This window comes from Lissotriton vulgaris, chromosome 1_1 (assembly GCF_964263255.1).
Source record: "Lissotriton vulgaris chromosome 1_1, aLisVul1.2, whole genome shotgun sequence".
NCBI lineage: Eukaryota > Metazoa > Chordata > Amphibia > Caudata > Salamandridae > Lissotriton > Lissotriton vulgaris.
In genome coordinates, this window is record NC_141685.1 from 1664901303 (window position 1) to 1664973391 (window position 72089).

General features: G+C 48.2%; 1 long non-coding RNA gene across 1 annotated transcript; it reads right to left on the reverse strand.

Moving 5' to 3' along the window:
• Nucleotides 1–6657: 6657 nt before the first annotated feature.
• On the reverse strand, nt 6658–17887 carry LOC147751014 (uncharacterized). The gene is made up of 4 exons (XR_015299915.1): nt 17792–17887; nt 12787–13069; nt 8844–8893; nt 6658–8005 (listed from the first exon to the last, which is right to left on the reverse strand). It is a non-coding gene; the product is annotated as an uncharacterized LOC147751014 (long non-coding RNA).
• Between the last annotated feature and the right edge of the window lie 54202 nt (nt 17888–72089).

Sequence of the window (72089 nt, forward strand, 5' to 3'; positions counted from 1 at the left end):
TCTCTTGAAAGGCCAAAATATCATACTGCTTGACAAAGCCCTGCCATAAAGGATCAGAGGTTTTTTCGCTTAGTCCAGCCACATTCCAATAAGCTTTTTGCAACATAGGTATTTACTTTTAAAACCTCTGGAGATGTAACATCCTGTAAGGAATTGCTTTCAACTTTCTATCTCATATTCAGTGCGATTTCTGCTAAGCCCTTTTTTGGGGAAATTCAATGACGTGAACCCACATACGTTATGTTATGATTTATTTATTTGTATAGCGCGCGACTCTCCCGGGGGCATCTCGGTGCTGGACTAGAAAAATTTTAACCTCAGACTTGAGCCCAAGAGTGTAGTTAGAATAGAAACGCTTTTAGATGTTTCCTGAAAGTGCTGTAAATAGAGATTTTTCGAGTGGGAACAGGTAGCTCAATATCTTAGAGCCAGATATGAGAATGACTTTCCTCCAGTGCGACTCAGCCTTATAAGCGGTACTCGTAGAAAACCAAGAGCCCCGACCCTAAGGTTTCTGTTCGGTACATGTTTGACAAGTCTCTTTTGGAGGTATGGAGGGCCTCTTCCATTGAGCGCATTATATGTGAGACAGCAGATCTTAAAAAACTATCTTTTTCTCACTGAAAGCCAATGGAGCTCTCACAGTAAAGGAACCGAAGGAGAGCCCACTGGGCGATTCAGAACCATCCTGGCCGCCTTATTCTGAATCACCTGCAGTTTGTTTAGCAGATACCAAATCAGCAAGCAAACATTAACACATTTTAAATAAACGGAACGTATTTTTGTACTACCTCCAGGGATCAGCCAATGAAAATGTTATCATTCTTGCTATTCTCATTCACCCAGCTATAGTTTTCCTTTGAAGTCAGATCCATTTCTGGTTTTACCTGTATACACTGAAAAGTCACATACAGGAAATGTGGTAATTTGACGACTTTGCAGTCCCTACATATTCAGATCATCCGTGTGTGGCCATACATAGCCACCATGGAAAATCGAAATTATGTTAAAGTTCATTTCCCTGTATTCATTTTCTTATACTCTAACAAATTCAAACTGCGTCTTGAGCAAAAATGTATTCACAACTCATATTGTTTACCATTGTTTCCATTGTTTGTATTATTTACACTGACAGTCGTGGCTTTTTGGGGAACATTGTTTATTTTGCTGGCTGTGCATCCTGGAGTACACACAGATGAAATGAAGACTATGGGGCAGATTTACAGTAAACTAGCGCAGCGCGGTGCAGCACGTCATTTGGCTGCGCTGTGCTGCGTTAATTTCGAAAGCACAGCGATGCAACATATTTACAACAATATGTTGCATCTCTGTGCTTCCCCCTGCGCTGGCGCACAAAGTGCTGCCATGCGCCGACTAAGGCAGCCTTGCACCATGGTGCAAGGATGCCTCCGTCGTGGGGAAATTGTTTTTGACCAGGAAGGGCTCCCTTCCTGCACAAAAACAATCTGAAATGCCGTTTTTCAACTTCTATGTGTGCTGCATAAGCACACATAGAAGTTGAAAAACAGCATTCTTTCAATGATTGTTTATGTGCCGGAACGGAGCCCTTCCTGGGAAAAACAATCATTAGAGGTAATTTCCTCTTTTAATGTGTGTCCTGCAGAATGCAGCACGCATAGAAACAGGAAACAAAAACGAGGAGAAATGATTACATTTCTCCTCGTTGCGCCTCCCTACGCCTCCCCTGGGGAGGTGTAGCATTCACACACATTTCCAGATTTACAATTCCTCATAAATCTGGAAATGTGTCTCGTTCTATGGGTTTTGCGTGGGAACACCCACAGCAACACCCATGGAACGCCCCTTTAATGCAAAGTGCTGCGTGTTAAGGGGCCATATTTACAAGGACAGGAAAAACCAAACAGGGTGGCTTTTCCTGTCCTTGTAAATATGGGGCAGTGTATTGCGCTGCCAGTGCGTCACAAAAAGTGACGTACTGGCAGCGCAAGGGGCTTGTAAATCTGCCCCTATATATTACCATGCATCACCATTTCACTTTTCTTAGGAACTCTTAAACTATTTGCCTTCCGTGATGTTATACATCTATTTTACCCGTTTAACTTTTATTTTCCAAACTGTAACAACAATGTGGAGGAAAAAAAAGAATTTGAGAATTTGATTTTTATTTACATTTTTATTAACATTTTTACCAATTTAGGTTTTTCATAAATGGAGAAGGTGTAGCACTTCATGCTAATACAACTATGCATTCTACAGAGTCAACACACACTCCAATAAGGATGTGTAAATTTCAGCAACAATAACTATACCGTCTGTGGGCGGGGGAGGTGCAAAACATGTTGCACAGAAGCCAAGGTATCATCATGCTGTTTAATCCCTGAACACCCTGACAGAAATTGTTGATAGATTAGATTAAAAAACACAACCATACTTTAGCATGCTTTACCAGTTGTCTTTTTGAAATGTAACATAACCAGATCAGAACCAAAACGCAGAGCTGTCATATACAATTTGCCCTTCATACCTTGGTGTATACTTCCTCCTTGTTTACCACACTGAGGCCCCTCCTGCAACCAATATTGACCTCCTCTGAGCCTCTATGTGGGCCCTTCATCTCATAATTCTTGTAACCATGTTCTACTGCCCACATTTCTCCACCCTTCTGCCACCATTGTCATACAGAGACTGCTTATCTGATACATTTCTCTGAAAACAAAAAAGCACTTAAACCACAAATACATGTATTATTACATTTATGGCTATTCCTCTCAGTTTTCAAACACTGTTCATATAATCCCACTTCTTTCCCCGACAACATAACATTGAGTGTGAGCCTTGTATTCAGCCAAGCAAGTTCTTGAACAACTACTTGTGTTACTGTAATTGTGTACTTTTGCTTTGAAAGCAATGTTAGTTTGCTTTAAATCAGTGGCTGTGCCATGCCTGACGGTTGTTTGCAGGCAATAGTAGTTGATGTGAACATATGTACATAAGTGATTCCTGTGCGATGAGCCTTTACAACTAGCTTACAATTAATTTACAGCCCTCTCACATATGCACTAACAATCCTTTTTGCACATTAATTCAAAGCCAGCACACAATATATTTCAGATTTGAGTATATCTTACTTGTAGTGAATTTAAAATCTCAATTAAGGGATACTTTGACCCACTGATTAGCTCGCAATGCATTGATACTCAAGCTGCATTTCTTTGCAGGCTTTTTATAGTCAGTTTACTGCTCTATCACAGTCTGCTAATGAATCAATTCAAAACCATTTTGCAACGATTATTCCCCAAATCACTATCACCTGGTAATTCCTTGACGTGCGGCCAACAGTTCTTTCCAGACTTTTTCAAGGCCATCTTTCATCTCTTTCAGGATCTATTCACACAACAACAATAAACCTCTGACAACTCATCTACAATTAGCTTACAAGGAATTAACATTCAGTTCACAACTCATTCACAGCCAACTTACACTTCATTCATGGTCAGCGTGCAACTCATTTACAATCAATAGATGATTACATTGCAACCAGCTGAAGATGATTTACAAGCAGCCTACAATCCACTCAGAACCGGTTTATGACTCATAAACAACAAGTTTTAAACACAGTCACGACGATTTTATATCACACTCTCTGAAAACTAATTCAAAGTAGCTCTCCATGTTATTGTAATCTTACAGCTCATTCACACCCATTTGCCATGCTTTGACTGACAACTCTTAAAGACTTTACAAATATTCGAATAGGTGCCTTCATTAACCAGCTGACATCTCATTCATAGCCAGTTTGCTACTCATTCATAGTAAACTCACAACATACTCACAGCTGTCTTACAAATTGTAAATCATTCATACAAGCTTAAAACTATTTCACAGCTTTTATAGAGCTCATTCCCCTCCAGCTCACACGTATTTATGGCATACTTAAACTCATCCACATTCATCTAAAATTCATTAAGGACCACCAGTGTTCGTCCACAATACGCTTGTAGCTCATTCACAAACATTACTATTTATTCATCAAACAATTCATTTCAATCTCTCTAGAACTCACTAACACCTTTACATCTGATTTTTACTCAAAACATTAATTTAACACCAACTTCCAAAACATGTGCAAGTTGTTTTCAACTCACTTGCAACCACTATGCAGCTAACTTTAATCTAGTCCACAATTTACAAACACAATACAAGTACAAGCACAGCCATTTGCAAACTAAGGAGTGCGTTTGCAATCCTATAACAACCAAATTTCACCTCGTCCCCAAATAGGTTTTGTAGTGTGAACAAGTCTTCAACATATCTGTAATGATTTTCTAAAACTGTCATTGTTTACAACTATTTTACAGTCTGCTTTTAATTTACTCAAAGCCATCTTACAACGGATTATTTATTTGCGTTCGACTCCTACATCATTTTAGTGAGTCACTTTTCATACTTTGCCCACATAATTTGTCCACAAAAGTTGGTGGGCACAGATATCCATCAACATCTTTCGAATTATAACTTCCCAAGAACTCCCGATGATAATGTCAATAGAACTGCAACACCTGAGCTCCCCTCCCTGGCTTTTCTTCATTGATGACTCTCCATACAACTTTACAAAATCCAGCTTATGTCGACATATATTATTGGCTCTGGAGAGTTTCTTGCATTTGCATTGTACATAGGCAGTTATTAACAGTCCTAAATGCATTTTCTACAGAGGTACCCAGTACCAGTATCCATTACTCCCAACTGATACCGGGCACCAGATCATGGGCTTCCCAGTGTTCCATCCATGGTACCACTGCAGGGTTAGAGTTTCAGGGGATTTTCCCTATCGGTTTGAGGAGTTAAATGTGGGCGTACAGACCATGTGAGCAAATGTAGCTGTTTTGTTTGGAAAAGGAGCGTTTGCCATCTCTCCGGGATTCACCTCAGACATCCTTGATCATGGAAATCGTTCAATCTGCTTCATGTTTTCTTTCTTAACCACAATGAATAGGCATCCATAAACTAATTGAATTGTCTATACAAAGCCAATTTGATCCCAAATTAAGACTATGGTTTGTGAATTGGTTCACGAGTTGAACTTCCATAGATCTATATACATTTATCTTTACATTTTCTTTAAAATTGCTGATCCGATGTACACAAAATTTGTCAGGGGAATTAAATATTCCGATAGGAATCTGAATTTAATACGCAACTTTAGCCACCACAATTCTCTACACAACCGCTCCCTCCCCTCAAGTCCTTCCCCCACCCAGCCAATGCACAAGAAACGTTTCAAGATCAAACATTTGCAAAGTCATAATTAACCTATCAAAAAAAGAAATATTGCAATGCAAAGTGTGAGTGAATCAACAGTTTCTTTCAACAACTCTGTCTATTTATTTTTATGTACATATATATTTCACAGGAACTATAAGATGGATGTAACCTGTTTTACATAATTCACAGAAATGTCATATTTACCATAAATTCAGGATTTCAACTATTGGGAAAGCTAAGACGTTAGCAGGGCAGCGTGATTTACTATGGCAAGGCCAACAAGTTCTTTGTTGTCTGTGCACCACTGCTTTAAATGGTGAAATTAATTATCCATCTTAAAAACACTCCACTTTTAACAATGCACCACCCATTCAAAGTAAACAAGCCCTTAACAATAAACAATTAGCAGTACATTGCAAAGAACAGACACTGACAAGAGCAGGTGCCAAACACTCACTACTATTGAAATAATAGCTTAGCTAAAACCCACCTGCTGATTGATATTACCCTTGTGATAGCCTTTTTTTATTACAAAGCACCAAATACATTTTACAATCTTTGTTTTACTGCTCTCAGTGGACATTTTCATGTGGGAAAGAATGCATGTTTTTCATGTCCTAATAAACCAAACTATGGAATATTAAATAATGGGGAGACAGCCATTACCACACGGTTTTTACACCGCGGTACCATTACAACGAGTCAATCACAACGCAAGTCGTTACAACGACTTGCGCTGGGTGGCGCTATGTACTAAGGAATTGCATGATTTACAATTCCAACACCTTCCCTACTGTAACGAAGGCTGGAGTTGGAATAGTAAATCATACTATTCCAAAATCCAGCACCTCCAGCGCAAGTCGTTGTTACGACTTGCGTTGTGATTGACGCGTTGTAATGGTACCGCGGTTTAGAAACCGCGTTGTAATATCATACATCCCCAAACTAGTTCATAGAAACTTGTCAGTCTCTGGAAATAAAATTGTATGCATAAAATTAACAATGGTATCAACTGTGTAAGGGTAAAGCTTTTCAGAAATCGGTCACTGATTGTGCCTGTTCTGCATCAGATTCAGTACTAAGTGAATCGTTCTGTTGGCAGAGTATGTGATGGTCTTCAGAGGTGAGTGGGGTCAGCAACGCTCCACTCAGGCAAGTTAGGGCTGGGAAAAAGCCAATATGATGTTGGGCCTTTGAAGGGAACGAGCCTGCGCGGAACACTCTGCATTTTCTCATGCACAACAGTACTTGTGAGTGTTCCAAGACTTTCACAAAATGTGCTCAAAATTAAGGGGAGACACCTTTTGGCATTATATATTTTTACTATTATTTCTGTGTAATTTTCTTTCATGAATACAAAATTAGTGTGCAAAATTCTCCCAAATGCCTAGAAATGACCCATGTGGCAGTGTGAGCTGCTCAAGCTTAGCTGAACTATTCAATGTACCTTTGCACTTCCTCATGCAGTCAGTCAATGAATCAGGGACTAGGAGCTCAGCAGGTAAAGGACTCATAGGTGGGAAAATCTGTGTCACCCCAAGATCATACATTCCAACTATAGAGAGCATTTTATCCTACTATCGGGCCTATATGAAAAGGAGGCTGATGCTGTCAAGAAGAGTAAAACCTATTTTTGAAGTGTAGTGGGACACTACATACCAAAAAAACAAGATATTATTCTTTCAGAGTAGTTAAAATGCAATCAGATGCACCATTTTTTTACCATCTGTGAAGGGAATTATTAACGTCGATGGAGTCAGAAAACACTATGGCCCTTATTATGAGTGGCCCGTATTTCCCATGCAATCATTTTTGCATCTATAAAATCAGACACCGCGGTGTTAAGAGTTAATTGGATGAAATAATTAATGCATATTACAAGTTTTGCCATGAAATGGGGTAAAACGTATGGATTTGGGTGCTTGCGACATCCAAATCGGCGTGCCCTGGTAATTAATGGACATTTTTCACTCTTTAAATTAAGGCAAATTTCACGTGCCAAAATTTACCAAGCGGCACAGTGTTTTTTTGCACCCCCAATATACGCCATAACATAAGTTTCAGCACGTATCAGTAAATACCGTCCCTCTTGTAATGAGGGCCTTTATGGCTATATTACCAGGTACCTGGTTCGACTGAGCACATATGAGCTTTGTTTTTTCCATTGAGCATGTTGGTGCTAAACATTACACATGGGGCGATGGTGATGAGGGCGAAGATGATGATGATGAATAAGACCTGTAACCTCAAGTGTGCAGGAAAGTTCATGAAGTCACTCCCTGCTGCACCACCCTTGGCCACTGAATGAGCGCCCTGTGATCATCCACAATAGATGAGCTTCGAATTTGCTTGATGTTGTCTTAGATTCAGCTGCAAGGGATCCTTGTGGAGTGCTGCTGGGGTGGGCCCTGGTTCCTGTTGACATGCTGGTAGAGTACGCCCAAGGTCTGGCTGCAGCGCTTGTATGGTAGGCTTAAGATCCAGCTAGAGAATTGGTAGGAGTTCGCCAGCAGTTTTCCCCCCAGGCAGTAGTTGGCAAGTCTAGAACCACCGGATCCTTATAGCTCACCAGTGTGAGTTCTACCATTGCCAAACATTGCAAGAGGAGACATGGTCCACGGATGCAATTTGGGGATTCTGAGGCAGGTGATTAGACAAGAGTTGATGTCACAGAACTCAGCAGGCACCCAATAAAACATACATAGCATGTCCTTGGTTAATCACGACAACCAGCTTCACTGCACGAACATCGCAAAACCTGTTGATGAAGTAAAGTTTTAATCAACAATCAGTTCAGCCTTGGTATAGGTGGAAATGTACATTTAACTATCAAAACAATTACAAATATTTCAAATTGACATCTAAAACTGAAACCTTTTGGGGGTGGCCATTTTCTCATCAAGGGGTCCTCTTTACTCTAACTTTTCAACCTCATCTACCAATCGCTTGCTTGTGGTCATCATTGTATGTTTGACAAATGACTTCTGTGCTATTTTCCCCCTTCTTTTGAGTATCCTTGAAACCTATTTACCCTCAATGCTTTTCAGCATGGTTAGCTCTGTTCTTTTTTTGATGCCTCATAATGTGACTTTTATCTGGTAGAAAATATAGGTATGGACACTGGAATCATGCAATTCTGAGGCCACTGCTTTTTCAGCATAACTATGGACGTGCAGCATTTGCCACATAATTCAGCATCTGATGCATAATGTGCTGATTTCACCAAAAAACTGTTTCTTCAACATTTGCCAAAAAAAGACCAACAAGTGGTTCTGTGCCATGGCAGATGTCTTGCAAACGTTAACTGGTGAGCTTTCGGTTGCTGATTGCTGTTTTCAAGTGTCCCTCTGGTACTAATGAGATTCGACTTTGTCCAGGCAGTATTATTAGGCGCTGAAATGACAGAATAACAAAATAATACTGTCTCAAATTGTATGGCATTATGCTCAATTGTTTGCCTTTTTGTGCTGCATAATTCAGTCAACCCCACCGCATAATTTGGCCCTCTATTGTGGCATAATTCCATATGCCTTGAGATCTGCAAAACATTTTGCTGCATTTTTCCTTATCTGCTTATGGCACCTTTCAGACCTCACCTTACACACTTCGGCAGATGCTGCAGGTCTTCCAGGTTTTCAATGGGCCCCTATGGAAGAAAAAGAGACATGTTTCGGTTCACAGTCTTCACCAGGCCAACCTCGACAAACCTTCATAGACTGCTTGTCACGCCCGACGCACGCTCAGTTCTCCCTTGACAAACATTACAAAAATAGTTCTGGTCTTATCCATGAGAACTGGTCATCGAGACTAGATCATCGGATGAGCGAACTGATAAATCAGTGAGTTAATGAATAATCAAATCAATCAATGACACCAACACGAAGATATTGACATTGAAAGATCACAGGCAGGGTAACAAGCAAGAATAATTACAGGGTTTTATTTAAAAAAGTAAAGGGAGAAACAGACAACAGACAACAGGAAACAGGCAACAACATTGTTAAGACGTTTGGTGGCAGCAGGGGTACTCTAGGCCGTATGCAGCAGATGTTTTATATTTGTTTCTTATACAGTATAGAGAGATATGTCTGGACTTGGTTATGTAAAAGTAGGTTGCAGATGCAATGAAGAAGATAGAAATCACCACAGAGACGTGTCTGGAATGACTATGGGAGGACAGAATACGACGCGGCCTCAGGGTAGGCAGCACAGTGATTGGGTTTCATGTCAAGTGGAGCTGGGGCTGGAACCAGAGGTGGCAGGGGTAAACACTGGGGGCATCCCTGGGTTGGAGGGTGTGTAGAAGGTCTAGTCTGCATGGACCAAGCTGAGCCTGGTCCACAAGAACAGCACACATGGTGTTGACAGGAAGAAAAACCTAATCTTCTCTACGGACATCCTTTAAAACTGGGGTGCTGGACAAGAGCAAAGAGACGGTGCCAATGGGGTTCCTCAGCCCAGAAGAAAGGCGCCAGGGCCACACCCAATGGAGGTACATGCTGATATTTCAACTTGGGCCTACAGTATTTTCCTGGATCCAGGACCTCTGTTTTTTAACTGTATCTGTTGACAGGAGAAGCAAAGAAATGATAAGAATTATCTCAACCCAGACTATGACTATGAAAGGTGATTATACGTGTGTTCTCAACAAAATCACGGTTTGTGATGCAGGCTACTCTCCTGGGATGCCAGACATGCTCTGGAATGAACCAATCAGAAGCCTGCAGCCATAACTCATAACATTTGCCAATCAATAGATTTTGCTTAAACTCAAGACAAATATCCACACGCCCCACAGTGCTGGCAAAACAGGTTTCCTAAAACCACGGTGGAATTTGCATAATGTGTGCACTTACTATGACCAATCTGTGTGTCAGCATTAACGCCACAGCGGCTCCATGTATACGAAACTAACGACTCCTTTCTGCATGTGAACACAATCAGCCTGTGGTGTACTGCAGTGGGTAGAGTGTACCATTGTGCATCTGTGGAGGAGGTTTAGGGACGGCGGAGGCGGTCAGTGCAGAGAATCACGTTCTCCGTGGAAGTGACTGCCTCAGTCATTTACACAGTATGGGGGAAACGGAATAAATTGGGGCGTTGTGCCAGATTTGTTGGTGGACTTCTTTCTTTCACCCTCCTCAACCAGAGGCAAAGTCATGGAGTCTGCCGCACTAATGAACCGCACTTGAAGCCACTTACATGAGGGCCAGAAAGGCATCCTATACCACCGTTGTTGCGAACAGCCAGACTGCATGCCTCCATTGGTCACTATTGCTTTCAGACTACCTGCCAGTGTGTCCAAGAGGAGTGACCATGTTCCACCATCATATCGAGTTTTCACTATCGACCTACACTGACATCGACCAAACAATATTCACCATTAACATGTCATCAAGGTAGGTAGATGTGGAGTTAGGAAGAGTAAGCCTATACCTCCCTGTGTATGCTTACCGTACTGATATACTGATGGTCAATATTTTGAAGCTGATATACGTGTAGGCTGATGTTACTGACCTCCATCTTTAGACACACACAACCGCTGCGATTCCCAAAGGTAGAGTCATGCCCAACAACAAGACCAACACTAATGTTACAAGAGGATCCCAATGAAAAGAAATCACACAAAAACCCCACAATCGGCCACATTAAAAATGGACCCTCACAAAGGAGAAAAGCAGTAATAAAAATGAGGCACAATTCATTCACTTTACTTCCCTCCTAAAATTCTGTAATGTCTTCAAGTACACCCTGTTATCATTTAGGTAAACAGAAATACATTAAAAGAGTACATCTACTCAATTGTGTGCTTGTGTGCAGCAGGTTTTGCCAAAAAAGTAACTGCAATTCATGTTTTTTGTCGTTGTATATTTGGGATTTTTTTATACATAGCATGTGTTGACTAAGTAGAACCTGCACATGTTTCTGTATCGTTCAAAATGCTCTTCTAAAAACGACGTGAAACATGTAAAGTCTTTTTAGTATATAACACTGAAGTGCCATGGTAGGTAAATTGAATACAACTAAATTGGATAATTGTAACATTTGTTATTTGCTGAGCAATGGCAGAAGTGATTTATCTAGCGCCATGTAAAAAAAAGCTAGGGCCATATGTACAAAGTAGTGGCGGTGTCAGGCGTTAGCCGTCATGGCTTAACTCCTCACTCCACCACTGCATGAAGGGACACTTTCCTACACATACACAATCCAAGGTGTTTTGCTTTTTCCATGTGTGCTGCACAAGGCAGCCCACATGGAAAAAGCAAAAACGAGGAGCAATAAAGCGTTTCTCCTCGTTTCACCAGGTTAAGACCAAGTCTTCCTTGGTCTTAATTTTTGAGCTGCCTCCTATTTACGCCACCTTTGTAAATAGAGGGCAGCGTCAAAATCAATGGGTGTTGTGGTGGAACGCCCACTGCAAAACCTACTGCCCACCCCTTTCACGCTAAGCATAGCGTGAAACGGGACCTTATTCACAAGGCAGCGTTAAGCCACATTAAGTGGCTTAATGCTGGCTTGTAAATAAGGAGCAGCCCCTATCGGCACAGAAACGTCGGAAAATGTGACATTCCTGTGGTGATAGGGGCTTGTACATATGCCCCTAATTCTTTTATATCAAATAAAGAAGCCTTCCAACACCAGATTTTTTATTTATTGCAGAAAAGAAGTACCCAATTTACCCCTTGAGTCTGATGCACTTTTGGCCATCAAAAGCCTCCAGATAAAGACGAGACAAATGAGATTGTCCTGAAAACTCCTTTATTGTCCTTGTCTATTATAACAGAATCAGAATAAATACTCGAAGCGAGAGCTAGGAACTCGAAGAGGTAGATTTACAAGCCCCTTGTGACATCTTTACTACACCGTTGCGTCACTTCTGTGACGCAGCGTCGTCGTAAAGAATGCACCACTATGCAACATATTTACAACGTGACGCATCTAGGGAGGTGCGTCACGTTGCAAAGCCCTGCGATACATTACATCTGCCTCAGGTGTAATGTATGCAGGGTGGGCGGTTCATCTCTAGGAAGCTTCCTAAAAGTGACGCAGGGAAATTTACAAGATTTTACTGAGTCACTTTTATGACCTTGCTGCGTCAAAGCCTTACGCCTGATTGTACCAGATGTAAGGATTGACGCAGCCCAGCAAGTATAGCCCGCCCCGAGCAGTGCTGCAGTTGCGTTGCGCTTGCGACATGACTCCAGCACTACGTCACCTTTACGCCGACAGATGCCTCACGCATCTGTCTATCCTTGCGCCACGGTGCGCTGCATTGTAAATGTAGTGCATCCATGGTGGCGCAAGAGTTTTTTTAAGTCACGCAAAATAACTGGTGCATCCCTGCTAATCTGCAGGGATGTGCCGGTTATTGTAAATCTGCCCCAAAATGTTTACATATATGTGCAGTACTCTGAATAAACGCTCCCTCCAAGCTTCCCCCTTTACAGTACAACATTCTGTGCACTCAGGATGTCTGAGAGGGTGCTGCTATGGAGGACACGTCACTCAGACTGGCTCAGACATGGGAACGGGTTGTACCTTCTGCCGCTTCTCGGTCACCCCGCGGATTCAGGGTTGAGTTTTGAGCCGGTTCATGAGATATGAAATAGAATCGCTGCCCGGGCCTGTGGGAGCCATCTCAGCACATTTGCCATCCGCTGCGCGTCCATTAGGCCTCCTTCCATCGGCCTGTGGTTCCATCGCGTGTCGTCAGGAAGCCGGCCACGGAGCACTCACAGGCGCGGATCCGAGCGGCCAAAGACAGCCCGATCAATGGCATCGATCGACCTTCCCGTCTCACTGAGGGCCATGGCACTGGAGCCTGGAAGAAAAAGAGAGGAAATGTGATCTGGGATGAGAGAGAGGGGGCATTAATGACATCACGGGCCCAGTTATTGAATGAAGAACTGCAAAGAATGCAATAAAGCCATGGTGACCTTCAGTAAGATGCTGACTTCCAGAAGATGGTAAAAGAGCCAATAACTGAACTAGGAACATCTGTACCAGCCGAGATGGTGTGCTGCCACCTTGGCAGCTGGGGCAATGCCCTCTATGCGTAACCCCACAGTGAATGGCAAGGGGATGCCAACAAAGCAATGAATACATGGAAAATAGGGGGATTTCATAGGCCATGGGGCTTCTGGAAGGTGGGTATGTCTAGTGTTAAGTCCATCACACATCAGCTGGGGCCCAAGCTGGGATTGGCTCCTACCATGTCAGGTGATCTTCCCATTTCCTCTCTAGTTGGTTCCGCCTCTGTAACATCTTGACTGACACAGCTGACAGGACACAGAGTTGGTCACTGTGGTGCTTTTTTCGAAAGTTCAAGTGCGGGTTTGTAGAGTAATCCGGCATTTGTTTCCCAGTATAAAGGACAATGTGTACACAGGAATTATAAAAATAAATGCACCTGAGTGAGTACTATTTTTATTTTGACATCAATCTATTTTGCTGAGAATGACTGCCAGATTTGTTCTAAGGGGTGATAAAAAAATATTCAAATTGGCCTCAAAAATGATAGTTGTGAGCCAGTGTACAAGGCCCTGATGAATACCCCGGCAGAAATGTAGATTCACAGCTATGAAAGGTTGGTGCTAGATTCAGTTGGTGGTGTGTGGGTTTTGAGCACTTTAGAGAAAAATTCCAGTTATTCATTAGGACTGATTATTAGTCTTCAATGGTGCCATTTGAAAACATAACCTGAAAAAACACAGTCTATAAAAACATAAAGCCAGAAATATAGTATTTCCAAAATATTGTACATGTATCATAAATCCCCTATAACAATATAGACCTGTTTTAACATTCCTAAATCCACCCAAACATACCCCCACCTTAATTGTTAATGTATTATTTTCTCTCCAATTAAAGAAGTGAACAAGTGTGTGATTGGTTTAATGCCCATCAAGATGTTTGTAGCGAAGATAGTTTGTCAGTTCGTGTTTCTTAGTCTGTTTTTGAAATCTATCTTTTCACATGCCACCATCCATTGATCTATCGTGATACTGGGATTTCACAGAGGCAGTTTCTCTTGTTGTGTGATGCGGGAGATATATTATTCAGTGTTTAAAATACCATACACTGCAGTTGGATTCAATAGAACTGAATAGTAATAGGGCAAAAGATACTCAACTGGGAGGAGCAATATAGGAAATAGAAAGAAAGATAAAGAAATAACCTCCCCAGATAAAGAAATAACCTCTCCAGATAAAGAAATAACCTCCCCAGATAAAGAAATAACCTCCCCAGATAAAGAAATAACCTCTCCAGATAAAGAAATAACCTCCCCAGATAAAGAAATAACCTCCCCAAGATAACCTCTCCAGATAAAGAAATAACCTCCCCAGATAAAGAAATAACCTCCCCAGATAAAGAAATAACCTCCCCAGATAAAGAAATAACCTCCCCAGATAAAGAAATAACCTCTCCAGATAAAGAAATAACCTCTCCAGATAGTGTTCAAAAGATGTGTCACCATTCCCACCGAAGTACAAAAGCTAATCTTCCAATGTCACCTTGGGCCATCCGTTTTATTTTGGTTAACAACACTTGGCATTGTGGACTCTTTAGCTTTCATTTATCATAAATATCAGCATAGAAACTGCTTCTGGCTACACACCTATCACACATGCGTGTTCTCTCTGTGTTCTACTGTAAATCGTAAACTCTATTGGTTTCAGCCATTTTATGCATTTCGCTTACTATAGGGATTGCTACACCTATTCAGGGATGACTGACTGAATAGATTTATTGTTTGGTTACTCAAAACCATTACATTAAAACCAAAGTGCAAAAAAAAAAAAAAAAACATTCCGTAAGTTAAAAAGAACAAGGAAATATTTTCTTTAAGACAAATCTATATAATTAAAATCTGGGTACTTATGGGCAGATAGGGGTGGTGTCCATTGACTTGCCGTCCAGCATGAATCAGGGATGACTGCTCCCCCCTCTAATTAAGCGCCTAGACCTAGTGTTTTATTAAGCACTGTATTGATGAGGCAGCCACTCATTTTGCAACGGGATCTTCTTTCCTGGGGTGAAAAATCCAGAGTTCATCAGCGGGTGGTTGCTCTAAATATTAAAGAAGGATGGAAATCTCTAGGCAGTGTTGCACATATTGGGTTTTTCCACCGGGGTGTAGGGGCCTTAAGGGCGCTGCAGTAAGAGAAGCCGTCAACTATTCCATTGGACAGATCCGGAGACATGTCATGAGAGATGGGTATTGCAGAAGAGAGGGTAACTGACTCTGCTATTAATCCCCGACCTCCTGAAGCCACCGCCAGGACCATCTCTGAGCGAGATCTGATGCAGGGCTTGTCTGGAATATCCATGGCTCCATCTGCCTTTCAGATGCTGTTTCCCGGCCGCCCTTAGTCCACCGGTGTGAATGTCCACCAAATATTAGGTGGCTCTATGATACTTTACACGCGCCGCTGCGCAGCCTGTCCCGCTTCTGGCTACATTTCCCTCCATTCGAAGCCCAAGATATAAACATGTATTGAATGAAATGGTTTTCCAGCCTCCGCTGCCCTATCAAAAGAGCACAGGACTCGCATCATTGTCTAGGGCGGAAAGCATGTAAAGGGCACCTCTTTGGGACGGGAACATGAGAGGCCTAAAGCACCACATGACACTGGAGAAGAGCATCACACAACATGTTGTGGCAGCGCTGACCTCTGTGGGCCAAGGTGGGGTGGTTTCCCAGAAGGAAGTGGGGGCATGAGGGGCCGAGAACAAAGCATAGGGCTCATTGAGGTGGATTTTAAAGTCTATGAGAGATAGATTCAGACATTTTGGAAGTAGGGGCATGGAATTCCATCCTAAAGGAGTTGCACCTGAGCATGTTCCAGTGTCCGTCAACAGGTAACATGTGGAGCGTTGGTTGGTGTTGTGCATGTATGGTTGCTTCTAAACCTCAATGTTGAATCTGAGGCTATAGCTATGGCACTCAATAGTTTATATGTGTTTGCGGGGACCAAAACAATAGTGACACAGCCAGCTAAGGCACTTCCTACAAGATTGGTTGACACTAACACAGCGATAAGTGAGTGAGTGGAGTTCCTGAATGGTAGATGCTTAGGTTCCAATTTTTAGGGGTCCCTACATGGGGCCCCTGGCAGTGAAACTGCACTTATGTGTGGTTAGGTGAGGAGTTAAAGGGAGGTGTAGAAGGTTGGTGTTGACTTTACAATGGAGCCATCTGTACCTATGGAACCTACACTGTGTGTCCTTGAAAAATATGTCATCTACACACATTGATTCATACATGGCTAGATAAAACTTGAGAGACTTGAGCTCACCCATAGAAAACCAGCAGCCCACAGAATCAACAGATTATACATAACATTTTCCACCACACTTACTTTTCTTTGACCAGCAATGATCGTTCTCTACACAACAGATGTATTGCTCCGGATTCCCACAGTGCCAAAATATTGTCCAGAACGTTAAGTAGCTGACATGCCTACCCTGTCCCATATTGGCACTACACATAATTGCTCAAAGTAGATATACAAAAGCAAAAATGTGCTAGTGCCAAAGCGGGCCAAGAAGAGTGGTTTATCCTCGGTGACGACCAAGTGGAATCTTCTCACAGTCGATTGAAGGGAGGCCTATCCTCCTGCCTCGTCTCAATAGACCGGTCACCGTCAGAGAGAACAAACAAGCTGCCAGACTCCTCCGCCTTGCAATGCTGTGTCGTGGTGGTGGTATTTCAAGAGCCTGGAGTGGACAGACCAGGAGAAGACAGCCGGGTACTTATGGAGGCGGCCATCTTGAAGTTCTTTCTCTGCTCTGTTTATGGCCCTATGGTAATTCACTGATAGTGTGGTTTCACAGTGAATTCTACCAGTGCCATACACAGAACAGGAGTGATGCTCACACACACTGTCCCCGCCATGGAAAGAAAACAGCAAAGAGACACCAACAGTTCCTTATACTTTTGGTCTCCGGGGGATACCTTCGTGGACACTTAAAAACACTTTACACATTGAGTAGGACCCAGTGTTACTTGGATGTCTTTCACTTAACTTGGTGTGGGCTGGGGAGTAAGGAGGCAGTGTTCAGGCAGCAGACTAGGGGGTGGTCTGGTAAGGTTCTGTTGGTGGAAGAGAGTGGAGGTGTGTGGTGCAGCGCTGAATAGAAAACGGGAGGAAGCAGCTGCGGGGGTGCAGAGAGGAGGGATGGCTTGGTTTATATTTATTTTAGGAAAAATAAAAAAAGGCCAAGGAGAGTGAAACGAGAGTGGGGAGTCTGGAGTGATGGTGTGGAGGGCAGGGTTGTTTGGGCAGGAAGATTCTAAGAACGGCTCAGTCGTGATATGTCTCATGGGTGGGGCTGAGACAGCTCATCATAGCGGGGGTGGACTGCAATATGTCTATGACGCTTCAGCAAGCAGGAAAAATGGCAGACTGGATAGTGCAATATCTATTCCTAATATGTGACGGACTCGGGGTACCCCACCTGTGTTTGCACACAGGTAAATAGCTTCACACTGCTTTGCAGTGAGCCCAAAATAACTTCCCACAACCTCCAGAGAACGTACCTCTGTATTGTCGATGACTTTAGAAAACGGTATGAACATGACCACAGCTGACGGGCTTCAAGGCACAGGGGTAGGAGACCACGACTCATCGCTCCTGGAAAATAAGAGGAGACAGACCTTTAATCATCACAAACCATTGGCTTCGAGGGACATTGATAAACGCATATTGAGTTTCTACAAGGACTGCAGGGTCAGATATAACAGCGAGACACAGAGCTAGAATACTGATGATAGACTGTTTAGTTTAAGAATTTGTTTGACACACAGTACAAATATTTAACAACATTGTAAACACGTTCCTTATTATTATATATCAATGCATAGAGCAATTCTGAAGAGCTTAATTATGATCCAATACTAATTTTCTCATGCTAATAAACACAAAATGTCATGTTGATTTTAACTAATCCAGGTCAAACCGTGGGGGCAGAGATGGTGAAAAGGACCAAATTCACAAAGCGCCCACCAACAAACCACGAAGAGGAAGCACTACCGTGACAGGAGTGGGGCTGGAGATCACGCATGAACTTTGAGGTGAGGCTCAGAGCAGAGCACTTCCAGTCTCGGGGTCTCACTGCTTGCATGTGCAGGTGATGGAGCTGCATTTCTCTTACGACTGGTTTGCATCCGGATGGGTGAACCGGAAGGAATAGGAAAACGTCTAAGGGGTTATTTACGAAAAATACGGCCTGAAAGAGGGGAACTTAAATTCAGGCCATCGACGTCCTGCACATCCCTGCATCCTGAGAGTGGGTTCACTGACCACTGTCGACCCCCTCGAGGCAGGAGACTGGGGGACATCAGGTGACTGTCGACCCCCCACCACCTCTTCCTGTTCCACAACCTTGAAGGCTGCAGACTGGGTGCCCCGGAAGTGAGCAGGTTCTGGGGGTCTAGCCTAGCCTGCCAAGCAGGAAGTTGTATTAGAGTAGATGAGGGGAGCACACTGCAGCAAAGGTGTGTCTCTGGGGCCAGTTGTGAGATTAGAAGTATTGTTACTACGGCAGCTCAAGAATAACTACTTCACAGAAAGGTACACCAGTGTGATCTACTTGGAGCCGTGTTACAGCAGGGATTGTATTTGTGTGTTGAGGATAAAACTGGACTATAACACCAGCACCAAACGCTGCTTTCGGATACCCGCACTCCAGGGCAGGAAAGGGGATCAAAAGTGCAGGTGCGCCCTTTCCTACACTGCCTGATTCCTGCCGAAAAGTGCCACGACTGTCCCTCGGAAAGTATTAAAGTGCTGGTGAGAAGTAGTGCCTTGTTTCATTAAAGTGGCCCGGATGTTGCTGATAAGTGCCTCTGACGGAAAGGTTAGTTACCATGCCAATATTTATGCCACAAGTTGGTTGTAGTGACATTAAATAACAATGGTGCCCTAGGGCAACAGTTGAAACAGCAGCTGAACCCTATCAGGTATTGAATGTGCCAACCACAATCCCCCATCACCCGGTTATTCTAGCAGGGATGAAGGCCACACCACAGTTTTGTCCAATTAAACATGTCTGCATGTGTCACCTTGTGTAATCGTGGCCACACGATGCTTATGATGTCGCTGTCCACCCGCGACAGATCAGATAACTAGTCAAATGTCACTTTTGTTTACTCTTACATTCAGTTAGCTGTCTTTTGCGTTATAAAAAAAGTTTGACGAATGTGTCAAATGACTAGAAAGAACATATTAAGGTTCATAGAAAAATTATAAAAACCCAGGAACATAGACTCTATTATTTGATAGTATGAAATAACTACCGCAAATCACTGCCTCATCACAAAACACTGCACCCATCATGCCCCCTTCAGCCTGAAGGTGAGGCAGGTTATTACTGTTTATTAGCGTCCTCTGCAAACCGAAATGTATGTTTGTCATTTGGCAAAATACATTATTATGGACGAACCCCATAGGCTTAATTTTATCGATGTTGTATGGATGAGAGGCGGTAGCAGCCCTGTCAGGATTTTAAACTGTGACTTGCAGGCTACACACAGACCTCGTCAGCAGGCGCATTAACCACTGGTCATTGCATGGCTCCCTAGATTGATAGTTGCTGTAACTCGCATGGAGCACCTGAGTGACATATGGATTGCAAACATGTGGAAGATACGGAAGTTGTGGAGGTTGGGAAGAAACCCCCAGAAAAGAGGCTACACTTGTAGTCAGTCAAAGCCAAAGTAGCTTTCAAAACATGAACCAGGTTGTCGAAAAATAAATAAAGAGAATGACTGATAGGTGAGAGGAGGCCCTCAACCAGCTCCATCTCAATGAAGCTTGCAGAGCCCTGCCTCCCACCCATTCATAACACGGGAGGTTGTGGCGCCTTCTAGTGCACTCACTGGAATGTCAATGCACATTCATGCACATGCGCACAGCATCGTAACACAAACACAGAGAGCAGACAGTAAGTCCCAGCAAATGCAAACGGTTGAGCCTTCTCCGCTCCACACACCCCACAAATGTGGCGCTCTTACTTCACCCCCAACAACCTTAAAGTGGTTCCTTCGCGCTGCTATCCCACTTCCTCGTATTGTAGGCCTCAGAAGATTTGAGAACATCAAAGAAATCTTCGGATCAAAGGGGTTAAAAGTGGGCGGATCCCTGTGATATGTGGTGCTTGTATTCAGAGCTGAGCACTTAAAATGATTGGCTGCAGAGGGCCGTCGCCTTTCAGCGTCTCCTCTGCTGCACATAACAGCTCTGTGTCTTGTCTTCTCCTGTCAGATTCCTTCTGACAGTGGTGGGTTTTTGGATACCGAGGCAGTTGCCTCATTACTCCATATTCATTTTGAATTTTTTAGTCACTGTTTAGGTTGCCTTATCGCTGTGTGACCCTTTGTCACAGTTGAGGTTGTATCACATGGTCAGCTCAGTGATGGGCCGCGGGTAGCGGTCAGTTGAGTTTGCAAAATTGTCAGCATGTTTCCTCAGAGAGTATTGTCTTTGTCTATCAAGTACCTTCGGATAATTTTGATTTTCGGGTGCCTGCCGCGGCGATTATGCCATCTGACAGTGAGAGGGTTTTGTTTGTCTGCTGCGGCGATTATGCCAACTAGCAGTGATCGGGTTTTGGTTGCTTGCCGAGGCGATTATGCCATCAGGGCAGCAGTGAGGTTTTGCGTATCTGCCCTCCGGAAGTGTACCCTTGATCAGATTTCTTCGAAATTGTGAAAATCCTCGATTCCCCCCCCGAAACTGTCTTCAATCACACCATCACCACAAACTGTCCTTGGTAGCCATGGTGACACTAGCAATGACCCTCAGACATTACAAAAACATTCAAGCCATTGAATGGGCGTTGAAGACGAAACATGGCTGTACAAGAAAGGTACCGAAAGAGGTCAAAGGGTCTCCCTAAATTTGGCCAAAATGAAGGCTATGCAGCTACTTACTTCCTGGAGTGTCTTTTTAGGAAGTAAACTCAAGCAATGCTGAGCCTTCGGCAATGTGTTAAAAAGATCTGAACTTTGAGAATGGTGGTAGAAAGTTTTGTGACCACATTTAAAAAAAAAAAGTGGAATTCAGGGGCATATTACCAAGCAATAGCGATAATTCTCGGTATTGCTTGGTTAGCGATAAAAATTTATCGCCGAGCTGCGACGATTTTTATCGCAGATGAACCTTGCTATTAGCAAGGTTTATCGCAAATGCGATAAAAATCGGCAATAATGCATGAATATTGCTGAAAAATCCGCGATATTCAGGCATTACCGAGCTAATGCTTTTAGCCATGTTATCCACCTCCCATTGGATAACATGGCTATGGACTGCTCCTGGGCAGGTGTTAGCTTTTGGAGAAATTTGCGCTTAGCGCGAATATCTCCAAAAGTTGGTAATAGGAGATAGCGATGTTAGCGACTCCTTCCAGTCGCTGACATCTTGGCACGCCCACTTTGCATGTCATTGGTGATAAATTTTTCTGACATGCAAAGCGGGGCCCAAGATGGTCGCTATCTCATACTAGCTGTCACTAACTGGTGTTAGCGACAGCTAGGTAATAGGGAGATAATTTTATCTCCACTTTCTTGGCTTTTAAAGCTAAAAAAGCTGAGATAAATCCCTTGATAATATGCCCCTCAATTCCCATAAGCCTCCACTCTCCTCGACTTTTGTCAAACAGACAGAACTTTCCAAGAAGTGGTTTAAACACAGAGGCTTTCCTTATGGAGGAGGCCTGGGTAGAAGAGCCTTTTGACATTAATACAGACCAGTGGTTCTCTACACTTCTCATCCCTCTAGACAAAATGGGAGCTGGGCGAAAGCCATGGCTTGGATCACAGACTCTGGCATTGTCACAAAACAAGTGTACATCGAGCAGCATGGGGGGGCTGTGTGTCAGAATATAAACAACCACAATGCTGTACTACAAAAATATCACTTCCAGAACATTGACTACCATTATGGTGCCATGGTAAGTATTTATTTAATATTGGTAATGCCACATCTATGTACCTGCAGGACATATATACGTCATTAAAGTATGTAGATCAGCGACCTGTCTCAGACTGGGCCCATGAACCGAAGGCACTTCTCAGCTTAGAGTCCTGGCCTCCATGATGCCCCAGCGATAAACATGCCTCTGTATGTTAAACTGAAAATGAATCATGCTCATGATTATCTATCATTTCTGGATAACAACGGTGCACCCAACCGGCCCTGAGGAAGACCCGGCTTAAATTTTGATTTTGATAAAGGGTCAAAACGTTGACCATTTTGTACTTCAGGTTCATTATCTATGGGCTCTGAAATGCTCTGCAGGAAGAGTTATTTATCCGTTTCCTAAGAAACTGTTGTGTACACCCGCCATTTATTTTCACATTAAATTTATCACTGCTATCATCTACCTCTGCTTTTACCATCTATGTGCAACTGTGCCATTCTTTCACATGGAGCGCTATGCTCGCTTAACTATAAGACCTATATAATTTTGTTTATGCTGACCATAACTGTATGTTCAGGTGGTTCATGAGAAATACTGTGGGGTAGCCTTCATTGAGCCCAGTGTTGTCTAGTATATCTAGATAATCTTGAATAATTCTCATGGTACATGCATTAATCCCTAGTGTTTATGAATGAAACCATTAGAACCAGTGTTTTTTTTGTTACTAGTTGATCACCCATGGTTCACCGATATGCTGGAATGCCCCTTGTTACATTCCTCCCTAGCTGGGTGGGCAGTGCAATGTACACTTAAGTGGCTGGACCCCAGCAGTCTGGCTGGAGGTGGTCTGAATTGAGAGGGATCCGGGCTTATCTTATGTTTTGCTGCTGCTAAACCCACACATGTTACATATAGTGCAGCTCTGCTGAGCAATATCAGTAGTGTTAAAGTAAAATTAAAGCAGCCCTGTTAAGAAGTGCTGATACTGTACCACAAAAGATGTACTGAGAAGGTCAGCACTGTCCTATTAATGTCTAGCGGTCAGTTGAAGGTATAGGAGTTCCACTGAGACGTGCCAATACTATCCCATTAAAAGTATAAAAAGTGGCCTGCATTAAAAGCGCATGCTCTGTCCTCTTACTAGAAGAGCAGCCATGAAGTGAAACCTCAGGATGGTTCAGCTGAATGTACAGCAGGTACCCCGATAGGAAGTACTGGTGCTGTGCAATAAAAGCACTGCAGGCTCATGAGAAGCGTCGGTACTGTCCCACTAAAGGCCTGGTAGCCCAGTTGAGGGTAGTTGCCCTTGTAAGTATAGCACTTTTGCTGAGAAGTGCGAAAACACTTTCCACTAACAGTGTAACAGGCCTCGTGCGAAGTGCTGATGCCATACGCTGCCTTTCCCCACGTGCTGGTGAAACAGGAAGGGTCAGTGCTCAGACCTGGACAGTGTCGACCCCTGTAAAGACCAGGGACCTCCAGACACCTCATCCGCTTACTATGTTGTCACTTTACGCGGCCTTATATATGGCCTTGTGGTGAACATGTCCCCATCATTCCAGTCGATAACAGGCTTCCACCCCTGCCTGCCCACGTCACGGTATTTGCCACCACTGATTTGCAGCACTGCAAAGATCTGGTGTTACTAGTGCCCTGCTAAATGGTAATCATGTTATCGACCACAGAAGGTAGAAGGGCGGGGTCGCCGGTCCCAGGAAGTTCTCAGCAGCGAGTACTCAACCCACCGATTTATCTCGCCGGATGCCAGCATGGCGGCAGCAGGATCCAGGTAGCCTGCTCTCTCTGACATTAAACTCCACCGCTGAGCTGCAGGGGGAGAGCGAGCTTCAGCCCTCTAATCCCCGGGCTGATAATGTGGATTAGGCGTCTATTAAAAAATACAATATCCGCGCTGACATTGCGCCCGGGCTTCAATCACTGCAGGGCCGAGGCCGGCTTATATGGGACTGGCCATTCATGTGGCACACGCCACCGACAGAACGGCTTCCAAGCACTTTAACAACAGATGTTTCTGTTACCCAAATCAAAGATGCTCACGTTATCAACCATTCAAGAATAAAAGGATGAGGTGGCCCCTCTGTTACTCCAAACCAGGTGACACAGAGATCTTTGCAGGAGGCGCATTACCACCCAGGCTATCTCTGGATGGACATGCAAATGTCAGCTATTGATGGAAATATGCAGCAGAATCATGACAAGCAACTTGTTCTCAGTTTCGACTAAAAAAAGGTGCATTTCCAAAAAACATGACGCATGCAGGCCCTGGCAAGAGCCAGTTGCTTGGATTCCACGTCCTCCTGCAGCTCATACACCGGAGCAAAGCGCTCACCTGATTGGGTCCCGGGCGAGGCGCTTTGTTTAAGTGTGAAAAGGAAAAATGGAGAGCTCCGAGGAAACTGTCCACGCTGACATTTCTAATGTGAGGGACCGGCGGATGTGGCGATAATAAAATATCTAGGTAACGCGTAGCGAGACAGGCACCCCTGAACTTCCAAGACAAGGCGCCAGAAGGCTGCATGCCTGATCCGGTGCTTTTAGTTTTAACTAGCACTGCCCCATTTCACAAAGAAAGCCAGGCCTGGTCACCGGTGAAATACACGAACTCCACGCACCCTTGTTTGCAGAATATACACCGGCGCGTCCAGTTTTCTGAGATCCCAAAATATGACCACATTTAAAGTGAAAGAAACAGTTCTGGGGCCAGCATTCCCCTCAGAGACCGGGTCAGGCAGCACAGATGCACAGAGCACGCCAGCTGACGTGCTGCTCGCCCTATCTAGGTATTTAGGTCACAATCCGTCCAGATCGTGTAATTGGACGTTAGCTGATTATGTGGTCGGTGCGTCATTGCTACACACAGCATGTGGCGTGCACCCTACCACAGCTAAGCACAACATGTTACAGCCACACAGTACGCTCACAACTAGGAATGCCACGGTAGAGCGATACGTGTATGCTTACCATGAATATCAGAGCCCCACCGCAATGCACGCCATATCTGTGTGCGCAGCAATTCCTGATATGCGAGTGCACTACACGCTTGAATGTTATATTTGCATGTTTTCAGCTACGCATGTCATGTTAGCGTGTCAGAGATGTACATGTGATGTTGGTATGTCACAGCTATACGTGTCATGTTAGTGTGCCAGAGATTGCATGATATGTTGGTGTGTCACAGCTATTCATGTCATTTAAGTACAACTCAGCTATCATACCATGTTGGTGTGTCCCAGCTATAATGCCATGTTCTTAATTCACAGCTAAGCATAGCATGTGTGTGCACTGTAGCAATGCTTGTTATGATGGTGACTCACACCTAGGTACATGGTGCTATGCATGTCATGTGGGCGTTTCACAGCTATGAATGTCCGTCCTGGCCGTCACTACTGCGTGCGTCGTTTCAGGGTGTCACAGCTGTGCCTCTTGCTGACACTTGTCAAGTTGTAATATGCACATCTGTGCTTGCGGTAATGCTGCGTCACAGCTGAGTGCCACTCCAGTGCATGTGGGCCGGTTCACCACAGCTGGGAGTGTCATGTTAGTGTGCCAGAGTTGGGCAGGCCATGTCGATGTGTCACAGGTATGAATGTCATGTTTGAGGACCACATCTGTGCATGTGATTGAGAGGGCCGCACCTGCACCTACACAGGACCTTTCTCCACTTGAATGAGCCCAGCGAGCTGGACGGGTCCACCTTAGACATGGCCTGTCCCTGCCCAGGACAGTGGGCCTACGCCTTCCGCGTGCAGGACACCCGTGAAGACACCTGGCAGGAATTTGTGTAAAAGGCGTGAAGAGTCCTCGGGTCAAGTAGCCCGGCTCATAATGTGTTATTTTGGCAAGGGACAGCTGGCCAAACGCAGCTGTGGAGTCTGGGGGCGCAGTATGATAAAATGCGGAATCGAGTAGTCCTTGTGGCAGAATGTACGGTGGCTCGCAGTGGAACGCGAATAACCTAGTACCGAACGGACTGTGCCTCGGTCCTGGAAAAGGAAGGACATCCTCGTGCAGTGAGTTGGACGTTCTTGAGCAACAAAATGGACCACGTGCTGGGACAGAATTTGCCTATTGTACTGAACGGAATGGGCCTTATGGTTAAAAGGAGTGGACCCTTTTATCGAAGGGGATGAAAGGAGCGGTGCAGGGGAGTCCGATGCAGGTGCAAGAGAGCTGCATTCAGGCCAAACCTTCAGGGTAACCACTGAATATGTTACACTGCTTGAAGGGGGTGGGCCTTGTGATCTTCCAACCTGCAGCATGTGAAACTCGAGTGTGTGGTTGGTTGTCTCTGCGGGGGGGTGGGGGGGGGGGGTGCTAAGGACCCTGCCTTACCCTATTCAGCCATGGCAGTGTTTTTTTGCATGGCAATGGCTCCAGTGCCCGCCAAGCATCCTTGGTGCCTGAATGCCAGACTCTCGCAAGAGAAATGTTTTTAGGCCTCTTAGCCTCATCTGGGGTGTTTCGTCCCTGACCTGGGTTCTGTTGGAAGCAAGCCATTCTGGGTTCATGTTTCCCCGTCTCCTTAAAGCAGAAAAAGGACTGCCCCTCTCGTTCATGGGTTTTTAGCTTCCACCTGTTGGCTTTGTGACAGTTAAGAGGTAGCTCTGCTGTCTGAGCACGAAGGGGGATATATTTGCTGCTGCTCTCAGTGAGGGATCAACCAGCAAAAGCACTGATTGCTCTGTAGATGGACAGATATATTTGGCAAGTGAGGGATAGCGGTGCCAAGGGAAGCTACCTCTGCCATGGAGACATACATGTGGTGCCTGTGCCAAGGGTAGCTATCTCTGCCATGGAGACATACATATGGTGTCTGTGCCAAGGGAAGCTGGTTCTGCCATGGAGACATGCATGTGGTGTCTGTGCCAAGGGAAGCTATCTCTGCCATGGAGACATACATGTGGTGTCTGTGCCAAGGGAAGCTATCTCTGCCATGGAGACATACATATGGTGTCTGTGCCAAGGGTAGCTATCTCTGCCATGGAGACATACATATGGTGTCTGTGCCAAGGGAAGCTGGTTCTGCCATGGAGACATACATGTGGTGTCTGTGCCAAGGGAAGCTATCTCTGCCATGGAGACATACATGTGGTGTCTGTGCCAAGGGTAGCTATCTCTGCCATGGAGACATACATATGGTGTCTGTGCCAAGGGAAGCTGGTTCTGCCATGGAGACATACATGTGGTGTCTGTGACAATGGTAGCTATCTCTGCCATGGAGACATACATATGGTGTCTGTGCCAAGGGAAGCTATCTCTGCCATGGAGACATACATGTGGTGTCTGTGCCACGGGATGCTGGTTCTGCCATGGAGACATACATGTGGTGTCTGTGACAATGGTAGCTATCTCTGCCATGGAGACATACATATGGTGTCTGTGCCAAGGGAAGCTATCTCTGCCGTGGAGACATACATGTGCTGATGTGCTGTCTGTGCCAAGGGAAGCTGGCACCCGCAGAGTTGTAGAGAGTACTGTCTGGAGAGTGGGTGAGCACGAGGGATGTCACTCATTCATTTCCACAAAGAGCCTTAGGCCCAGGAATGGGTCCCAATAGCACAAGAGGTAGGTGGGGCTGGAGCGAGGTCAGTTCGGCAAGACAAGAGTAGAGTTTTTATAGTTTATTCTAACACTTTTCTCTTCCCTTTCCTATCTATCTAAAGTAGTATATGTACATATCGTTTGCTATTGGTGCATGTATAATAATCAGCATTTATATCTCTATATGGGCATGAGCTGGACTTGCATGTCGCTGCATTTGCTGTTATTTCTCAATTCTTAATTTTGCCAATAAAATAATTGATACATTAAAAAAAATCAGAGTAGAGTGGTTCACCCGGAGACCTTGTATCCCAAATATTGTCATATGTATATATATATATATTCGCAGGAAGCTTCCACACACATGTGGGGGTGACTGCGGGGATGAGTAATGGTGCACTGGCCACAAGGATAACCCAAAGATCACGTCTTCTCTGCGCTATGGGCGTCGTGTGCAATTACTCACAATATTACAGTCACCCAGCCTCGTGCAATCCCTTCTCGATGACAGTAACCAATCACAGGGGCGCACTTACCTCGTCAAACGCGTCAAAAGATGCGGCCTCTCTTCCTAGTGAGAAACGGATCCGTGGTCAAGCCGTGGAACGTTTGGGCACAGCTGTAATCCACTGGGAGTGACGTGGAGCCTGTATAGCGCTTTACATACCACCAAGGCACCAAAACACGTTGAAGAAACGATGAACATTTTGATGAACTGGAGACAGTCCTCGTGTTATCTTCCTCAGAAGGATGAAACACTGACGACTGATCCTTCTCACCTCTCTTTCGGAAGGTTAAAATGCCGACAAGTGAGTGTGGTACTCTCACCCTTGACAGATGAAAGGCTGACAACAGCTCCCCATGTTCTCTTGTTCGCAAGGATGAACAGTTGACGGCTGGTCCCTATTCACTCTCCCACAGGATGAAAGGATGACAACGGGCCCTCATCTTCCTCAGAAGGATGAAAGTCTTCAACTGGCCGCTGTGTGTTTTTTTTCCTAGAAGGGTTGAAGGTTGAAAACAGGAGCTCCTCTGTTTCTTCCTCTCTGTGGTGATTGGTTGACAGACAGTTGGTCCTTATTACGTCTTCCTTGTTCAGAATAAATGAAGGGCTGTCACGTGCTCCTCCCGGTAGGTCTCTGGAGAAGATACAGAAGCGGCCCCTTCGTTTTTCAACTCTTTCTGGCACAAATAATGGATTTCACGTGGTCTTTATTTTATTTATAAGACCGAGTTCCTTTCAATCTTCACTTTCTCCTCCACCAAGAATGTGTGTTCTGCGTCACCAGGCCTGCAGCTCACTCGCCAACAGAGTTTTATGCGATGGACCTCAGCGTGGGCCTGACTCTGCCCCTGCCCTGCCGGCCTAGTTCTGACAGACACTGAACTGGATGCAGAACTCCATGGGCCGCCCCTTCGAGTCATGCCCCCCTCCACGAGGGACCCGTGGGTCCTCTCACGTCACGTCCTGCCTGCTTGCCACCACCCTGAAACCCCTCCCCTCTACATAAGCGTTCGACGCCATATGGCAACAACAATCCCTCCTCATGAATACTACATAGAATGGCTGTGACAGAGCAGCGTTACCTGCGGCCCCCACCCCGCCCGGCCCCGCCCGGCCCCTCCCTGCCGCACACCCGTCTGCCCGGGGCCTGGCACAGAAGGGGAGCACTGCTCCGCTCCGCTCTCCAGCGCTAAGTGGTTTCTAAGAGCTGCCCGGGCTGCAGGGCAGGCCAGACCCTCACTCATCTCCTGGAGGGATCAATAGCCCTAAAAAGAAGCCGGGAGGGTTGTGTGACCCCCCCCCCCCTTCTGTTCACAGTGATATCCTCCGGGCATCGATTAGGATCACTTAGCACCCTTTATTAATATTTAAGGGCCCGGGAACAAGTAGCGTCCCTGGCTGCGTGGGGAGGCGGTTCGGGGGCAGTGCAAAACGAGGAATAAGGGCATACGGCCTGCATAGGCCATACAGACACAGCTTGTGCAACCACGCAGGCACAGCATGTGCAAAACACACAGGCATAGGAGGTGCAAACCACACAGGCGAAGCATGTGCAAATCACACAGGCAATGCATGTGCAACAGCGTGTGCAAACCTCACAGGCACAGCGCGTGCAAACCACACAAGCACAGCATGTGCAAACCACACAGGCACAGCATGTGTGACCCACACAGGCACTGCATGTGCAACAGCTTGTGCAAACCTCACAGACACAGCGTGTGCAAACCTCACAGTGTGTGCAAACTACACAGGCACGGCATGTGCAAACTACACAAGCACAGCATGTGCAAACCACACAGGCACAGCATGTGCAAACCACACAGGCACAGCATGTGCAACTGTGGGTGCAAACCACACAGGCACAGCATGTGCAACCCACACAGGTAGAGTATGCACAGCCCATACAGGCACAGCATGTGTTACCAGTCCAGGCACAATGTGTGTAACCCGTACAGGCATAGCACATGCAACCAGATATACGTGGAGCAAAAAAAGGTCATAGCATGAACAACCAGGCATAGCATATGTAGATAATCCGATAACATCCTGTGCTGCCAATGATATCACGTGTAGCCAATATAGGCATATCTTGGCAATCAGGTATTGTATAATGCAACCAATGCAGGTGCAGCGTGTGCCATCAAGTAGCATGCACAACTAAGACAGACACATCATCTGCAGCCCTGTAAGGTCAGGTTTGTGGAGTTCAGACAGGCATAACATGCACAGCCAATACAGGCATAGCATGTTCATGTGGCTATATAGTACATGTAACCAATGCAAGCACAGCTTGCGCAATCAGGTATAACATGATTAACCAGGCATCGCATGTGTCACATTTGCAGGCATAGCAAATGCAACCGGTGTAGGCAGAGAAGCTACAACTCGATATAGCATTTGCTGGCAAAACAGGCACATTATTTGCAGCCCATCTTGGCCTAGTTTGCGCAGCCCATACAGGCATACTATTTGCAGTAAATGCAGGCAGAGAATATGCAAACTGTGTGGCATGTAGAACAAATATAGACATTGCGTGTGCAACCAGCAGTACCATGTGCAGACATAGCACATGGAAGAGATGTAGGTATAGCAAAAGGTGTACCCAGTACATGCATAGCATGCTCTGCCAGAGCAGACATAGCAGGTGCAACCAACACAGGCACTGTATGTGGTATCCATGAAGATATAGAGTGTACCACCAATGAGTAATGAGAATAGAACATCGATCGATGCAGAGCAAGTGCGGATAATGCAGGCATGAGGTGTGCAAACACTACAGACACAGCATGCACACTCAGTGCAGACAGCATACCTTCCCAGCCGTGCAGGAATTTGTGAAGTCATTGAGCACCCTATGCAGCCCATATTTCGGTACACAGCATTGGCAGCCAATGTATTGAGGCACAAAATATGTATATTTTACAGGCCTAGCTAGTGTCGTAAAGAAGGATGATGGGGGGGCCCGCAGGATGTGTTGAGGGGTCCCGGAGACTCCTGTAACTCAAAGATTGCCATAGGGCCCTGAATGGTGGGGGCCTCCCTGCACCACAGGGGCCTGTGTTATATCCCTGGGGCATTACATATCCAGGAAAATTCAGTGCCATCCACGCAGGCAATGACGTAACATCTATTCAAGTGCACTGAGAGGGAGTTTGGTCCACAGTAGAGCAGCTGTTCAATGCAGACAAAGGGTGGTAGACCACCACGCCAAAGAGTGGCACAGGATCTCCTAGGTTTGTCCTTAACGTCATCAAAATTGAGAGGTGTTTGTCGAAGGCCATGACAGTCAGGTAATCTCAAAGTGGCTAAAGCAAGTGATGATCCTTCCTGAGGGCACGAGGAGTGGCAGGGGTCGAGAGATGTCCACTGCACATATAACTAGTGAGCCCATGTGCAAAGCCCCGTGTGCTCTTCTGGAAGTTACAGCATTCAGAGTTTCCAGGGCACCAGTGAAGCACTATCGCCAGTTCTGGAGCTCTCTCCTGAATACTGCGTAGCTTTCTATGGTCACACCTAGAACACAGCGCCCAGTACTGAGAGTCACAACTCAAGTCCTAGTCCCAGTTCTGAAGGCCTGGACAGGAGTATTGTGTCAAGTCCTGAAGACTTCTCCTCAGATGTTCTTTAATTGTATGAATGTTTCTGTTGGAGTCCTCATCTAGCGTGGGCTGCGCCTAGAGAATTGTGTCAATTTCTTACGGCAGCTCCTGGAGTATTCACTGTTTTTGGTTCTAGATGCCTCTTCTTGAGTTTTATCTCCAGTTCTGAAAAGACTTGCTTGGTGTTTTGCTTTCACTTCTGAAGTCCACCCTTGAAGTATTTGCCACACCTGGAATACTGTATACAGTTGTGGAGCCCACACAAGAGGTACTGTGTCCAGTTTTGGGGCCTCTAATATTGAGGCCTAAGCTGGGGTATTTGGTCCATTTCTGAAAGACATGCTTGGCCTATTGTGTCATGTTCCGGTTTTTTTTTTTTTGTTGCAGTGCGCCTGGCACTGAAAATTCTTTCAGGAGGCTTGTGTTCAGTCCCCAAATCTTCACTTTGAGTAGTGTGCTCAGTTCTGAAGACCTTGTCTGTTCACCTAAAGTACCAAGTCCAGATCTAAAGTCCACATACAAGTTGGAAATAGACCCAGCACCAAAACTGTGAGAGTGTTGAACCAAAAAGGTACCCTGGGGGAGAAAATGGAGGGGGGGTGATAGAGTCAGTCGAATTCCCAAAGACAGCAAATAGACCGGGTGGCTGGGCCTCACTGAAGCACTAGTGATACACACCATGGGGTTTCTCCTGGACTCTAGAGCCTGACTGGAGACCACACCTCGACTACTGGATCCAGTTCTGAATGTCACACCTGAGTATTATTTATTTCTGAAGTGCCTCCCTGGAGTATTCTACCCAGTTCTAAGATGGCACCTGGAATATTGTGTCCAGTTCTAAAGGCCACACACACCTAGGACACTGAACCCCCCTCTAGCTGTCTTCTTTTGGGGTAGACTTTTTGGTGGCCAATCTGTTCCCTCTCTCATGTGATCTTGACCACTTCCTGCCTTTACCTCATCACAATTCCTGTATCCTGGTTCTGTTGCCATGGTTGCATGTATTTACTCTGCTGTTCTGTCAAAAAATCGGTAAAACTAACAATACAGAAAAAAACTGCTGATGCACACGGTTGGGGTAGCTTTCTACTGGGAGGGTGGGTGGGTATTACATCCCTGAGATCAGAGGGTACAATATTATCTCACTTAATGGTATCAAAACAATGGGCGGACGTGTGTGTGTGCACACAGACGTGGATGTGTGAAAGGGCATGTGCTTCTATCTTCTATCTATCTATTCATCTATTTATCTCATCTATCTATCTATCTCTGTTTGTTTAGCAGTACACTTGTTCCAAATAACGTTTCATTTGTCCACATTCCCACATCCCATCTCACTGGCAAGGCATAAAAACACACAACAGAAGTATTTATGCCGTGCCATTGTATTTAAATGTGGATAAAGGACAAACTATGTTATTTAGAACAAGCGTACTACTAAACATACATTTGCACATGCGTTGCTATACAGCAATGGGCATAGCCAATGTTCTTACCATTGTAAATCTTATCTAGCTGTAGAAGTATCCATTTATTACCTTTGCTCATGCTAGGAAAGGGCATCATGACAAATTTAGATTTTGCCTTTCTTAAATCAGTGAATTCTTTGGCATACACACTTCATCCATCAATGTATAGTATACATTGGCATTCTAAGGGCAGTTTGTGAAACGAAAACTCTGCTGTGTTAAGACTGGCCTCCCTGGGAGAACTGTAGGGCCTGGTCACAGTATAGGTGCTATTTACTGCACCTGGAATATAACGAAACCCCTGGGTTCCTTATAGGTAGGGTGCTATAAATAGCATCTATTTTGAGTTTCTGGGGAATAGCATGCAGAGATATTGGTTTAACGCACCAAAATCCGCATGAGACGGTTATTACCGCATGGTTTCCCCCTGTTAAATGCTGACAGGTTGAACCTGCCGAAATTTAAGGAAGGTTGGGGTATTTAAGGCTTCCAATAATTATCGGATGTGTTAAATAACTCCTAATTCTTTCTGACCCTACGAAAGACCCGTCTTTAGGCCCACTTGTGGGATTTTACTCTGCCCGCTGGCGCATGTTTGCGCTTACAATAACAGCCCCAACCTACAGTGTGATAGAACATGAAATGCATACCTCAGGACAACGGAGCACAGAGATCAGACCTAATGTCACGCGTGTCACTTTTCGGTAAGTGGATGAATACGTGAGTTACTCTGAACGCAAAATACTGAGCCAGGCCCGCTGGCCAGGTCTAGTATAAATGACTTAATTGTGAATGTGCGTGCATTGGAAGACAGCCTCCTGTCACCCATGCGTCACTTGTCAATGAGTGAGTGAATGGCTTGACTTACTCCTGCCTGCAGTGCGTATGGCCACGCCCACTTCCCAGGCGTGACGTGACTTATGGTAATAACGTGCCTCCGACTTGTTCACTCACCGTGTCTCGTCGAACCAGTGAGCAGTCCAGTGTCACCTGTGCGTCACTGGTCATTGCGTGACGTGTTCTGGCGGCAGTGAGCGCGAGTCATGGTCAATGTTAGGAATGTAGTGACGTAACAGCGTGCTGCTTTCTGGCGATTTTTACGTACGTGAGTGCACCCGCGGGCAGCCTAGGGTCGCGTGCGTGTCCAGTTTAAGCCAATAAACGTCCTTGTGTGCTCTTAGCTCCAGTGCGTATGAGCTGCGCCTCCTCGCTCTCCTGTGACGTAAGTGCGACAGTATACCGTAGACTGGTCCTTGTACGATGGGGGGGGCAATGGCACGCGCGTCCTCGTCGCAGGTGATGTCACGCAGTCCTCTTACACAGCAGGCCAACGGTTACAAAAAAAAAAAAACAGGGCATTCTGTCTTTCACCTGTATCATTCTCTATAAATAATTCAGAAACATTGCAGAGCATGACCCCGCCCGCGAATAAGAACGCGGGGCGGGGGCAGCGCCGCCAAGAGCTGCCATCTGTTGCACAGTGCACACTTCCCCCTCCCAAAGGCCTCGGAGCCGAGATTAGCCTTGGCTTGCACTCCCCAGATCCAAGTGTTAATGACAGGGAGCCCTCCTCACGGCAGGCCGAGGCCCCTCCCCTCTGCCCCATCCCAGGCTCCTGTACCTTGACAATTGGTAAGGAACGGTTTGAAACCTGCCCCCGCACTCAGCTTCGGCCTATGTGCCCGGCACTTAAGACTTAATCGCATTTCCTGGTGATTAGTGACTCGTCCTCTAGAACCCATAGGGTGGTTTATTTTAGCAAAGTGTGGGCGGGGGTGGGGGCCATGGTGCGTATGGCGTGAAAGCAACCTGTGCAGCACAGCGGGAATAGACATTGCGTTCTAGAAATTAAACAAAAGTGTCGGTGGGTCTTCGTGGGCTAGAGTGGACACGCGTGGGGTTTCACTAGGGGTACCAAAAAAAGACTACGAGTAAAGCATAGTGCGCACCGATCTGTGCAGAGATGCAGAGAGTCACATATGCACAGAACGTCAGAATGGTTCAATCGGCCCTGCCCACGGAATCAAGGTGGGGGGGGGGGGGGGTATTAGGTGAGTGGGGCCATACTGGCGTTAAAAAAGGTGTACGAAAAACTTGCTGTTCTGTTCCTTCCGAATGCAGGAATCTGGCTGGAGAGGCCGAGAGAGGACCGAGACTGTTCCAAGCCTTTTGAGATGTATTTATATCTTTCCCTAATTTATATGTATAGACAAAATCCCAGCAATTGTTGGTGATGAGGAGAACGCTAAAAACCCTTTATTTTGGTTAAAAATATATCGGTTTTAAACCAGCTCATATCCAGACATCCATCGGGCCTGGGTGCGTGAGTTTAACAGACAAGCGCTTTGGTGGTGATGTGTGTCAACGCCTGACAACGCTGCCGCCTTAAGATGGCCGCCAGGTGCGTAGGAGCCTGGGTATCCGGGTGACCTTGGGGACCACCGAGAGGTGGGGCCCTGCGCGCTGCATTGGGCGGGGCTTTTATGCTGGCGGATGGCCTTACCCGTATCCTTCTCGCCGTCTGGTGACTGTCATGCCAGCAACCTACCACTCTGATTTGTGCCCTGACTGCCCCATCCATGCCCCCCCCCCCCCACACCTTCCTCTTAGTTTGCAGGTGTGCTCCACACGCACGCGCGGGCCTTCCCTACACACACCTCTCTGGCTAAATATATTTGGAAGCCAAATATCCCACAATTGCCCCATACCAACCCACTGCTGATTTGCACAGAGGGCGCCCAGTGATTTGAATGGCGTTTGCCTTTGCGGGGAGGCTGGAGGGGGTGGCGGGGTTTGAGAGAGGGGGCGGACTCTGGTCTGACAAAAGACGAAAGCAATGTGAAATCTTCCTTTGGAGCCTAGTGGTAAAACTAAAGCGCCATCTAAAAAAGAGCATGTGAACATATGCAGAGGGCAGGTGGGGCCGGAACCTGATACCCACAGCATCTGCTGACTGAAGGCAGCACTGCCGCAGGCACCAGCATCCTGCAAGGCTCACCCCTCCCGCCCAAATGTGAGGCGGACTAGAGGACGAGCAGTGCGCGAATAAATAACACCATTGTCAGCTGCAACAAGTCCTCCGCGCGCAGACAAGCATCCATGGGAAGTACCGAGGGCAGCACCGCTTCGTGTGAGGAGAGAGATGTTGCAGCCTGCGGCAGCGCCGTGTGCACAAGGCACGACGCGGCCGAGGCTGGCGTGGCCCACTCTGTGTTTACGACGTGTGAATCAAAGTCTGTCTGCTTGTCTTTGTGCGTGTGGGTGCGTGGGGGCGTGCGTGCCTTTTAGCAGGTGTCCAGATCTGTGTTCATGCTTATGTGAATGTCTGTTTTGTGTGTCTTTATACCTTGGTGGGTGTATGTGTCTTTATGTCTGTATATCTTTGTGCGTGTGTCTGTGTGCCCAGTTTGTGTCGGGATTTGTGTGTAATCCCGTGTAAATGTACGGTTTGTCTTTATGTCTGTATATCTTGGAGAATGTATGTGTGTATTTACGTCTTTATTTTTTTTTTTATAAACGAGTGTTTACGTCTGTATCCCTTTGTGAATGTCTATAGCTTTATGTGTGTGTGTCTCTTTCTGTTTATATATCTTTGTGTGTGTATAGGTCTTTATATCTGCATGTCTTTGGGAATGCGCATCGTTCGGTGTCTGTCAGGATTTGTCTGTAGTTCTCTGTAAATGTTTCTTTCTGTTTATATTTATCTCTTTGTACGTATCAGCGTGCCTGGGTTTGAAGGGTCCACACCTTTGTATACCCTGTAGCCATGTGTGTGTTAAATGCATGTTTGTGTATGTCTCTCACGACACTGCTTTTATTTCGATTAACGAATTATAGCCAGTTAATTTTGACTATAACGTACAGATTGTGAGCTAAACGATTTGTAGCATTATTGCAGATTTAATATAACTGCGACTGTAACGATGGCATTAGAATTGAATGTGTGTTGCCCATATGGCATATTTTTAAATCTAGTATTATCTACAGGCCATTCAAGGAGATGATGAAGTTAGACACAACCGCTTCGAAGCAGCGTGGTCCCATTTTTTAAAGATAAAACATTTTAAATAAAAAATGTGCCATTTTCCAGCCATTAAATATACATTTTCACAGTCGTTGTTGGGCCACCTAGAAGCGTTGAGATTGAGGCAATAACCCCAATTTCAAGGCACATTTTTTTTGCTTTGTTGTTCATGGTTAATCCGATTTTTCAGAGATGAATTGAGTAAGAGGGCCAAGAAGGTAATGGTAAATGGATTTTGGAAAAACACAGGAAGAACCAAAAAAACAACGATGGTTATCATTAGCAAAACAGGTATGAGGTACATCTGTACATTACAGAGTTTAGAAGCGTACGATGCACTAGATAGAAACACGTTATTATTATTATTATTATTATTAATAGTTGTGCCATTTATTGCATCATTAGTCCTATGCTTAAAGTTCAGTCCCACTGATCGCACGGAAGGCCAGGCACGGAGTTTCAGGACAGACTCCCGCCCGCCTCGGGGGTGCTTGCTGCCCACGCTCGAGGCCCGTTGACCCAGAGAGCAGGTTTCCGTTGTCCACTGGCACACATCTGATCTCACGCACAGATCTCCGTGCAGCACGCCGGAGCTCCGGACTGTCCTTTTGACCTTGACTAGGTCGTGTGCTTTTCACCCAAGGTCCCGGTGCGTCCCTGGCGCAGACACTGCACTGCTGCTGTTTGACACTGCTTTTATGTAACAAACGAACCAGGGGTGGCCCAGGCCCCCTGCCCTGCCTGGACATTGTTACAGCAGTGTGAAATGCATCACCTATACCCCTCGGCATTGTTTATCATATGTAAAGCTCATACATGTACGACACAGGTATTATTATATCTGAACTCGTTAATATCAATAAAGCAAAGTAAAAGAGGGGTTACATCGTGGCACAAGAATCGTCGGGTGCCTGGTGACCTGAAGATGGTTTATTCCGCTGATAAAACGTTACACTACTGCAATAACCATATGTTTTTCAACCACCTGAAATGTCGAAGTACATTTTAGTTTGATTAACAAAATAATTCGATTCTGTGGGGATGGACGAGCTAATTAAAAAAACACTATACATTTTAAAAAGCAGGACGAGGCCGGGATTGATATCTTGGGGGGGGGGGGGGGGGTTCCAATAATGCCCATCGTTGTGTTTCCTAAAATGGATGCTGATTTCAGAAGCAAAGATACAAAAAATACACCATGGAACAGTGGATGTAGGAAAGAGGGAGCAAACTTCTTTGTAGAATTGAAGCAGCAGCGTCTCTGCCAACCTTCCCTGCACCCGCCCAGCTCCCGGCTGCAGAGATGCCAAGGTCACAGCGTGCATCACCCGACTCCCGCGCACCAAGTCAAGCGCACGCCTGAGGACATGTCCGCGCGCACAGGTACAGCGCTATACATATAGATATACTGTGTGCTGGGATGGCGAGGACATGTTGAGCCCACTGCCCCTTGCAGGACGTGCCTGGTGAAATGCATGCTGCGCCGCTCACCTGCTGAGCTCCTCCTCAATGCAGGCGGAGGGAGATGTCACCGTGAGTGTATCTGGGCACAGAAACAGGGGTACGTGCTCTAAAACTGCTCGAGTCTCCAGTAATAAAAATAATAAATGTATATAAATATATCTCCAGGCCCTCGGAGCCGAGTCCGGGGTCAGTGGGAGGAGGGGGCAGATGTCCCCGGCCCTGCGGGTGTCTGACCCGGGGCAGGAGGCTGCCCCAGCGCCGTTCAGTGAAGGGACCCACACAAACAAACACACCCCGCTGCCCCGCGAAGCCCCCAGACCTCACTCTGTACAAGTAACTCAAAAGCCGGGCTTACCGTGTGATCCTGGTTCGTGCGCTGCCTCCCGGGTGTCGTGTCGTCGCGCCTCTGGTCGGTGCAAGGCAGACTTACTCCTGTCTCAGACGTCAGGCCGGCTTCGACGAAGAGCAGACCCCGAGAGCTCCTTGCAGGGCCCCTCCCCGGCCCCGCCTGCGCCGGGTACCGGAGGCGCGCACAGGTCAGCGGTCCTCGCATCTGCCTCCAGCCTGGCACCAGCCCAGCCCCAGGGTAAGTGGTGTGTGAGAGGGTGCGCGGGGAGGGACCCCCAGGAGCACGAACCATGCAGACAAAGAGAGGAAGGAGGCTCCTGGCCGCGCACTGACTTCCTGGTGTCAGGTGACACCCTCTGCCCCGGGCTCCCTCCTAGACAGCCAGGTACAAGAGACGACGGGAGCAGGCTGCTGAGAGAGGGCCCCACTTTTGCTTTAATCCCCCAGAATCTTTCTTCTAGGGGCTCGGGTGCCCCCTCAGGTGGAGGATGGGACCCAGGGTGCTAGGTGGGTACAGAGAGCGCCATAAAACTATGCTGAGTTTTCAGTGCGCATACATGGCCAGGAAGCGCCGGGCTGCTGCTCCCAACCATCAGTTCTCAGACCAGCTGCAACGGCTGGCAGGGCACCTCCCTGTCCTGACAACGCGGGGCTGCACCTCCCTAGCCTGACAGCGCGGGGCTGCACTCTCCTGGCCTGATATTGTATGGTTGCACCTCCCTGACCTGACAGCGCAGGGCAGCACCCCCCTTGGCATGATAGCGCAGGGCAGGTCTGCACCTCCATGGCCCGGCCTGGCAGCGCAGGGATGCATCTCTCTGACCTCACAGCGCAGGGCTGCACCCCCATGGCCTGGACTAGCAGCGCAGGGTTGCACCTCCATGGCCTGACAGCGCAGGGATGCACCTATCTGACTTGGCAGCGCAAAGATGCACCCCCCCCGGGCCTGTAAAGCAGGGCTGCACCTCCATTGCCTGGCCTCGCAGCTCAGGGCTGCCTTCCCTGTCCTGCAGCAGGGCTCAAGCCCTTCCTGCCTCGTTGCCGTCGCCTGCGCTCTCTGGGGCGCTCCCCAAGGTGCTCCTTAAGAGGTTCTCAGGCGGAGGCTGGCACACCTCGAGGCTGCTGTGCCGGGCCCTGCTCCTCTGAAGCCAGCCTCCCGCAGATTGGCTGCTCTCCGATGGAACCGCTGTTAAGCCGCATTGCCTGGCCCGGCCCCTTTTCTGTCTGATGTAATTTGGAGAGCCTTTGGAGATGGGCTTTGCTGTCTCTGTGCGCGGGGCCCACCCCCACAGAGCCGTCCCTACGCTGCGAGCCGGTGCGGCTGTGGGGGGTGATGGGGCGCGGCCCAGTGGTGGCTGAGGCTTTGGGGTGAAGGGTGTCTGCGCGGGCATGTTTGTCCATCTGTGCGATGTGTGTCTGTGGTTTACTTGCTGTCTGTGTGTCTGTCCTGAAGTCCTTTAGTGGTCCTGTGTATGCTTGTTGGAGGCAGGGTGTTCTCACTCCTGTAAGGTATTCTAATGGGGTGCACGTGTGTCTGTATGTGTGCCTGTGTGTACACGGTGCTGTGGGTATGTTTGTTGTGGTTAAAACATGTTTTTGTCTTTGGGGAGAAAGAATAGGAGGATATGTGCATATTTATAATTATTAGATTATCTGAAACCTGGATGACCCCCATCAAACCCGTGCGACTGTAAAACATGGCCCAGCAGATCGGCGTTGCATCTTTAGGATATCCCCAATGTATTGTACCATCAGATTAGGGCGTGCACATGTAACGCCCTCCGCCCTTCAAAGCAGCCACAGCTTTAGAGCACCCCCTTCAATAAATCAGAACAGTCAGTAGCCTAATAAAGGAGCAGGGTCAAGGCTTGTTTGCATATGGCTGGCTCTAAACTAAGGTGACATGGTGGGCAACAGAAGATGGGCTGGAATTGCACCCCCAGCCATCGTTTGTGGTTAGACAAAGTGCAATCATTCCTCCCATCACCTTATGTGTGCCTTTTAAAACCCAACCTGGTGCCCAACACATTGCCTTATAACATCTTTGTCTGGATATTTAACAGCCTCCAAACCTAAAACAACTTCTGCCCAGCATATCGTCTTTATAAAACCTCCATCTGTACATTAGAAGAGTCTGCAGACCTAAAAAAAGCTCCTATCCAACATATTGTCTTTATAACACAAACCCTCTATACATTATAACAGCCTACAAACTTAAAACACCTTCTGTCCAAACTATTGTATTCATAACATCCCCTTCTGTACATTAGTTGTAGCAGCCTACAAGCTTAAAACACCTTCTGTCCAACATATTGTCTTCATATCACCTCCCTCGGTAGATTAGAATATCCAGCGGCCTTAAAACAACTTCTGTCTAACATATTGTCTTCATAACAACCCCCTCTGTACATTACAACAACCAACAACCTTAAAACATCGTATGTCCACCATACTGTCTTTATAACACCTCCCTCTGTATATTATAACAGCCTACAAGATAAAACACCTTATGTCCAACATATTGCCTTCATAGCTCTTCTCTCTGTAGATTACAACATCCTTCATCATTCAACACTTTCTGTCCAAAATATTGTCTTTATAAGACCTACCTCTATAGATTATAACATCCTCCAACCTTAAAACACCTCGTCGAACATACTGTCTTTATAACACCTCCCTCTGTACACTTAAACAGCCAACAACTTTAAAACAGCTTCTGTCCAAAAAATTGTTTTCAGTAACACCTCCCAGTCTACGATAAAACAACTTATGTCGAACATATGGGGCAGACTTTGCCAGTAAGTGGGACTTACCTGAATTCTAGGAGTAAGCCTTGACGACTGCATGGGAAGTCGAGGCAACATGGTTGGATCGGGTCCCCCTGTTTTTATAATACCTCCTCTTGCACAGTAGAGCAACTTTAAAACACCCTCTGGTCAACATAGACTGATTTTTCCATTAGGTTTGGCTTATTCTTGTCTGTACTTTTATAACAACTTCACCTGTCCATCAGAACATGTGGCTTTATAACACCTCCACATGTCCATCAACACAGCAGAACATGTGGCTTTCTAACACCTTCACCTGTCCATCAGAACATGTGGCTTTCTAACACCTCCACCTGTCAATCAGAACATGTGGCTTTATAACACCTCCACCTGTCCATCAGCACAGCAGAACATGTGGCTTTCTAACACCTCCACCTGTCAATCTGAACATGTGGCTTTATAAAACCTCCACCTGTCCATCAGCACAGCAGAACATATGGCTTATAACACCTCCACCTGTCAATCAGAACATGTGGCTTTATAAAACCTCGACCTTTCCATCAGCACAGCAGAACATGTGGTTTTATAACACCTCCGCCTGTCAATCAGAACAGCAGACATATGGTTTTATTACACCTCCACCTGTCCATCAGAACAGCAGAACATGTGGCTTTATTACACCTCCACCTGCCCATCAGCACAGCAGAACATGTGGCATTATTACACCTCCACCTGTCCATCAGAACAGCAGAACATGTGGCTTTATTACACCTCCACCTGCCCATCAGCACAACAGAACATGTGGCATTATTACACCTCCACCTGTCCATCAGAACAGCAGAACATGTGGCTTTATTACACCTCCACCTGCCCATCAGCACAGCAGAACATGTGGCTTTATTACACCTCCACCTGCCCATCAGCACAGCAGAACATGTGGCTTTATTACACCTCCACCTGCCCATCAGCACAGCAGAACATGTGGCTTTATTACACCTCCACCTGTCCACCAAAAGAGCAGAGCCTGTGGCTTTATTACACCTCCACCTGTCCATCAGCATAGCAGAACATGTAGCTTTATAGCACATTCACCTTCCCATTAAAACAACATGCACTTCACAGCACCTTCACCTGCCCCTTAAAACAAAATGCGCTCTATGGCACCTTCACCTGCCCATTTAAACAACATGCACTTCATAGCACCTTCACCTGCCCCTTAAAACAAAATGCGCTCTATGGCACCTTCACCTGCCCATTTAAACAACATGCACTTCATAGCACCTTCACCTGCCCCTTAAAACAAAATGCGCTCTATGGCACCTTCAACTGCCCATTTAAACAACATGCACTTTATAGCACCTTCACCTGCCCATTTAAACAACATGCACTTCATAGCACCTTCACCTGCCCATTTAAACAGCATGCACTCATAGCACCTTCACCTGTCCGCCAGAGCAGCAGAAGACGTGGCTTTCTATGGCCTTCACCTATCAATCCACACAGCAGAACGAGTGGCTTTAGAACACCTTCACCTGCCCTTCAGAAGAGCAGGTGATGACACCTTCACCTGTCCTCATAACGGGCTGAAATAAACGTGCCCACACTGGCAAGGTGCCACACCGTCGTCAGCAGAGAGACCCCTATTTTACAGATGGGACGGAAATCACCTTTCTAATCTAACTAAGCTAAATACACCCCTGTGGTAGGGAGTGGGGGGTGGACGTGTCACTTCCACCCACCAACCATTCAAAGGCACCGCCGCAACACAGGCAGCGCCTTGAAACCTCCCAAGCGCTGTGAAAAGACCGAGCTGCTCTCAAAAAGTGCGGCTTCACAAGAGTCCTCCGGGAAGTTTTGGTTTCTCTTTCAGGCCTGCAGTGAATGCGGCCCTGACCTGGTTTCTCGGCCCCGCGCCCCTCCTCCCGTCATGCAAGGCGGCGCCCAGCTCCCTGCAGAATCCCACCATACCTGTTTGGCCCCCTCCAGCCTCGGCCCCTCACAGGTGCTGGTGTCTGAGGAGAGAGAGAGGGGGGAGGGAGGCGGAGAGAGCGAACAAAGGCGGACTGTCTGCGGCCCGGGAGCTCCGGCGGCAGGACAGAGGCAGAGGGAGCCCACCCCGGCGGGCACCCTCTCCCGCCACCGCGCCCCACCAGCGCACCCCGAAGATTCACACCTGCCTGCCCCCTCCCCAGCATCGACACAAACATGGCACCCGCAGAGCCCTCGCTCCAGCTCAGGCTGACACTCAGTCCCCCTCCGGGCCAGAAAAAAAGGTGCGCACCTTTATTTGTCGATATCAAAGGATGTCACATGAATACAACAGCTTTTCACCTGCAATGCAAAGGTGGGAGCAGGGTTAGGGGAGTTAGAAAGGCGATTACCAGGAACAGAGGAAAGAAGTTGTTTTTGTTCTAAATGCAGAGCTACGTCTGTCTTCTTGTCTGCTCACTGTCTTTTGATGTGAAAACGAATTTGCCAATCTACTCCCGCCGTCGTCAAACCCTTTTCATGACATAGAGGTAAACTTAATAATACAAAAGAACAAAAACCACACCATGTGTTCACTCATCAAACGGAGCTTCCTCTGTTGTTTTAAAGCTGCCGCTGAACAGATGCCATCGAGGAAATACGTTTTTTTCAATGGTGGGGCTTTAGAAAATGAAGGCGGGGCGCTGAGATGGGGGAGGAGGACGGAATGGAAAGAAGAGAAAGAAAGAATGAAAGAAAGAAAGAAAGAAAGAAAGAAAGAAAGAAAGAAAGAAAGAAAGAAAGAAAGAAAGAAAGAAAGAAAGAAATAAAGAAAGAAAGAAAGAAAGAGAAAGAAAACAAATCTAAGCAAGTATTGAAGAGCGGAGAAGAGAGGTAGTCTAACAAAAAGCAGTGCTTTATATAAGGGTACAACGTAAACATAAGAAAAGAGAGAAACATAAATGTGAAAAGAATTGTTCAACATAAATGACTGAATAAAAAGAAGACTGCTTGTGTGACCGAGGGGTAGAAAATAGATAAAAAGACATAAACGAAACCAATAAAAAAGAAATTTCATGATTTAGACAGCACAAACATTCAAGTTGAATATTCCGTTTAAAGGGAGAGGAATACCGCAAAAAACTCCTAGGGGCAGAACGTTACCCAGCTCGCTAGCATTCCCGGTGTGGAGGGTACTTATGGTAGTCTAGAGATAGAGAACCATCCAGTGTGGACCCTGGCAGCTGCAGAGACTACACAGGCCCACACCTCACCGGGGGCAAGTGTCAGCCCTGCTCCCCACATGCTCGGCCCTGGGGCAGGCAGCAGCCTCCCGTGCGGAGGGACTGCCGCAGCCCCCGAGAAGCTGCACTAGGCGCTGTGGAAGGACTCCGCACGGACATGAACACAGAGCCCGCCAACCCCACGCGCTGAGCGGCCTCGCGAGGGTCGCGCTCGAGAGGGTCAGTGAGGAACGAATACGAGGCCTGCCATTGGGACTGTGACATTCTAATCAGACCACCTGTATCGTCTTCACCTTCTTTTTCTCTCCACTCTTCTTCCCGATCCCCACATTGTGTTTATTTCCCTCTTCCATCATCTCTTTTGACCCCTTCATCCTTTCTCTCTCGTCCTCTCTGGCGCACTCGTCTTTCTCTGCTCCATTCGGTTATTGCCCATTTCCTCTTTAATTCTCTTCTCTCACTCTTCCAATCTCTTTCGTTCTCTCCTTCTCCCGCATTATTTTAACCATTCTCTATATTCTCACCCGCTCTGCTATTTTCTCCTCGTTCCGTCCACTCTATTCTTTCACTCTAGTTCTCTCTTTTTTCTCATTATTTTAATAATTCGTCTCGATTTCCCCCGTATCTTGCTCACTCACTTTCCTCAGTGATTTCCTCTCTTCACCCTATATTTTCTTTTATAGTTTCGACGAACATCCGTTAGTTTTTTTTAATGCATTATTTTTCTGTTTCATTCTTATAAGAACCCCCTCTCTCTATGTCTTTGGTTCTCTTTCTCGCTCGCGCTCTCTTTCCTCCTTGCCACCCCACCCTCAAAGTATGCCTGCACGTGCCCCCCTCCCCCCCCCCCACCTCTACATTGCCCACGTGCTCTGCCCTTGAGACTTGTTTCCGGTAAATCCTGCCTGCTTTGGTACATTCCAGGAAGGATGCTGCGGCCGGTCCTCGATCGGGTTCCACACAGAGCTGCCAGTCATACAATAACACACTAGCCCCTGCGACCACACATCTGCCAACGCGGGGAACCCCACCGTCGGGCAAGAAACGGGCCAGTTCGCCGCATGACGTCACCCGCCGGGTGCTCGCTGTGACGTCATCTGAGCGTGCACTGCCAATCAAAACAACTGGTGTCATTGGGTCAAAACTGTGTGTGGCAGAATTGAAGCCACTGCGTCATCACCAAGAAAGAGGATTTCAGAATCATCAGGTCTGGAGCTTTGACCTCCTTCACACGAGATTCCTGAACTCACAACTGGAGGCGAGCATTAGAGCCACCAAACAGTGATGATCCGGGAATAGCGCCGCTATCAGCGTAGTGAGTCCTGCATTGAGCCACAGTGACGTCACGCTGGCCAGTGCAGCCTCCATGACGCCGAGAACGAGGAGTCCACCATTATGACTAATGTGGCGGTAAAAATAAGGAATTCATCATTACAACTAATGTGACGTCAACAATGAGTCCACCTTTACAGTCACTCTAAAGTCACCAATCAGGAGGCAAGTATTGCAGCCACTATGATGGAGCCCAGAAACAAGGGGCCGGTCCTAGGACATCATAAGCCGGGGAGAAGGGCAGGGTCTTGGGTCGGAACGGTGGTCTTGTGACATCATAAGCGGGGAGGAGGGCGGGGTCCTATCACATCATAAGCGAGGGAGGAAGGCTGGGTCCTGGGTCGGAAGGTGGTCCTATGACATCATAAGCGAGGGAGGAGGGCGGAGTCCTATGACATCATAAGAGGGGAGGAGGGCGGGGTCCTGGGTCGGAAGGTGGTCCTATGACATCATAAGCGAGGGAGGAGGGCGGGGTACTATGACATCATAAGCGGGGAGGAGGGCGGGGTCCTTGGTCGGAAGGAAGTCTTATGACATCATAAGCGGGGAGGGGGGCGGGGTCCTGGGTCGGAAGGCGGTCCTATGACGTCATAAGTGAGGGAGGAGGGCGGGGTCCTATGACATCATAAGCGGGGAGGAGGGCGGGGTCCTGGGTCGGAACAGTGGTCCCATGACATCATAAGCCGGAGAGGAGGGCGGGGCCCTGGGTCAGAACAGTGGTCTTATAGCATCATAAGCCGGGGGCAGCAATTACCCAGGGGCATCAAGGAGGGGATACATAGTCCGCAGAGAGCCCTCCACCCCCCCACCCCCTCCTCCCTCCGGCGGCTCTCGGGGCCCAGAGGCTGTCGGTAGGGGGGTGGGGGGATGTTCTTGAAGCCCTTCACTCTTGAAATCCCGCCGCGGATCAGATGTCCGCATGCAGATGGTCTCCGAGAGCTCCCGGCCGCCCAGGGCTCAGGTATCAGGCTCTCTGCAGAGCGCTCCGGCCTCGAATTCCGCTCCACACGGAGGCCTTTCAAAGAAACATCACCTGCCTCTGGAAGAAAGAACCGCTTGCCGGCCGGCAAGCCTCTTGAATCCGGCCCTTCAGGGCAATAGTGGCTCTTTTAAGTTCAAAATATTCACATCGCAATGATAGTACTAATAACAAAATTTAGCAGAATTAAAAAGAAATGCAGTACAATCGAAATCTTCTCAGACTAGTAGCGAAACAGGAAGCCAGCCGTTCCCGCGTTTTGAATCGGGTTTTACAAGCTCACACATATTAATTTACCGTTAGCTGAGTGGCTGGTGAGGATGCCGTGCTTTTTCAATGCTGGGTGCACGAAAAACAAAATAGGCGAACACGCCTTTGAGTCGTTTTGTCCTCGATTTGCATTTTTCTGATGTGCAAAGATTTGGAACTTTGATATCTTGCATTTTTTCAGCTAAAGGGAGAATATATTTCCATTCGGAAATGCTCCCAAACATTATAAAATAATTACATCGAACTTCATTTGTAATTCGAAATGTAAACTCTATAAACAATTGTAATCATTTCTAACAAAAACATATTTTAGATGATGCATAATTTCACCTGTGTTCACCCCCTCCTCCCCACTGTCCACTGTAATTGCCGCTCCATATGTTAAACGCGGGATGCGCGCCAAAATATTAGGTTGCTGGAGAAATAGAAAACGTGGCTTTTTGATATAGTCATTTCAATAGTCGTACCCACGACCCGCTCCGACTGGGCTCAGGTCGGACCGGTTTCACTTTTCAAATTTAAAAACAAACTCCATTGTCGCACATTTAAATAACATAATCCCAGTCAAGCGCAAACGCGAAAAAGCGCCAGGAAAGCATAACAAAAAAATCGTGCAGCGAAGGCGGGGTGCCACGCATGAATTTGCTTCTTGTCTTGGTGCTTAAATAACGGATGCATTTGTTGTGCCACTTAGCAGGTGCACGTCCTTAAATTATCGGCCTTGGAAGGATGAAAGTCGAAGACGTCAATGGCGGTCACGCACCATCCCATGGAGCTTCCTGATCATCAGTGAAAAGTGCCCATAGCATGATGTTCGGTCTCCTGGGCGCTCCCGTCCCACCCGCTCCTCAATTCACAAGGCTTCGTGGGCACCCACAGCACCCCCCGCCCCCCTCCAATACTTCTGTATTTGGTCTGAGCCCGTGTCCGCCTGTCCCGCTCTTTCTGTCTGTATATGCCTCCTGGTTGAACACCCCGCCTCTAGTCCCTGCCTCCCTACTGCTTGGGGTTGGGCACCATTGGCGCGCGCCCTCGCCTCGCCCACCACCCGAGGCCAATATACTGTCCCCAGTGCCCTTCACCCCAAAGGAGTGCGTGCCTATTGAACCAACCGAAAGAGTAGCGCTGGACCCCGGTAGCCTTCACACGAGGCCCAATCAGAAGATGCCGCCGTGCACTGGGGGTGTTGCGCAGTGAGCACCGTGTGGACTCAAAACCCTCCCTCGCTACAGGTATTCTAAACTGTTTCCCCGGTGAAAGCGGTGGAATGACCGACAGGCCCACCCTGCATGACCTGCACGCACAACAGTGACGTCACGCCCCACTACTCTACCTGATAGGGCGCGAGGGCCCGACGCCCACAGACCGAACCCCACACACTTTCTTAAGAAGGACCCTGATTGGTAAAGCAAACGTCCCTTATGCCAAGTATGCCACACACCACCACGAGGGACCCACACCCAGCATTAAAGCGCGCAGGCCTGCTGCCCAGGGTGTCACCCCTCACATTCCATGGGGGATGCCATTGGTCCTTAGCAGAGAACACACTGGCCAGGATGTCCCCTAGGAATTAACCAGCCTCCCTGTCAGAGCCAGTCCTGCTGCCCGGGACCCCTGCCCACGCCCACCTCACATACCCATAAAGGGCCAGGATGGACTACGGGGCAATTCGGCAGTGCCAGAAAGGCTGAACTGTCATGGGTGTGGGCTGGGTTTTTGACTGTTTGTGGGCCTGTTTTAAGGTCTGCGAGGCCGTTTTTTGCTGTTGATTCCAGCCATGACCACACACATTGCCTGCAGCAAGTGTCCACATATGCAGCCGCCAATACCTTGCAAACAACTATACAGCAAATATGGCCTCTCTATGGCTCCCTGATAAGCTACTGCAGCCACTTTTAATTTGTTGCTTGGACCAATGTTCTGTCCCAGTCCGACCCTGTCCCCACGAAGGAACCAGGCTCCCTGTCAGAGCCCAGCCCGGCGACCGGAAGTACCCGCCCACTGCCCACCACACATCCCGTTAAGGTGGCCTACAGTACCTTGCAGCTCTTCGACCTTCTGCCCTTGGCGGCTCCACCATCGGAAGCGATGTCTCCTCGCAGCTCTTTCCCCACAAGACACATCCTGAACCTCCAACAAGTATCTCGCAGCTCCAACACAACCGCAGGGTGCGGGAGAGGCCCGAGGGGCCCCGGGAACAGAGAGGCCTCGAGCAGGTGACCCCCCAGGGAGCCACGACGGGGCTCTGTGCTGGCAGAACACCATCCCAGGACCATTTATACAACTCCGGGGCGCCCACACCCTTTGCCTGTTTCTATTTACCTGCTGTTGATAATTAAATGGACACCTTTAGGGGGGGGGGACGCCCCCGCCCTCCGTGTCACATTTGATCCGCGGGAGGAGGAGGTTGGAGAGAGGGGGATCGGTTTCTGGTCTCTGAAAGGGGGATCTGACACCAGATCGGACCCGGCCTCATTGTTTCCACTTAGCTTTTTAAAAATTGATCAGGGCCTCTCTGCACCCTTCCCCCCAGCCCCGCTTGTGGCACACTCCGTCCCTCTCCCCTTCAGCTGATTAACTTTGGAGGCGCTGAAACCCTAGCCCCGGCCTAGAGGGCGCAGGCACGGGGTGCAGCAGGCGGCAGCAGCCAGGCCGCTCATACATATTTTAGCCTTTCCATTCAGCTCTGCCCGGCTAGGCTTGGCAGTGTGTGCCCGGGAGCGGCCGGAGGTAACCCGAGACTGCCGGGCCAGCAGGCCTTCGTCCATCTTGCCCAGCAGCAGCTCGATAGAGAGTGGAGGGCTGGAGGGGGCAGAACAGAGCACCAGGGGAGGGGAGTGCAGGGGCAGGGGCACATGAAAGGGCAGGGTGCATGCACCATTTGATGATCTGGGGTACCATCAGCTGAGCATCAGCCAATCTGGTCATAGCCAAGGCTAGAATTGTGCCATAGGCGTAAGATATACCATACTCTGCTTTTACGTGGGAGTGAGGCCTATTCTAACAGACACGTGGCTCAACCAACACTCCCAACCCATTCCCAAGCCATGGTCGCCAACCAGTATGCGATTACCTAGAGACAGAGGTATTGGGTATGGGGAAGTGGGGAGAGTGGCCCTAGGTCACAAGTCCTCACTGGAGTGTAAACTTACCAGGAAACCCTCACCACAACTGATCGAATGGCTAGAGGTGGAACTGTACCCTCTGACTTGTTCTCTCTTCTGTTTGAGCATCATGTACCCCTCACCAGGGGAAGACAACAGCTTCATGGAAGAACCTACGGACTATATTCTAATTAAAATCATCCTAGGAGTTAACTACATTTTACTAGGAGATTCCAACATCCACTGGGCAATGGGTAAACACCCGCAACATTCCTTAAATCAATAATCCCCCACCACACTGCTCTAAACCCACCAGTAACAAAGTACTCCATCCAATATTCTTCAGTGGCACACTGCTTGCTTTTCTAGATCCAATTTTAATAGAATGATCACAGCATCGACGAATGCCAATTGCTACATTCCTTATCAAGTGAAGCCTAAAAAGGAAAAATATGTAAAAAAAAACAATTCAAGACCATGAAGAACTTGCTGCAAAATCCTAGCATGTCAACCTTTCCATATTAACAACACCTCTACAGTGGCCAGGCCTTCAGCCTTGATAATATCACCCCTCTAACATTACAAAGGAGGGAAGCAAAAATATCTGCAAAGTGGTTCTAGAAAAAATCAATGAGAAATGCTCTGGAAATTAAGCCCCTCAGAAAAAACCAACAACTCTTTAGTAAGCTAAGAAATGCTACTGGAAAACATCTTCAAAGCCACCTACTTAAGATTAAATTTGAAACTACCAAAACCATATAAAAAAAAGCTATTCAGCAAATCCAACCCATTTCCAAAGTTCCCAAATAACTCCTTTTGATTTGTTAACCTCAAAACCCGAGAACTTTATAAAGTTCTCAGCCAATAAAAAACACTGAGGTAAGAAAATAATCTTCTATTGACATAGCTAGCCCCATTTCTGGTATCCAAAAGTAAATATGCCAGCAAACGGGGAAAATGTGTCCTTGCCTTCCCAAACTCTGTAGAAAACCTTAGAACAGGTAAAACCCATTCTTTCTTGTAGATGATCTAGTCAGGGCCTTCTTACCTGAAAGTGTAGCACGGGGTGTCCAATCTTTTTTTTTCTTGGGAGCTAATTCTGATCGGTGAAAATCATCGAGAGCTCCTGGAGGCCAAGCAATTTGCGCATTGTTCTCAGACATCCCCAAGCTCAGCTTCATTGTCTAATGTCCATAGCACAAGTTACCATGGTTTGGACAAAATACTTTGTCTAGGGTCACTATGACAGGTCTGCCATGCGTGTCAGTGAGACCGTGGTCTATGGGGATGTATGAACATGTGTGCGTATGAATGGAATATATGCATATGTGTATGGGTGACTGAGAACCTTTGCTATAAGTTGGATATACTTGCCCAACAGAAGCATAAAGAAAGGGAAGCCCTGGTTACAACCTATACACCAAAATTAGCCCAACAATATTTAATTTGGAATATTCCTCATGGTGTCCGTAGATTATGGTACCTTTTACGTCATAATTTGCTTCCACTTAATACACTCTTAGCAAAATGGTATGGAGTTTCTCCTCTATGCAATTTATGTACTAATGCTGTTCAAGATCTTAACCATGTATTGTTTATTTGTCCGGTATTGCGCCCTATGCGCCAAAAATGGATAAAACCAATTTGTTTACAATTGGGAATTGTGAATGTAAAAATGTTTTTCCTTGCACTAACGAAATGTTCTGTTCCAGAATTTTTAAATATTTTAAAGAGTTTTTAGATATTTATTAATGAACTTCCGGGAGATGCTGATGATTGCATTACTTGCAGATAATCAGTGGCTATTCCTGTTGTCGTATGTAGCTTTTATGTATTATTGCTATGTTAATACGTATGTATTTTTTATGTGGCCCTCGATGAGAGCCAAATCATAATAAACTTAACTTTGAACTTTGAGAACCTGTGCTATATGTACTTGTGGCCCAGGACATACCTTTCACTGTATGTAGCTCTGTTACATGTACAACACAAACATACATCCATTGTTCTGCAAAAATGTCCATATTTATGGAAACTTTTTGTGCTCTTTAAATTTCTCCCACTTCAAATAATGGCTGTATTTTTCAGTTAAAAATATGACACCGGATTTACCCGCCTCTGTGAGCAAGATTCCTACTGTATGTAAAGGTGACACTTTGAAAGGGGAGAAAATGAAACCGAAGAGTTAACTTTATGTTTTTATGGATTCCATAATACTCATTTATATTTTCACCCATTTCCAAGTGTCATATATACAGCAGGTATCTTGCTCCCAGTGGCCCATATACACAGTGCTAAATTTATAACAGAAAAAATATAGTAATTTGTTTAAATGGGAGGAATTTAACTTGAAAAAAAATGCATCCTAAAACATTTAGACGTGATTGGCCTAAGTGAAAATGCAGAAAAACATTAAGGGTCTGATTACGAGTTCAGCGGTCCATGGGATTGCCGAACCCGTGGTGGCGGTCCTTGGACCTCCAGACTGGCAGTCCACCCGGCATATTACAAGTACGGCAGTTGGACCGCCACTGGACAGCTGCTACCACCAGGATCCTTGTTCAAGTGGTGCAGTGGATCTAGGAAGTAATATGCTGGTGGTGCTGAAGCAGCACTGCAGAGCATATTACGAGTGTCCTCACTGCCCTCCTTTTCATAGCTGTGAGGAAACTAAGGAGGCCCTACAGGGCCCCATGGTGCCTCTGTGCACAGGAGTGCATGCAGGGGGGCACATTTTGTGCCCCCTGTTTTTTTGCCCCCCTTTTCCTTCACAGACAGATATGCAAAACACTGTGCATTTCTGTCCGCGCAGGTATGGGCTGCGGCTCTCAAACGGTGGTGCCTTTCTAAGGCTCTCATATGAGCCTTAGGAAGGCACCGCCGCTGAAGAACCACCCACCAGGATTACAACTCGTAATCCGGCGGGTGGACTGACGACAGGTTTGAAGGTCTTGGAGAGGGGCGCTGGCGTGGCGGCCCGCTCCAAGCCCGCCAATCTCGCAATCAGGCCCTTAGACTTAATGTTGCATAGAAATGTTTTTCTTCACTTTCAATTTCTCCTGTGTAAAAAACAAATGACTGTATTTTTCAGCTATAAATATGGCACAGTGTCTACTGGCCAGTGGGAGCAAGATACCTGCTGTTTGTAAATGGCACAATTTAAAATGGGAGAAAATTAAAATGAAGACTTAACTTAATCATTAAGGTAACTTCATTTGATTTTTCTACCATTTAAAAGCATTCAGAATTGTAATTTTGCTCTCAAGCTTCAACATTGAGTTTACAAGGACTTTTATTTGAGAGGTAAATACCTCAGTGCTTCAGTTCTTCACCTCTGTCCCCCAGCCTGGGTAATAAATATGACTGGGCACTGCTCGTTATCAGGTCCCGCTATCTGCAGCCTAATAAAAATAATGTAAAATAAACACAGCCTTCCCTAAACTTTAAAAGGAAAATATGATGCTGAGTTTATTTACAAATGAACTCAAGGCTGAGAGCTACTCTGAAGGTGTCTGCCACCGACTGGTAGCTCGTGATCTGATCGACTGGCGGGAGACACGTGGCGTAGCGCAATGCATAGCTCTCATTTTACATTATGAATAAGGCTCCCAGTTTTCAATTTTTACTGATTTTTCAGATAAATACATACAGAAAACAATGTTTCCATTCTTTTTTTTAGAAGTGGAAAATACAGAAATATTTGCTTCTTGTGAGTGACTCTCCATGCTGTCCTTCGTAAATTCTAGGCGAACAGTCCACCAGATAGACATCAAACAGTTAAACAAGCAGCATTATATTTTATATTTCCTTAAATACAGGCATGTTTTAACAAATATTTGTGTATAATGCTAACATGTACCGGTGAGTGCAGTGTTTTATTATATTTGGCTGCTTAATTAGCTAAAACGTGACAGGTGGGAAAGTATGTTTGCATGTTTATCAGTTAAATAAATGCGGGAATATACCATTTTATGTCTCCATTTATTCTCAAAACATGAAATAAATATAGAAAAATACCAGTATGATGGGCAAACATTATAATGGATAAATACAGACAGGAAAAAAAATAGTATAAAACCAGGAGCCCCAATTATAAATAAGGCTCCCTGTTTTCCGTATTTACTGATTTTTACAGATAAATACAGACAGGAACGTAAATTGTTTTCTGTCTATATTTATTTTTAAATGCGGATACATCCAGAAATTAGGATTTTATTTTTAAGCGATTATACATGTTGTCAGTTGCAGCTGCCAGGCCAATAGCTGTTTGGAATGACAAGTAAGGGAGCTGAAAAAGTTAGAAATTTTACGAATGAAGCTTAAACAGCGGAAGATGTGCGCACGTCTCTAAGTCAGCATCGAATGGAATTGACTCGTGACGCGCTTGGCATCGGACAGGTACGGGTATCACTGAATTAGATTACTGTCTAGGTTGTGAGATGCACTCCAGTCCTACAGACCTTTAACAGTGTTCCCAGAGATACATAATCTGGAATCCAGCCAGCAATCCCCCATGTAGGCTAGCTAAAGGATCCCAAGAGCCTGCCTGCCTTCTAGAAGGATCCCGGGCCTGGGTCTATGTGCAATTCCAGAGGAGGGGTCTGATAGAGCAGATCCATGGCCTACGTGTGTTGTTTCAAAAGGAGGGGGGGGGTCACATAGACAGGATCGCAGGGCTCTGTGTGGTTATAAACGAGGGGCCAGATTTCACATAGGTGCAACAGCCTTTACAACACGGGCACAGCCACGCGTGCTGTTTCCCCGCAAGTTCAACCACTGCGTAACTACGGATATGCGTGGTTAAGGCAGTGTGCGGCCTGGGTGTGCGGATGAGCGGGCACAGGAAGTGGAAAGATTGGGAGAGGACGCGAACTGGTAAGATGGGGCTGGGGCCAGGTTTTGGGGAGGTGGAGGTAGTTTTAGGGTTGGGGTAAATTTTAGGGCTTGGGGGTCAGGTTGTTTATAGGGCAAGGGGCTGGGTTTTCGTGCTCAGGGCAGGGGGATTGGGGTCGTTTTAGGTTTATAGGATGGGGGTAGTTTTTAGGGCTCGGGGGTCAGGTTGTTTATAGGGCAAGGGCCAGGGTTTTAGGGCTCATTGCAGAGGGGCTGGGGTGTGATCTTTACCACACATCCCTTTACCATTTATGCCTTTATCAAGAAAATGCGTGGTAAAGGCATGTGTTGTTCAGACGCATTCACTGTTCAGGTTGCGTTGTGGAGGCACGCGTGGTTTAGCCATACATGCTTATGTCATACAACCGTCACATAGACAGGATCCCAAGGATCTGTGTGGTTTCCAGAAGAGGGTCAGATAGGTATGGCCTGTGGTGTGTATAGTTTCCATACGACAGGCCACTCGGCAAGGGTCTCAGGCCTCTGCGTAGCGCCCAGAAGAGGGTCAGACAGATAATGAACAGTCCGGCTGGGGAGCGGGGAGCCCTGAGGGGACAAGTGACGGGGGCGCTGAGGGAACAAGGGACGGGGAATGCCAAGGGGACAAGGGCCGGGGAGTGGCAAGGTGACAAGGGACTGAGGGGACAAGGGACGGGGAGCCCTGAGGGGACACATGACGGGGAGTTCTGAGGGAGCAAGGGACGGGGAAGGCTGAGGGGACAAGGGACGGGGAGGCCTGAGGGGACAAGGGACGGGGAATGCCAAGGGGACAAAGGCCGGGGAGTGGCAAGGTGACAAGGGACTGAGGGGACAAGGGACGGGGAGCCCTGAGGGGACACGGGACGGGGAGTTCTGAGGGGACAAGGGATGGAGAGTGCTGAGGGGACAAGGGATGGGAAGTGCTGAGACAATAAGGGACGGTGAGGACTGAGGGGAAGAGGGATGGGGAGCCCTGAGGGGACAAGGTACAGGGAGGGCTGAGGGGACAAGGGACAGGGAGCTCTGAGAGGACAAGGGACGGGGAGAGCTGAGGGGACAAGGGACGGGGAGTGCTGAGGGTACAAAGGACGGGGAGCGCTTAGGGGACAAGGGACGGGAAGCCCTGAGGGGACAAGGGACAATGAGAGAGCTGAGGGGACAAGGGACAGGGAGTGCTGAGGGGACAAGGGACGGGGAGCACTGCGGGGACAAGGGACGGGGAGCACTGAGGGTATAAGGGACGGGGAGCACTGAGGGGACAAGGGACGTGGAGGGCTGAGGGGACAAGGGACGGGGAGCGCTTAGGGGACAATGGACGGGAAGCCCTGAGGGGACAAGGGACGGGGAGTGCTGAGGGGACAAGAGACAGGGAGTGATGAGGGTAAAAGTACAGGGAGCGCTTAGGGGACAAGGGACGGGTGAGCCCTGAGGGGACAATGAACGTGTAGCGCTGAGGGAACAAGGGACAGGGAGCACTGAGGGGACAAGGGATGGGGAGCACTGAGGGGACAAGGGACGGGGAGGGCTGAGGGGACAAGGGACGTGGAGCGCCTAGGGGACAAGGGACTGGGAGCCCTGAGGAGACAAGGGACGGCTAGCGCTGAGGGGACAAGGGACATGGAGCACTGAGGGGACAAGGGATGGGGAGCACTGAGGGGACAAGGGACGGGGAGTGCTGAGGGTACAAAGGACGGGGAGCGCTTAGGGGACAAGGGACGGGGAGCCCAGAGGGGACAAAGGACGGGGAGAGCTGAGGGGACAAGGGACAGGGAGTGCTGAGGGTACAAAGGACAGGGAGCGCTAAGGGGACAAGGGACGGGGAGCACTGAGGGGACAAGGGACGGGGAGCGCTGAGGGGACAAGGGACGGGGAGTGCTGAGGGTACAAAGGACGGGGAGCGCTTAGGGTACAAGGGACGGGGAGCCCTGAGGGGACAAGGGACGGGGAGAGCTGAGGGGACAAGGGACAGGGAGTGCTGAGGGTACAAAGGACGGGGAGCGCTTAGGGTACAAGGGACGGGGAGCCCTGAGGAGACAAGGGATGGGTAGTGCTGAGGGGACAAGGGACAGGGAGCACTGAGGGGACAAGGGATGGGGAGCACTGAGGGGACAAGGGATAGGGAGGGCTGAGGGGACAAGGGACAGGGAGCACTGAGGGGACAAGGGATGGGGAGCACTGAGGGGACAAGGGACGGGGAGCACTGAGGGGACAAGGGATGTGGAGCGCTGAGGGGATAAGGGACGGGGAGTGCTGAGGGTACAATGGACGGGGAGCGTTTAGGGGACAAGGGACAGGGAGCCCTGAGGGGACAAGGGACGGGGAGAGCTGAGGGGACAAGGTACGGGGAGTGCTGAGGTTCAAAGGACGGGGAGCGATTAGGGGACAAGGGACGGGGAGCACTGAGGGGACAAGGGACTGCGAGCACTGAGGGAACAAGGGACGGGGAGCACTGAGGGGACAAGTGGCAGGGAGCACTAAGGGGACAAGGGACGGGGAGCGCTGAGGGGACAAGTGATGGGGAGTGCTGAGGGTACAAAGGACGGGGAGCGCTTAGGGGACAAGGGACGGGGAGCTCTGAGGGGACAAGGGACAGGGAGAGGTGAGGGGACAAGGCACAGGGAATGCTGAGGGTACAAAGGAAGGGGAGCACTGAGGGGACAAGGGACGGGGAGCACTGAGGGGACAAGGGACAGGGAGCACTGAGGGGACAAGGGACAGGGAGCGCTGAGGGGACAAGGGACGAGGAGCGCTGAGGGGACAAGGGACGGGGAGTGCTGAGGGTACAAAGGATGGGGAGCGCTTAGGGGACAAGGCTCGGGGAGCCCTGAGGGGACAAGGGACAGAGAGAGCTGAGGGGACAAGGGACAGGGAGCACTGAGGAGACAAGGGACGGGGAGCCCTGAGGGGACAAGGGACGGGGAGCACTGAGGGGACAAGTGGCAGGGAGCACTAAGGGGACAAGGGACGGGGAGCGCTGAGGGGACAAGCGATGGGGAGTGCTGAGGGTACAAAGGACGGGGAGCGCTTAGGGGACAAGGGACGGGGAGCTCTGAGGGGACAAGGGACAGGGAGAGGTGAGGCGACAAGGCACAAGGAATGCTGAGGGTACAAAGGAAGGGGAGCACTGAGGGGACAAGGGACGGGGAGCACTGAGGGGACAAGGGACAGGGAGCACTGAGGGGACAAGGGACAGGGAGCGCTGAGGGGACAAGGGACGAGGAGCGCTGAGGGGACAAGGGACGGGGAGTGCTGAGGGTACAAAGGATGGGGAGCGCTTAGGGGACAAGGCTCGGGGAGCCCTGAGGGGACAAGGGACAGAGAGAGCTGAGGGGACAAGGGACAGGGAGCACTGAGGAGACAAGGGACGGGGAGCCCTGAGGGGACAAGGGACGGGGAGAGCTGAGGGGACAAGGGACGGGGTGCACTGAGGGGACAAGTGACGGGGAGCACTGAAGGGACGGGGAGCACTGAGGGGACGAGGGACGGGGAGCACTGAGGGGACAAGTGACGGGGAGCACTGAGGGACAAGGGAGGGGTTCGCTGAGGGGACAAAGGACGGGGAGTGCGTATGGGCCACTTTTCCAGAACGCGTAAGGGAATCAGAGAGATAAAGAAAAAGAGTATTGCCACTCCATAAAATAAGTAGGAATACTAGAGTAATGGCCAGCGTCCGTATTAATATGATTATTTTTTCATTATTATTGTGAGCAGCAACAACGATACTACTATAACTGCTACTAATGATCAAGACGATAACAACTATACTAATGCTGCTCATTCAAAGAACGACGATAATAACAAAACTAGTAACAACAATGACAACAATACTGCTACAGCTAATAACAATGGGGACAATGCCACAGTAGTAATACCAGCAATGATCGCAATACTGCCACTGCTAGTAGTAAAACCAATGATGGTAAATTGCGTGTATTCGTCTCCAGCGCCAGGTCTGATGGCGCCGCCTGCACCCTGAGATTACCGAGGCCGCGCCCCAGCCCCCCCTGCCTCGCATGCGGCGCTCCTGCCGGTGCCTGGAAGGGATCAGAGCGGGGGAGGTCTGCACGGAGCAGCCCCACATCCAGGGCCCGCTTTAGGATTACAGATATAGCAACAGCTGATGGGGATAATCCTGGGAGAAGCAAGAGGAGATCAGGGCAGGCGCAGGCTGTCTGCAGGCCTGGCCCGAGCTGAGCTGTGTGTCTGCCAGAGCAGTCTGTCCTCTCATCCCCTGCCTGCCCATCCATCCGTCTGTCAGTCTCCTATCTATCTATCTATCTATCTATCTATCTATCTATCTATCTATCTATCTATCTATCTATCTATCTATCTATCTATCTATCTATCTATCTATCTATCTATCTATCTATCTATCTATCTATCTATCTATCTATCTATCTATCTATCTATCTATCTATCTATCTATCTATCTATCTATCTATCTATCTATCGTCTGGTTTGCCTCTATACAAATATGTTCACACCCAGAGAGAAATGTTTGAAACCCTAGCACATCACACTGAGAGACACTTAAAGACAGGGGCATGCCAGACATAAAACGAGCTCGCGGCACGTGCCTGTCACCGCACTCGTCGTCACGGGGAGACAGCTTTCATATGCAATTTGCCATAATGCAGCAAAAAGTCCAAGTCTATAATCCGAATGTATGTGAACTGATATCTTTGTTATAAAAATAATATTTTGCAAGATTTGATGGCCGTGCAGGTGGATTCGTAGGCTTTAAAATTAACCATGTCTGAAAAGTACATTTGAACACTCAGAACTGAGTGTCTTAGCCCAAGGCGAGCTGCTTTGTAGGTACAGGAACACAGAGCGTGCTCCATAGGGGGGCTTCACCTAAGTGCCACCCAGAAAAAGTGCGCCCCCTGCCGACACGGCTCTTCACTTCCGGGCAGCCCCTTGTGCAGTGCATGGTTTGGAACAGAGCAGAGAAATCATATTTGTAGAGGATTATAAATATTTTTTTAAAGCACATACGCTCATACTGAGCTTGAGAAAGGCAAAACATGAGAGCACAACAAACATTCACAGGAGTGGCGCATGCAGCACTGAACATCACCCAATAAAGAGGATACGATGAAAAACGCAGCTGCGGAAGAATACAAGCGAAAACCCCTCCACACACTGCCACCGCCCCTGTAGAACAGCTCTCTGTAACAGAGAGTGGGCGTGGCCTTCACTGCAGCAAGCACTGTGATGGGTAAAGATGTGCCATCACAAACGGCAATAAAACCCCAGGAATTATGCGGCATGGAAAGACTACATTTTGCTACAAAGGCAACTAAATCGGGCGGCAAGAAAAGGCAAACTATAGTCATGATGCAGCACATTTTGTGATAGTATTCCTCATTATTTTGTCATTTTCACAAATGTTAATACTATCTGCCAAAGGCTTAACTTTATTAATACCAATTTGATACACAAATACAGAAACAAGCAACAGAAAGTTGTCCTGTCAGCCTTTGTAAAGGACCTTCCAATGAGCTCTAACACGTCACCACATTTTTAGTAACTTTAGGTTTAAAGTATTTTATTCAGCGTGACACATCCAAACAAATATACAGCAGTATAAGATCGGCAAGTGAAAAAGAGAAAAAGTCTGGCATGACACAACATTTTAGTACAAACGTCCCCCGCCACCCCAACGTCCCAATGCCCCACCCAACTCTCCCCCCACCCACCCCACCCACTGTCCAGTGCTCTACTAACATGCAGCCTATCTCCCAAGGCTTTAGGTAATTGGGGAGGAGGGCCTCATCCCGCTCACTGATCTGGCGCTAGCGGGCTCGTAAACCGCAGGAGGCGGAGGTACCTCGGACAGGTGAGCTCCCTGAACTCCGTGAGCAGCAGAGAGTGAAATGGTTGCCACAGTTCATTAAATTGCGTTATATCCCCAGCCACCACCAAAGACAATTTCTCCATACCCAACACGTGCCAAAGTCTGTGGAGCCAGCCCGTAATCGTGGGTGTTGTGTCTGTACTCCAGTATATCAAGATATTCTGAACTGCAGAGCCGAGTGCAATGGCGATCTGCCTGCCTCTTCTGGACTTGAGGGGATACATTAGACCATTTGGGAGTCCCAGCAGGGTATATGCCGGGAAGCGCGGGAGCTCTATGCCGAAATGAGAATCAATTTCATCCAGCACTTCCTTCCAGTAACCAGTTAAGAGAGGACAGTCCCATAGAATGTGCGTGAGCGTACCCCGTTGTCCGCACCCCCGCCAGCATGTGTCTGTCTTACTATGATCGAACTCATGGATCCGCTCAGGCGTATAATACCAGTAAGTGGACACTTTAGTAAAAGTATCAGTGAGGCCCATATGATATGCTGAGTGGCGCACCCTATAAGATATGTGGTCCCAGTCCTTGGGGCTCAATGTCCTCCCAAGTTCCCGGACCCATCTAACCCTCCCTGGATTGTGGAAGTGTGTTGAGGGTAGTTGCAAGAACTTGTACAAGTCCGAGATTAGTTTTGAGTCCGATGTACGGGACAACAGCCATCTCTCACACGGTGAGAGCATCCTATCCGCCACATCCCTCACCTGTGGCTGAAGAGCCCAATGCCGGACCTGCATATAACGGTGTCTCTCCGTTTCGGGGAGTGAAAATTCCAGCCGAAATTGTGTGAACGGGATGACACCCTCGGGGCCATACAGGTGACATAATGCTCTGCATCCTGCCTGCCGCCAGTGTGTGAAGGCTCCTTTCTCCATTCCGGGGGTGAAGGCAGGATTATCCACTAGTGGCGAGAGCGGCAAAGGAAACATGGTGAGGTCATACCTGAGGTAGGTCGCATCCCAGACCCGCAAAGGTACCCTAGTAATGAAAGAGGCGTAGAGATTCTTAGGCCGGTGGGTCCGGTGTAGGAACGGTATCTCCTGCAGAGGCCGCCCCGCCACCGCTTGGTCCTGGAAAAGCCAATGCTTATCCGACTCCCACCTGCACCATTCAACCAAATATCTCAATTGCGTCGCCTGAAAGTATTTACGGAAGTCGGGAATGCCTAGACCTCCAGCGTCAGGAGACAAAAGGGAGAGGGTCCTGCGTAACCTAGGCTTTTTCCCCTGCCAAATGAAACGGGCCACGTCCGACTACAACTGCTGTATCCACCCCTTCGGCGGCAGAAGCGGCAGGGCCCTGAATAAGTAGAGCACTTGCGGCAAAATCGTCATCTTGACGGCAGCAATCCTACCCAACCAGGAGAGGATGCCGCGATTCCAGCGGCCTGGTTCGTTCTTGATCTTGGCTCCCAGGGCTAAGTAGTTGGCTGAGACCATGGCTGGCAACGTAGGGGCAATCTGGATCCCTAAATATGGTATCACCTCTGAGGACCAAAGTAGCGGGAACCTGTTCTGCAAATATGCCTTGGTATCAGGCGCCAGGGAGATATCCAAAGCCATCGACTTCCCCATATTTACCTTAAAGCCAGAGACCATGCCGAACGCTGCCAGTTCTTCCATACAGGCCGGAAGTGATGTCCGGGGTGTAGCCAATGTGAAGATGACATCATCAGCGTAGAGACTGACCGCATGGGTAAATCCACCCATCCGTATTCCCTCCACTGCCGGTCGCGTCCGCACCCTTTGAGCGAGCGGCTCCATGTAGAGAGCGAAGAGCAAGGGCGAAAGTGGACAGCCTTGCCTGGTGCCTCTCTCGATGGGGAAGGCTGCGGAGGTGTGGCCGTTAACCCGGACCACTGCTGAGGGCTCCTTATAGCAGTTGAGGATCATAGTGCGAAACCGTTCTCCAATACCCGCCTTCACCAGTACTTGTTCCAAGAAGGGCCAATGCACGCGATCAAACGCCTTCTCTGCGTCAACCGTGAGCATCATCCTCTCACCCGGAATCCGGGAAGCCTTTTCCAGCAGGTGGACCACCCATTTTGTATTATCCACCGTCTGCCGTCCCGGAACAAAACCCGCCTGATCCGGGTCGACAAGGCCGGGTAGATGGAGTGCTAGACGGCTTGCCAAAATCCCAGTATAGAATTTCAGGTCGACATTCAAGAGAGATATCGGCCTATAAGATCCACATTGTTTAGGATCTTTCCCCGGTTTGGGGATGACCGTGACGGAAGCCCTCAAGAGATCAGGCGGGATGGCTCCAGGTTCCGCGAAAGAGTTGAAAAGGCGGGTGAGGATTGAGGCTAACGACCCGCAGAACGTCTTATGGAAGAGGGCAGAGTAGCCATCTGGACCTGGTGCTTTGCCATGATTGAGTCTGGCAATGGCTGTCACTACTTCCTCTATGCTAATGTCCCTGTTCAGGTGGTCCACCTGTAGAGGATCCAAGGAGGGCAGAGTGACCGAGTCCAGATAGGAGGTCATAGCCGGTACATCCGACGGGTCACCCGCGTAGAGGTTTCCGTAGAACCCTCGGAACGCGGCCGAGATGCAAGCATCATCCGTTACTGCACCGCCCGTGGGGTCAGAGAGTTCTTTCACCAACTGGCTCTGCCTAGTGGCCCGGAGTCTATTGGCCAAAAGTTTGCCACAGCGATCCCCCCCAGTATAAAAGGCGTGGCGCAGTCGGAGGGCCGCATATTCCGCCCGGTCCACATCTAAGGCGGCAAGGAGTTTCCTTGCTTCTTTAAGCTGCCGCCAAATCCTCGGAGCCCCAGTTCTGCGGTGGATCAACTCCAGTTCCCGGACTCTGGCAGTAAACTCATCCCTCTTTATCCTGCGCTCCTTATTTTCGGCCGCGGAGATTGACAAAAACTCCCCCCTGAGGACAGCCTTCAAAGCTGCCCACTGGGTGGCTCTGGTGGTATCTGTGTTGTCATTGTGCGCCAAATATTCACGGAGTACCTGCTCAATACGGTCCGTTACCGTTTTCCTGTGGAGCAGAGTATCCCGGACGCGCCAGATCCTCGCCGGGGCGGCAGATGGTGGCAAGCAGAAGGAGGCCTCAACAGGGGCATGATCCGACAAGGAAATAACCCCCATATCCACGGCAGACCCCAGAGCCTGCACCGGCGAGGTGACCAGGAGATGATCAAGCCTCGCGTAGGTCTTGTGCGCGTGGGAGTAGTACGAGTAGTCCCTGTCTACGGGGTGCTTATGACGCCAGAGGTCCTGGAGGTCCACCTCCGCAAGTCTAGCCTTACAACCAGCTGAGAATTCCCCGACTTGCGGGGAGCGCTGCGCCGATCTGTCGACCACCGAATCAAAGACCATGTTAAGGTCGCCCCCGAGGATAACATGCCTGTCTGGCGAGGCCGAGATCTCTTCCACCGCAGACTGCAAGAACCGCTCCTGTTTATCATTAGGACTATAAAGGGAGCCTATCGTGAATGTAATGCCCCCCACCCGAAACCTATGTGCCAACATCCTCCCTTTAATTTCTGCAAATTTGTGGATGTGCTCCCCTCTGAAATGTCGAGCCACTAGAATCGCTACCCCGGCTGTCTTGGTAGTACAGGAGGAAAAGAACTAACCCTGGGTGTAGTGGGCGTAGTGGGGCTTCGCGGAGCTACGTGAAGTGGGTGAGAAACTACGTCCACCTCCGCACTCCGCATAGCCCCACTACGCACCACAGGCCGCCCTCCCTAAATACTTTAAATTACATCTGTAAAAGAATTAAAAGGCACTTACCTTGCCCGCCGCTGCCCGCCGCTGCCCGCCACGTCTCCTCGGCACCCTCTCTTCATCGCCGCCGTCTTGGGTAATAATGCGCATGCGCGGGCGGCAGCGCATGCGCATTTCTCGTGAGAAATGCGCATGGCGGCCGCCCGCGCATGCGCATTATTACCCAAGACGGAAGCGACGAAGAGAGCGAGCCCCGGGGACGCGGCGGGCAGCGGCAGGCAAGGTAAGTGCCTTTTAATTCATTTACAGATGTAATTTAAAGTATTTAGGGAGGGCGGGAGGGAGGCGGGTGGCGGCCAGCTAAGCTCCGTCTGCGGAGCGTGCGTAGTGCCGAATTCTACGCCTGCTACGCAAAATGCGTAGAAGCCGGCACTACGCACACTCCGTGCACGGAGCGTAGCTGCCCGCCCACCCTTAAAAAGAACTGCGTCGGAAATTTACAAGAGCGTAGCCTATGTGTGTCCTGTGGTAACAGGTGGGTTTCCTGAAGGAGGCATATGTCCGCTTGGGTGTTTTCTAACAGGGAAAGCACCGCTCGCCGCTTAACGGGATTGTTCAGACCCCTGACATTCAAGGTCACGACTTTAAAAGTATGAGGAGGCATAGCAGGAAATGTGTGTAAAGGCGTAGGTGTCCTGCGTGGTGATCATAGTGGGCGAGCATACTCCCCCCAACTCAAACAGCAAATCAGTCCCCCAACAACAGTATGCAAAGCCTCTCCCCCCTGCGCAGCGTGGCCTAGTACCAACCACCAGCCCCAATGTGACCAGGTCTCCCACCACACACCCGCCAACCCCACAATCCACCTCCCCATTCGCCTCCCCATCGTCGCAGAGCAAGACAAGGCGGAGAAACTCAGGCAAAGCAACAAATCTTAGCACAGCGCACTGGACAACTCCTTTCCCCACACCCAACTCCCACAACCCCTCCCGGTACCCCAACACCCCAAAACAACCCCTTCCAAACCCAAAACACTGTCCCCGTCCTCCCAAGAAAGGAGTCAAGGAAACCATTGTCCAAGGCCAGCCCAAAAAAGGCAAGTCTATGGAAAAGTCTCGAAAGTGGACGTCCAGCCACAACACCACCCCCGCTTCAAAGGCCCCACCCCCCCAGTCCCCCAAACCTGCAGCTCAAAAAAGAAGAAGCGATGTCGATCTCCTCCCGGAGAATTCCTAGGAGGTCAAAGCAACCTCTCCTGTCGCCGTTTCTCTAGCGACCTCTCTCACAGCATTATCTATTTCAGCCCGGATAGTAGGCGAGTCCGGTCTCACTGAAGAAGTCGAAGACCTGCGGCCAGGGACCGATTGCCAGCCATCCCTGGTGACTCGGCGACGACGTGGAGTGGGGGCATCTTCGTCAGACGCCGTAATGCCCAATACAGTACAGGTGTCCTGAAGGGAGCGCAGCTGATGCAATATTCCGTTCCAGCGGAAGATAATACGAAAAGGGTGGCCCCAAGAATATTGAATATCATGCTCCCGCAAAAAGTCAGTCACGATTTTAAAGGACTTGCGTTTCTGTAGGGTGACCACTGAGAGATCTTGAAAGAGGGCCACCCTATGACCTCTGAACTCCAAGGAGGGCTTGGTGCGAGCCACCCTTAGGATCCTTTCCTTCAGGGGGTAGTCCGGCAGGTAGGCCAGAAGATCGGGGGGAGGCGCCGGGGCTCTGCGTCGTGGGCCCACCCTATGTGCCCTATCGATCCTGAGAGCAAAATCTGTCCGCTCACCCAGGACTTCCCGGAACAGATCCTGCAGGTAGGTGGCCGCGTCTTCCCCCTCTTCTCCGAGAGGAACGCCCCGGACCCTGATGTTGTTCCTCCGGGAACGGTTCTCGAGGTCATCCACATGGGATTGTAGATCAATCTGCTGGTCCCGGAGCCTGATCACTTCCTGCTGGAGCTGTGTGAGTTCCTCATCCCCGGCATGTCCCGCTTCTTCCACAGATGAGACCCTTTCTCCCAGGCCATCAACCTCTCTCCGGACCTCTCGCACCTCCCCCGCCACTTCCTGCTTGAGAGTCTGGAAGTCCTCTCGTAAGGAGCTAAAAGGTGACTCAAGGAATGACCTGGTAACTGGCGGCTCCCCTCCGCACGCCCCCTGTGAACTGCTAGACTGACTTGGGGAGGGCTGTCCGCGGTTTTGCCGTGCATTGCTCCTGTTCAGCATTTCCTGTAGGGTGCGGTCACCCTTCCTGCTCCCCTTGTTGCCGGCCATCTTGAGCGCTGAATGAAAGTGTTCAATCCTCACCAGCAACAGTAGCGTTCACTACACCGCCTAGCTACCCGCTGGTTGACCGCCCTAACTGGTTAGGCCGTCCGTCCGCTCCAGAGGTGCAGTCCAACACCCGTTCTCCACCTCCTCGTGCTTCTCGGGCGTCAACTCCTGCCAACTCCACCTCAGTACTAGGCCGGTGGAACGTAGCTTCCAGTCCAAAATGGCGTCCACAATCCGTAGCACGCTACCTCGCAAGTAGCTCCCGAGCGGACCCCAATCCGTTCCCCATAAGGGAGCCAACAAGTCACCGTGGCCAGCCGTTTCAATGGCTTCTGAGACCCCACTGGGCCCGAGTTGCACCGCTAGGCACACACCACCCCCTGTATGGCTTCAGAGGGTGGGTCGATCTCGTGCCCCGATCCAGTCCAGGCAGGGCCCCCGAAATCCTCGGCACCGCTCCAGTCCCACCTACGGCCGTAATTCGGCCGTTCTTCGTGGCGGGGCACCAACTTCTCGCCGTCTCGTTCGCTTTCGCTCAGCGCCACAATCAGCGTCTCCGCACTGCAGTAGCGGGCGGACCCGAGCAGGTCCCCGCTCCTCTCCAGGCCGCACTGGCGGCCTCCGCGCAGCGCCTCAAGCTCGAGTTTGCCCACAGGGCGGACCCAACGGCACTTCCGGTCGGGCCACAGCTTTCTTTTTAGTAACTTTAAATCTGTTTCAGCTAAACACATTTTTTGGGCTAAAATCTGCATGTTTTACTTATAATTTTTTATTTATTATGTATAGTTTTATATAAGCCTGGACAGGACCTTGGGTTGTGTCAGAAAACCTCACATATAACAGTTAATGGCACATTATTTAAAAAGTGATGTCTTTGAAAACAGCATCACGTGTTACAGGTGTCATTGAGAAAGTGACAGAGTTAGCATGCAGAGTCACTGCTACACAACCCTAAAGACGTTTGCTCAGAAAGATCCTGGGGCGGATTTACAAGAAAGTGCCGCGGCGCGGCACCGCAAGTCCTTTGGCTGTGCCACGCTGCGGCACTTTCAGAGCACAGGAATGTGACATATCTACAATGATATGTAGCATACCTGTGCTCTCCCCTGAGCTGGCGCAGAAACAGCAGCCATGCCCCGTGCAGGCATCCTTGCACCACGGTGCAAGGATGCCTGCGCCAGGCGCGCAGCGCCCATTGAACTCAAAGGGCTTCAGCCACCCCCTTCGTGTGTGGCAGCCTGGGATGAGACTGTTTCCCGGGCACACACACAGCCGCACCCGAGTACTTCACAGGTCTTTTAAAGACCTTTTGCTTGTTAATGAGACATTGTTGTTGTTTCCCGTCTTCTAAGAGCCCCTGCAGCTCCACTCTGCCTATTGCTTAGAGATTCAGCCCCCCCCCGAATTTTTTCCTAGCCCCCCCCCCCCCGAAACGTGGCTCTAGTTGCGCCTCTCGCCTGCGCCATGGGGAGATTGCTTTTGTGAAGGAAGGGGCACCTTCCTGCACAAAAGCAATCACTACAGGCATTTCCCTCTTTCAATGCTTGCTGTAGAATGCAGCACGCATTGAAGGAGGAAACAACAAGGAAAATGAAAACATTTCTCCTTGTTTCGCTTGGCTACGCCACCCCGAGGGTGGCATAGCAAACTGACGCTTTTCCAGGTTTACGATTTCTCGTAAGTCTGGAAATGCATCAGTGGACATGGGTGTTGCGTGGGAACACCCACAGCAACACCCATGTCCCGCCCCTAACACGCAAAGTGTTGCGTGAACAGGGGCGATATTTACAAGCACAGGTTAAGTCACGCAGGGTGACTTTACCTGTGCTTGTAAATATCCCTTAGCAGGCTGCGCCACCGATGCGTCACGGAACGTGATGCACCGGCGGCGCATGGGGCTTGTAAATCTGCTCCCCAATATCAAATACACAGGTTGAGAGTTTACATCCTTCTAAACAGCCCATGTGTTATACAGGCACAAACTAGAGAGGAGACAAGCACACATCCAGAGAGAGCAGGGTTCAAGTATCGAAGTGTATCTTGAGCAGGTGAGATTTCAGGGAACACTTACGGTGCAGAAGTTACGTAGCCTAATGGACACTGGTGAGGGGTTTCAAATTATGGGTGCTGCCCTGGGAAGGAGAGGGCGGTGGAGAACCTTAACCCTGAAAGTAATCTCTGGAGTCAAAAGTTTATTTTACTTCCTCCCTGCTCGATCCCTCAGAAATAGCTTGTTTCTGAGAGAGATTTTCAGGATAATTTAATTGTAAATCATGGTGGATTCAAAAGGCAGGTCAATAAATCTATTTTGCCTCAACTGAGAGACATTTTAGGGAGGAGAACACTAGTGAGATATCAATCAACCAATCAATCAATCAATCAATCAATCAATCAATCAATCAATCAATCAACCAATCAGGGTTTGTAAAGTGTGGCTACTCACCCATGAGCATCTCAAGATGCTGGGGGGGGGGGGGGGCATTGCGGATCAGACTAAAGGGCACATTATGATGGCGGACGGACCTGAGTCCGTCCGCCACCATAGAGCAGAAGGGAATCTCCGCATGGGCTGCGGAGTTCCCTCCTGTGCAATTAGGATGTGACCGCCACTCTGGCGGTTACATCCTCTATTTTTAACATTGCGGCGGGTGCGGCTTCAAGCTGCACCCGCAGCAATGTTAAAAATGCACGCATTGCATTTGTATGTAGAAAGTGTCAGGCACCGCGCGGTTCCTGCCGCTTTCTGCATACAAATGCAGGGGGGTACCATAGGTACCCCCCATGTGCACCCCCCACCCCACCCCCTTCACCTAGGGGGCCCGCAACAGGCCTCCGCAGTGAAGTTACACATGCTTTTCCATGGCGGAAAAGCCGCCACGGAAAAGCATGTTTCAGAGCCCATCCTAATCTGGCTGACGGTGTCTGAGAGACACCGTCACCATATTAGTGCTTTTCCGCCGAGGTTGTAAGCCAACCGCGGTGGAAAAGCTGCGGACAGAAACCAGGACCCACCAGCCATCCTAATGTGGCGGTGGGTCTTTGGTGTGTCCGCAGAGGATTTTCCGCATCCTCCATCCTAATGAGGCCCTAAATCCGTAGTTCATCTGAAGAGCCAGGTCTTGAGGTCCTTCCTGGATTGATGACCTACGATAATATTTGCGTGTTTTTGAAACATGCCTGACTGAAACATGTAGGACAACCTCCTTTAGGGTGAAAGACTCTTCTTCGGTGATCTAGCAGGAAAATCCTTGTCATAGTCAAGGTGAGAAAGGCCAAGGCATTTCAGTTTAGTTTCTAAGTCCTTTGGTGGAAGGGAAGGTTTACAGTTAAGGAAAAGTGTGAGCGGGCAAATGCCCTTTAGACAAGTTTCTTAACGTGTGCTTTAAAGCTGAGATTCTTGTCTAGAATGACTCAACAATCAGGGCTGAACTCCCTCAGACTGGCTACCACCAATCCATTTGTCGCTCAGTCAAAAGTAAGGTTTAGGGGAAAGTAGAAGTAATTTTGGCTTTAGTTCTTACCTTTTAGGTGATGTTCTTTTAGCTATTTTAGAATGTTGGTTAAGCAGGCGGACCAGAGTGTGTCATCAGAGATGGGAGAGACTCTAAGGCAGGCTTCTTAAATGATCAGCTTGTGCACTATTACTAGCTGTCCAGCTACATGTAAGTACATCTCTTGTTTGCAGCCTAATTCCCTACATTAAATGCTTTTTTGGGCTGAGTTAAATAATATATCTTTACCAAAATTGAAAAGTGAGCATTGGAGATGAAAATGGTGTATTTTCAGAACTCATAAGTTGATATTTGATTTTCAAAAATATTTTGGCAGCAGATATTTGAGTGATAAATCGTGTGGTGCTGGGGAGGCATATTACGTTTGTTACCTTGGTGTCAGGAGCATTGTAGCTATTGCTGTTATGTAGTACCCATGTAAAGAGATTCACACAAAGCATTTTTACAACACTACTGGCGACCCTGCATGACACACTGAGGTGACCACTGCTGCTAATCCTGCATAGGGTGACCACTAATGTAATCTTGTCTGATGTGGTCACTAATAGAATTCTAATAATATTAGTAGCTTGGGATCCTTTTCAATGAACATAAGTAAATCTTGTTACAGAAAAGGCTGGAGACCCCTGCTCTAAAGTTTATCTGGGGTCATCTGTATAGCATTGATGTAGGGCCTCTAAATCATTTAGTAGCAAAGCAATTGGTTCAACACACATACTGAAAAAGAGAGCCACTAGTGAGCCCTGTGGTACACCACAGGCATCGAGGGTCAATTTAGAAAGAGACTCCCCAGTTTTAACACATCGATGTCTGGTTGAAAGATAGGGCTCAATCTGTGATTGACACTGAGTCTTTCTTTGAGTACATATATGAGGATTTTATGGTGCAGTATATTTTGAAGAAATAGAAAGCAACTGTCATTGATGTTATGATTGTTCAGGGTGTCATCTACCACATCCAGTGTTCCTGTGTTATTCCCTGATTGGAATTCCGACTGGAAATTGCCAATAAAATGATGTTCTTTCAGATTCTTCTTGAGCTGGACTGCAACAGAATTCAAAAGGTCCTGGT